Source organism: Ixodes scapularis, unplaced genomic scaffold (assembly GCF_016920785.2).
Source record: "Ixodes scapularis isolate PalLabHiFi unplaced genomic scaffold, ASM1692078v2 PGA_scaffold1__304_contigs__length_218370807, whole genome shotgun sequence".
NCBI classification, from domain to species: Eukaryota; Metazoa; Arthropoda; class Arachnida; order Ixodida; family Ixodidae; genus Ixodes; species Ixodes scapularis.
The window spans coordinates 24,039,176-24,110,909 of record NW_024609846.1 but is presented as its reverse complement, the minus strand read 5'-3'; the positions used below and the strand labels follow the sequence as shown (position 1 = coordinate 24,110,909).

At 47.0% G+C, this 71,734-nt stretch overlaps 2 protein-coding genes across 2 annotated transcripts; one reads left to right on the top strand and one right to left on the bottom strand.

The window, feature by feature from the left end:
* Positions 1 to 29,825: 29,825 nt before the first annotated feature.
* Positions 29,826 to 59,656, top strand: LOC115311602 (3 beta-hydroxysteroid dehydrogenase/Delta 5-->4-isomerase type 3). The gene is made up of 4 exons (XM_029970320.4): positions 29,826 to 29,970; positions 31,479 to 31,670; positions 45,928 to 46,064; positions 59,243 to 59,656. Exons 1-4 carry the CDS (start codon positions 29,826 to 29,828, stop codon positions 59,654 to 59,656), a joined length of 888 nt encoding a protein of 295 aa, XP_029826180.2.
* Positions 59,657 to 64,112: 4,456 nt separating this feature from the next.
* LOC8031890 lies at positions 64,113 to 71,445 on the bottom strand. The gene is made up of 7 exons (XM_042290105.1): positions 71,412 to 71,445; positions 71,159 to 71,356; positions 70,521 to 70,659; positions 69,342 to 69,536; positions 68,693 to 68,917; positions 66,404 to 66,746; positions 64,113 to 64,167 (listed from the first exon to the last, which is right to left on the bottom strand). Exons 1-7 carry the CDS (start codon positions 71,443 to 71,445, stop codon positions 64,135 to 64,137), a joined length of 1,167 nt encoding a protein of 388 aa, XP_042146039.1. The 3' UTR covers positions 64,113 to 64,134.
* Between the last annotated feature and the right edge of the window lie 289 nt (positions 71,446 to 71,734).

The following is a 71,734-nucleotide window of genomic DNA, read 5'->3' as shown; positions in this document are numbered from 1 at the left end:
GCGCTCTGTTTTTAGACGTTGCTAAGGCGTTTGACTCCATCAATCATAAAATACTTTTGAAAAAACTTTTCAGCTACGGTTTCAGGGGGCCTTTTTTCAACTTACTACAAGATTTTCTAGCAAACCGGACGCAGCATGTTTCAGTTTGCAATACCAGTAGCGCCAAAGTGTCCTTGAAAGCAGGAGTACCTCAAGGTTCCATTTTGTCTCCACTTTTGTTTAATTTGTACGTAAACGACCTCGCGAAATCTGTCTCAGGATGTCAAATATTTCAATACGCTGATGACACGCTGCTATTGTCAACGCATATAAATTGTAACAATGCGATTAACCTATTGCAAGCTAATGCTACCCAGGTAATGAACTGGTTTGACGCCAATCTTATTAAAATTAATGTTCATAAAACAAAACTGATGTTTCAATAGTCCTTTAAAACGTATGAGTTCAAATGTTCCTTTTGTGCTACACTCGTCAAACTGTACGAGCTGCAGATGTAATCCTCTCGAATATGTTCATACAAATAAGTATTTAGGAATTTATTTTGACAGTAATATGTCCTGGAACTCTCACCTTAGTTACGTTGCTAAAAAAATACGAGGTGTATCATGTATGTTATACTCTACGAAAATGTTTCTCCCTCTTTCTGTTAGAAAAATGATCGCGAATGCTTTAGCGTATGGTCTGTTAAGATATGGCATTACTGTCTATGCAAAGTGCTCTATGCTCTGGCAAGATAAAATTGATAGCATCTTGAAAAGCATTTTAAAAAGCGTAGCGTATACATCGATAAATATCCCAAGTGAGGATTTGTTTGAATATTTATGTCTTCCGCGTTTTTCTGCTCTATTCCAAAGGTCTGTTATTAGTAAACACATTTGGTCAAGCCCTTTTAAAACTCCTAGGGTTGGACAGCGCGCTCTAAGAGATAGCGAACGTTTCATCATCCCACGTGTGTATACGAAGTATGGACAACGACTGCGCTCGTTTTATGTCCCTGAAATTTTTAATGGCCTTTCCAATACCTTTTTTGAATTAGATTCAAAACGTAAACTTAAAAAACTACTAAGAACGATCTGCTAAGACCTTGAAAACTCGGCCTTTAATATTTCATTTCACTGCTCTTTTCAGATATGTACGTCCATATATGGCTCGTGTTTTTTTTTTCTCTTTCCCTTGTGTTTTTTAGCTGTCTTATGCGCGTATTCATGAATGAGTTGTGTAATATATTTTTGTTTTGTTCTTTTTCGGCATGTTTAGTGGTATTGTTTTTTTAATGCGATGTTTTTTTGTATTATGTTTTCTACCTATGTTGTTCGTTAAGGTTCCAGAACCATTATGCTTTGTGGTATTTTTTTTTTCTTTGGCGTGTTCTTTTTTTTTTTTTTGTAGAGTTGTTTGCAATTCTTGTAACTTGTGTTTACTTTCGTCTTATGCTATGTTTACATATAACTGTTTTTTCTCTACGTCGATGCCGAGTCTAGTCGTACAAGCCGCTATTGGCTTTTGACAGACTTGCTTTCTTTTGTATTGATGTTTCATATTTGCAATAAAATTATTATTATTATTATTATTATTATTATTATTATTATTATGTGGCTGTGTGGCAGATGAGATATATTCGGCATTTGAAGGTAACATGTTCTCTTGTGCAGTATTCTTGGATGTTAGCAAAGCTTTCAATACGGAAAACCACGAAATTTTTCTAAAAAAGCTATGGAAGTTCGGTTTCCGTGGCCCTTTCCATTCATTGTTGGCGAATCTGTTGGACAGAAGATCACATGTCGTCTCTGTAAGCAAAGTAGAGAGTACCTCGCAGTTTTTACAAGCAGGTGTTCCTCAGGGATCGGTGCTGTCTCCTTTGCTTTTTTTAATATTTATGTTAATGACTTGGAATCTGTTCTTTATGGATGTAGATTATTTCAATATGCGGATGATACTTTACTTGTTTCACGGCATGTAGACTTTTCCTGTGCTGTAAACATTTTGCAATCAAATGTTGTGCACCTAATGGATTGGTATAGTTTTAATCGCATAAAGGTGAACCCCGTGAAAACCCAACTGATTTGTTTCAGAAATCCTTTAAAAGCGGGTTTTTTTAATGTTCCTTTTTGCCTGCACAGTTCTGCTTGTAAAGCCTGCTTTTGCGCGCCTGTACCCTCGGTAGACTCAACTAGATATATGGGACTCATTTTTGAATTTGACATGTCTTGGAATAAACACATGGCTCACGTATGTGCCGCTCTAAGAAAAGTAGCTTGCATGATGTATAATATGAAAGTGTTTGTACCTTTCGCTGTTAAAAAGATTATTGTCCATGCACTTGCTTACAGCGTTTTGAGATACGGAGTTACGATTCATGCCTTTTGCAGAGCGTCCTGGCGGATGAAAATTGATAGTATTCTGAAAGGAATTTTGCGTAGTGTTGCATACAATTCTACTTTCTCATCCAGTGAAAATTTGTTTAGTGAAATGCAGATGCCTTCATCGCTTTGTTTATTTAAGGAAACAGTAGTGCTCCGACACTTTTGGAATGAGTTTTAAAACGATTCATAAGCCTGCACGCCTTCTTCGTGTTTATCCTCGCTTTAATGTAGAGAGATGTGTGACTAGATATGGGAAAAGACTGCGCCGCTCTAATGTTTCAGAAGTCTTTAATGCTCTTCCTGAGGATATATAAAGTATTACTGGCAAGGCAATGTTAAAAAATGGCTTCGTTAAAATATTGTTGAAAGCTAAATTGCGCAGTGCTAATCCTTGCATTTTTTTTATTTATTATTAGTTTATTTTGATTTTTTACTTTGTTGTTGTAGTTGTGATTTGTTTTGTTTTGGGGTTGTTTATTGAAAGCTGTCTTGCATGTGCAAATGATTATGGTTATCTTTTGTCGCCTGTCCGACTTGCCCGTTTCAGTCGTACAAGCCTATAACGGCTTAGACGAACCTGCCATTTGTGTATTGATGCCTGCTGTGAAAATAAACTATTATTATTATTAATATTATTATTATATTATTATATATACAACATCCTTATTGTTATTAAAAAATATGGAACCAGTGGAAATATTAATTTGTTAGTTATCTAATTAAATAACCTAGGTGTGATTAATATGTTTTACCATCAAATACTGAACAGAAAATTAAATACGTATGTTAGACAAGTACTCATGAACTATATTTTTGTTTTGTTTCTTGTACATGAATTGAAAACCGTTCGCACCAATTTCAGCGGGAGGCTAGCAATCGCAACATTCTTGCGAACATGAGTAATATTCTCAGACGTCGTATGAATATCTCACACATGATTAGAGTCAGTACGTTCTGCAAATTTCAATTGTCTTTTTTTTAAGAATGATCACCTATCATTATTGTCGCAATATCTTGCTTGAATGTTCTATTTATTTCTTCTTTCAGCGCGACTGATGTTTAGTTGTAAGAGTGGAGCTGTGCCAATCGAGCTTGATGTGCCACTCCGAATTGTTATCAAAATGAGCAGAGGGTGCATATTTGGAAGAGAGCGTCACAATGTTCATTCAAACAAAAAACAGGTCTGTGTTTTTTGCGAATAAAACACTCTTTTGTTACATTTTACTGCACATTTCTACATCTAAGATAACCTGTTGACCGATAAACTGGTTTTCTCTACTGTGCTGCAATTAAAGTTCGACACAAAATGTTTCGACAATTGCTTCAACCATACAATGCGAAAGAATGATTTAAAGGAATTATTGAACCCAAACACTTCGATTTGATTAAAGTTACTTTTTTGTCCACTCTGCACCTACAGGTAAGTCATTCAACTGACTGGGCTGATGCTACCTTTGCTAGGAAGAAGATAAAGCTGCAAGGTTCAAAAAAGAAGGGGTGCACAGCTACAATGCACATCAAGAAGGTCGAACTGTTCCCCGACTACAAGGTACTGTCGTACACACTGGTTGTTTTGGTTGTTCATTCCAACTTTTGATATTATCTTTCAAGCATTTAAAAGCCAAAAAAAATGTTTTGGTGCACATTTACTTTCTTTTTAAACGTTTTTTTTTTTTTTTGTGCTGGATCATGTTTCTATTTTCGAGTGTTTAAATGTTAAGACTCACAAACCAAATTTCAATGAGGAGGCAAATTAAATAATACTTAAAAACAAGCGAGCTGGTGGTGATTCATTACGTAAACAAAACCCGATACTCAAAAACAGAGAGACCCTCTGTGTGCTCGTCTTCTTCTGTGTACCCGAGTCTCGGGTTTTGTTTACGTAAAGACAAATGAACTCGTGTCTCAGGAGTCTGCACAGTAGGAAACTGCAGCAGAAAGTTAAAACCAGTGGAATGTCTTTTTGATATTAGCCATGGTTCTGCTGACAAGTTGCCATAGCAACAGCTGTTGGGAAGAGCTGATTTCATAAAAAATATCCCAGGGAGTCTTAAAATGGCAGCTGATGTGCTCCACTAAGAACCAGCAATTCCGTTTCAGTGCTATTTGCAAATACGAAGTGCTGTTTACAGTGTAAACAGCACTTTTCAATGTTAGGGGAAATTTAAATAACCTTAGTGTTTCTTTGTGTAGCATCACAGATCAATTCTAATTGTTATACTGTTTAAATAATTTTTAACAAATCAAGTAATTTCGAACTTGAGATTTAATAAAAGATATTGCCGCGCGCCAAGTAGGCAGCGCGGCCGTAGCCTAACGGTTATCGCGCTTGCCTCCCACGCGAAGGGCCAGGGTTCAATTCCTGGCCGAGGCTACGCATTTCTGTTGACAGTGTAATATGATGTTCTGGTGAATTCGAGAACCGTCTAGCTGATTCTAGGTTAGAATGTTCTACGCATCGAACCTTCTACGTCGAATGCTCCAGAAGCCAACGCGTGTACAAAAGCGGCTCCGCGTGGCAAGCCGGAATCAGTTTCGCCCCAGCGTTCGACTGTGCTGCTACGCCGATTTCGACGCCCGCGACGCTCTGTTATTATCTTTGTACCCTTTTATTTTTGGCACAAGTTCGCTACATTAAACGTTTAATTCTTCCTGTATATTTCCCGTTTTTTTTTTGTCACCACCCGTGACAATATATAAAACATCGATTTTGAAATATATAATCTATTTAAGTTTAAACAAGTTTCTCAAATGGTATTTTGAATTTAGGCAATGCAGCAGCTTCAAATAAGCACCTCTTTGTTAATCTTTTAACAAATGAAAAGTACAGACTAAGTCCTAAATGACATCCTCCTATTCCATAAATGGCGTACCCAATCAAGAAAGAAATCTAGCGTAATAACAGTGCATTCCACATGTCTACTCAATGCGCTAATGAAACTGCTGCCATGAGTGTTGCTTTGTTTAAGTACACCTATGCCGCGGGGGAAGCCCACTGCATGGGCCTGAAATTCTAAAGTTTCGGAATTTTTCGAAAACTATTCACATTTTTTTCTTTGACTCGTATTTCATGAATTTATAATTGGATACACTGACATTAGGAGTAACATGAAAAATTTTGGAACAATTACACATGTCTGCACGTTATAATATCAGGATGCTTTGCCAATCAGTTCTTACCACCTGTTGTTTTCAGAAGTGTTGTCAGAGGGATTCCGCAAACCTCGCGTTCACTAGTGGAGGATACCCCATTCCACCAATAAAAGTGATTTAACGTAAGAAAGCTTATTATAAAAATACATAATTTAAGTTGATCTTCGTATTTCTTTTGTTTTTCGTTATATGCTGCATTTACACTATTTTGCTATTCTGCTGCTGCTTTGCATTTAAAGTTGGACTTTTCATGTTTCCTTTAACTTTTTCATTTGCCACATTTTCACATATGCTCAGAGTTAATATGCTTATACTTCGCCCTTTGATTTTATGTGATGTGCCTGTTCGGTGCCTTTAGGTGAAATAAATATGTTTGCAGAAAGAGCAAGTCTGAGCTGTACTTGTTCTTCAGAAGCCAAAAGTGTTCTTCATTGTCTATGTAGCTTTGTTTTCATGTAGATGCAGTTATGATGTGCAAACACACACTTCATAGCAGGTACAATAACATACAGCTTACAGAAAAAAGGAAACCTTTTCATATTGGTTCCAGAACATCTAAAGCATCCTTCGAGAACCTCCATACTGACAAATTTTGACTACTGGTCCTTTGTAGAATTTTGGGTGATGTTACAAGCATATTCTGTCTTATTATGACCTTTAGATGGATCTTCCACCAGACTGCACTCAACGGAAGAAGAAAGAAATTTCCAAGGCCACTCTGTCCAAGCGGCGCACTGCACTGTCAGCTGAAGATGGTGCTGGGGTGGCATGTCAGCAAAGAATTTATGTAAGCATGTCTGGAAAAGATGCACACTGCAACCACCAGTTCGGCATGACCCTTAGCTATGCACAACCAATGGACGCAGATGTTGCATCCAAGATCAAGTTGCTTGTAAAGGAAGGCGTCACGTCGGTGAATGAGGTTCAGAAATGCCTCCATTTCTTCGTAGAGGATATGCTTTTTGCTGGCAAACAGAAACCATCTGAATCTTGCCACGCATATTATCTCACATGTCAGGATCTATCCACACACATTCAGAGTGCCATTCGTAAAAATCAGTTCAGCTCCTGCGACCAGGAGAATGCCCTGAAACTGGTAGAAGAAATGAAAGAGAGAGACCCAACTGCAAACTACTTTTTCCGTACCTACCGGGTGCATGATACACCCAGCTCTGAAGAGCTCCAAAGCATCTCCGAAGCAGTAGCAACAAATGCTTTGTCTCTGGATGATGAGGTGTTGGAAGTAATGGCAAAGAAATGTGGCGAAACACTTGTTTTGTCATCAGACGGCTTTCATGAAATTTGCAATGCAGAAATATGCAGGAGATGTGATTTGTCTTGATGCGGCAAACAAAACAATTGACTATGCCCTGCCACTTTTTTTTTTCTTGTGGCAAAAGCACCCACGGGTTATGTCATTGTCGGTATGTTTATTGTGCAATTTGAAACTGCGGAGTGTATTGCAGAGGCATTGGAGCGGTTTCGGCTATGGTGCCCAGATCTTAGTCCCAAGTTTCGGATGGTTGATTTCAGGAATGCCGAGATTAATGCAATTTCCTCAGTCTTTCCTGAGAGCCGTGTTGCTCTTTGCGACTTTTACCGTGAGCAAGCTTGGGAAAGGTGGTGCAGAAAGAAAGAAAATGGGGTAGCTGACAAAGACGCACTGCTGGGTCTCCTTCGTAGACTTGCGCATGCCAGTTGTGAAGACGATTGTAATGCTGCACTTGAGTGCCTTAAAGCTTCCACCATGTGGAAATCAAATCGAAAGCTGCAGAGCTATGTGGAGGGACAGTGGTTAAATGTAAAAGAAATGAGGGCTTCCTGCTTTAGGAGTGAGCTAACTGTTAGAACTAATAATGGAACAGAAGCCCAAAACAAAATGCTCAAAGAGCACTACTTGAAATGCCACAGTGGACGAAAGAGCCCGACAAGTCTCCTGCAGACGATGAAGACTTTTCTGAGCGATAGGGAGATGCATTTCTCAAGAGACAACTTGCGCTTCTCCTCAGACTACAGAGTTTACCTCTCGTCTGTAGCAACATTCCTGCACAACAGGCATCCTGCTGTGGTCAAAAATATAATGGCAAGGCTACATGCTGCCGAGGACATAGACGCGGACCACGTAACGACAGATGAGCCTAGTGGCATATTTCATGTTCAAAGTACTGCATCGGCAAATGCTTCTTACCTTGTGCAGTTCTCCCCACCGAGCTGCAGTTGCCCAGATTTTCAGAAGACTGGACTGCCCTGCAAGCACTTCTGTGACATATGTTTGCACATCCAAGGTTGATGCTTCGACAGGTTGCCTGCCTCTTACAAAAATGACCCATTAATGAGCCTTGACAGCTTAAATGTCTCAGATGTTGCAGTAGCCACCCCATCGGAAAGCTGTGGACATGTTGCGGCTGATGTGAGTGAAGAGTGCGATGCCACAGACACCGCACTCCCAGACTTGGAACGTCGGGAAAAGTTGGGAATAGGAGCACTGAAAGCAAAAGTCATAGCCGAATTTGAAAGGGGAAAAAGCTTATCCTACTACTGCACCAGCCAAGATAATCTGAATAAAGTGCTAGAACTGCTCGGAGAGTGCAGCTCCCTGCTTCAAGAAGGGACACCGTCTGTTGGCGGTCTAGGTCTGCGTGGCTCACCCACCAAGGGGTGCTCCGGTCAGCGCAAAAGACAATAAGGCAACTGCAGCGTGTCCAGTGTCTCCGAGCTGAAACGACACCGCCCTCTTCATCAAGAGCATTGGCGTGCACTGGGACGTGTTGGGGAAAAGGCAGCCATGCAACGAAAAACAAACAATGTTGCACCAACCATGAGTAAAGATTAAAGATGGGGGAAAGGATTCCGAGATCTAAAATCTTTAGATATTCAAATTTAACATCTTCCAAATTGTAATATAGTGTATTCTGTGGGACGTGGTCGTCCGTGAATATTCCCTTAGAACCATCTTCAACCTTTTCTTGCTTTGTGTCTGTTTGAATGAATGAATGACATATTTCAGATTTCTATGGCACCATTATGTACATACTCCTTGTATTGTACACTTTCTGGTACCCTCATCCTATCGCAGAACGGTACAGTATCCTGTGCGACTTGTTGGCACAAACACGACATTCATGCTTTGTTTCACTTCACTCATACTGATTAGTGCTGGAGAACAGATTTCACCGTTTAAGTAGAGGCCCGGCTAGCCCACACTAGCTCATTCCATTACATAGTATCTTGGGTGAGAACTATTCAAGTGTAAAATAAAAATTAAAATCTGCCAACTGCGCGTTTGCGAAAGCAGTGTCATGCTCTCTACATATGAAGCCGCCACCTAAATTGCACCGAACGTGTTGATTATTTAGTTTCCTTAACTACCATTTTTTTTCTATAAATCATCAGAACTTTCTGTGGTGCCTCAGTGAAACGTATGGGGTAAATGCACAAAGCATTGAAAGCACTTTGGCGATGCATGGACAATTTCGTTTTTTTTTTTTTTAATTTCGAGGTTTTTTTTTCACTCGGAAGTTTAATCAACCGAGAGACATACCTTACAACCATGCACTTGCATACCAGTACCAAACACAGCACTGTGTGCACTTGATACATCTCCATATTTTGTGTAAATAAACGTCCTTTTCGTGTGGAATACTGTTCACTGCATAAGTTCAATAATGCAGTACAAACGTGCCTATAGACACCTTCCGCAGTTAAACTTGACTTTCCCTTTAGCGCAGCTCGTCATCTCTAAAACAACATAGTCATGCTCTACAATGACCCAGTGCCCGTAAGTGCAATAACGACAGACATCTTTGTACTTTGAAGAAATGTTTATGTAACGTAAAAACTTGAGTGACATACAAAAAGGAACCCATACTTCGTCTCATCCTAACATGGACTAGCCTGTAAGGCTACAAGCGCGAGCTCCTTGCGTTGAATCGTACTACCTCGGCTGCACGAGCGCACATGCAACCGGAGTCTCAAAGCTACTCGTTTGTGCTTGTAGGCTTCACAGTTAGTCCATCATAGGATGAAAAAAGTGTAGAATAAAGTACTTACTCACAAGTCGGTACACCTGCCAGAGTAGCCGCTCGACCACACAACACAGATATAATAAATAATGTAACGATGACACAAATCACAATTGACTCCTGCGTGCGACGTGTTGCCTCTGCTACACCGTACTTGTACGTACCCCAAGAGGCCAGGTATTGTGTAGCTCCAAAGAAAATAGAAAAAAAACAAAAACTAGGAAGCACCAAGATGACCAGAGTTTTGAAGACCAATCGAACTGACGGAGCCGGCGGAGCATTAAAAACAAGCCAATAAAAAAAATAAAAAATAAACGCAAAAACAAATTAAAAACTTATAAACCGTAGCTTGTACTCTTGGTCATACACATTAAAAAAAGAAAACAAAGTTAAAACTAAATAGTACACTTAAAATTCGTTTTTAAGCAAATAAAATTTAAAAAAACGTCCCTTAATGGTTTTGCTTTTGTTTATGTTTTGTTTCCGTACCGAAGCGACGTCCGGAAATGCGCTCCCATTGCAAACAGGTCATCTGGCCGCCGCCATGTTTATCCTCGTGTAAGGAAGCACGTGAAATTGCAATTCTGCCAAAGCCACTTCCACGTGCATGCCGCACGTGCTTGGACGCGTGGGGCATACGCCGGGACGCCTTGCTTGCAAAAGTGCGTAGACGCTTTGCAGTAGCAGTGCATGGGCGCAGCCATAACCGAAATACAATTTTTGTGTCCTCTCGTTACGTATACTTTTCCTCATTTTGACCACAGCAGAATACGTTCTTGCCATTTTAGATTCTACCGTGTCCTTTTCCCCAGCATTGTCATTTTGTGGAAGCTCGTCAACGCCCGCTTTGCTGTGACTCGACATCTGTGCAAGCCAAGAGAAGGTAATCTGTTTGCAAACACGCCCGCGTTTGCCCACGCCGGGTGTAGGCACTGCGCGTGCGCAGTGCCAACAGCAGTGCCACCGCAGTGGCGTGACGTCATAGAGTTGAGTTGGTCTATACTCCATTTCACTTTAAGTACGACCACGGCCGACGCTACGGTGCAATGGAGCCAAACCAAGCAGAACCAAAAGTGCATCCTCACGGCGCTTGTCTTTGTGGACATTCTTTCACCGACTAAACCAATCGCGCGCGATGATTGCGCGCGGTGATCACAATTACGCGCGGTGATTGCTTTCTTCAGTGCGTGATTGATTTAACCGCTGGAAGTCTACAAAAACAACAAGCGCCGTGACGATGCATTTTTAGCGCTGCTTTGTTGACTCCATTTCGTTGCAGCGTCGGCCGCGGTCGTACTTAAAGTAAAAATGAGTACACTATTGGTGATGGCATTCCTCGAAGTCTATCGAAGTCGAAAATCAACGCACACGGAGAGATATATATAGTGCAGATAGCTGTGACCATACTCTAGATACTTGGCCAAAAAGTCGGCGAGAAATCCGGCTGCCGTGATTGGCCGACGCCGCACTTGACATTGGCACCGGCCAATCACAGTCGCCCCATTTCTCGCTGTCTTCGTTTTTAAGTGTCCAGATTAGGGCCCCAGCGTGCGCCGATCCGCGTTGAGTTTAGCTTCGTAGCCCCCTGGAAATCTCCAGACACGTCTTTGCACAGTAAGGACGTGGTCACTTCTTCGTCATCTGCTGGACCCCACAAAGAGCAAAAGACACGCTAGCGAGACGCTACGCAAGATTGTGCAGGACTTTCAAGGCATAGACGAAGCGATTCTGCAGAAGCTAGTCAAGCGTTACATTGGCGAAACGACCAGCACCGAATACCCCGAGTACAACGGCCACGCGAACCAGGAACTAGACAGCCCTTTACCGAGGCAGAAGTTCTGCCGGCAGCCCAGGACCTGACACCTCCCCCGGCAGAGGCAGAATTGAGAAACGACTCCTCCGAAACCTCAACGCAAAATTGTTTAAGACCCTGACCCCGCACCTCAACCAAGTGTGGGAATCGGGCGAACTTCCCGCAAAGTGTAAACACGCAGAGATTGTGCTCATTCCCAAACCAGACAAGCTCCCGTACCTAAAACACCTCTGGCCCATATCCTTGACCTAATGTTTGGACAAGCTGCTGGAGTACGTCGTGCTCAACCGCCTGCAGCCGTATCTCGAGGACACGGGAGCCTTTTAACACACGATTTTTGGGTTTACAACCCACCTGTCCACGCAAGACGTGTTCCTACAACTCGAGAAAGACGTCCTGGACGACATCTCACGCACCACCACGCAAGCAGTCCTGGCTCTGGTCAGTATGAAGGAGGCTGGCAACATCACCCTATTGGAAAGACCAGTTCAAACTGGTACCAATTTCAACTTGGTAATTGCTCCAGTTTGACCAGTTTCATAATGGTTGAACTGGTCAAGGTGGTTCCAACTGGTCACACTGGTTGACCGGTCATGGCGGTTGAACTGGTCATACTGGTTAACTAGTCATGATGGTTGAACTGGTCATGGTGGTTGAACTGGTCATGGTGGTTGAACTGGTCACACTGGTTCGACAAAAAATATTTTCATTTGTGCACGCCACCACTGCGCTTCGGAAATCTTTATTATACACAAACGTAGACACATAACGCCTACTACAAGCATCAACTGAACATACATTGAGCGCATACACATACACGGTACATACAAACATCAATACAACAGCACACTAGCCCGACCAGTACTACCGAGCTCTGCGTTTCCGTCTTTTATAGTGGTCGTTTTAAACACACGGAATTTCTCGGTGACCGCCTAAGCAATAAACAATATTCCCAGCATGTTGATTTTTTTCCAGCAATGTCATACCTCTGAGAGTATTTTAAACGGCTCAGGGGATTAATCTCTTAGTAAAAAGTAAACGCTCGATCATGCTGTAATTATTTGAAAGCCAATAAATCAAAATGAGAAAGCCAATAAATAAAGTGAGAAGGAGGGGTCAACGGGTAACCAGTTTGGACAATCTGGTTCGGTAAATCTGGTGACCAGTTAGGCCAATATGGTGACCAGTTCGGCCAATATGGTTACCAGTAAGGCCAATATGGTGACCAGTCACGCCAATCTGGTGACCAGTTAGAAGGCAATCTGGTGACCAGTTAGATCAATATGGTTACCAGTTAGACCAGTCGGGCTACCAGTTGCACCAGTTTGATTTCCTGTTAGACCAGTATGACCAGTCCAACTACCAGTTTGACCAGTCGAAATACCAGTCTGACCAATTAGTTTTTCAAACTGGTCTTTTCAATAGGGCAGTCACATGCTGGTGCTCCAAACCCTGGCCTCAACAAACTAACAACGAATCTACAGGTACATGCGCGACTTTCTCAAGGATCGCATTGCCACCATTGGCACCGAGTTCATCCGCAAAGACACCATGGAGGTTCCAAGCAAAAGGATCTTACAAGGCTTTGTGCTGTCACCCAACATGTTCCCCTTGGCAACATGCAAACTACCCGCACAACTGAAAGATATTCGGTGCATCAAATACATCCTGTACGCTGACGACCTGGTCATCTGGACAACCTCGGGCTCAGATAGAGCCAAGCAAAACTTGTTACAGGAGGGCGTCTGCACCGTTCAGCGGTACCTCAAGGCCGTCAATCTCCAGTGCATTCCCGGAAGTCTGAAAAGCTCGTGCGCATACGCAAATGGGAACGCAAATCCCATCCTCAGATCAAGACTGCAGACATCAAGCTCTACTTTCTGGGCGGTACCCCCGACCCTGAAGTGGAGCGCGTCCGCATTCTGAACCTCTAGTTCCACCAAGATGGACGGTCCATCCACACTATGCACCTGATCCAGGAACCTACGACCCAGATTAAGCGTATGATGAACCGCGTCAAAACCTGCAAGCACGCACTCAAGAAACCAGACGTTGTCCGGATGGTCTATGCCCTCATCACCAGCCGCATCACGTAGGCAACTCCGTACCTCACCATAACCCAAGGGGACAAGGACAAGGTGAACATAATCATTCCCAAAGCGTACAAGATTGCTCTTGGTCTCCTCTACACGTCCACCGCAAGACTGATGGACCTGGGACTACACAACACCTACCAGAAAATGACCGAAGCTCACCTGGCAAGCCAGCTTGAGCATTTGGCCCTCACACCAGCCGGCCGCCACCTACTGGCGTCCCTCGGCATCCCCGTTCCCGAGACAGTGCGGGGTACCGTCCAAGTACCTACGGCCCAACGCGACTGCATTCAAGCAGCCCCGATTACAGGAAACATGAACCCTACAGTCAACTCGGGCCGTAGCGTTGCGAGGGCCAAGGCCCTCCAACGCACCAAAGGTGGCCAGAAAAACGTCCATTAAACGGGCGCGGCTATCTTACCCGATCAGCCCGCAGCAGCCATCAGCGTGATCGGCCACAAGATGGAAGCGATCACCACGGCAACGGTACGCACCACGATCTCAGTGGTTACCACTGGGATCGTGGTGGAGAAAAAGTTGCCATTGCACTAGCCGCCACCAGCGACTTCGCCGCCGCAAGCGGCTCGGAGGATCTGACCATCCTCACCGACTTGCAGACATCCACGCTTCTGCGCGGCAGAATAACACCTCAAACAGTTCAAATTCTCAAGACACGACAACCCAACCATCTGCATGTGGAATCGGTAGGAACCCCCGTTCACGAATCTGTGTCCACGGCAATCGGCAAGCGCTCGCCGTAGCCCGAGCCTGCACCCTCCAGGCGCCAACCACGAACGCTGACCAGTTCAACGCCAAACCAGTACCAGAGACCAAATCCAACCAGTACTCCGAGATTCTTGCTCATTTGCGCGGCCAAAGATTCAGGTACGCGTCCGCCACACCGCTCTCTTACTCATGAGAAGGCCTCGGCCTGGCGCCAGTTACAGACATACACATACAAGCACTTAGCTCTCCTTCACAAATTTTATCCCACCCGTTATTCCAAGGAATGCCCGAACTGTGGAGTGTACCCGTTTTTTTACAATGTAACTTGGGCAGGTACCTTCAACGCCCCCCCCCCCCCTACCCCTTTCCCCTTCTCACAAGACCTGGGAAGCTGCGCTGCTCGGCTCGCCTCTCAATGATCAGCGAAGCCTGGTCAAGCGGGCGAAGACGGCGGAAGAAATTACTGGAGCCCTGCACTGGGGCCCCAACAAGATTTGAGTCTCCATCAATGAAATTTACATACTCACCTACCCCCGACTATTTTTTTTTTAATTTCTTACTTTTTTTTACATTCTGCTTGGCACCTAGCCTTATTATGAAACAGCGCTGGTAATGTTGTTGTTACACTGCTCAATGACTGTGACAATGGCCCTTCCGATGGAACGATCGCCCTCTCTCCTACGGCTAATGAAAGTTTAATGAACGTCGTTAGTGCCAAATGAAAGGGTACGCCTCATTTGCCATGGCAATATCACACCCTCTAACCCGATTATTTAAAAGGGATGGCTTCACGAGCCGCTGACAATTGTGCTCACAAGACCGATCGGAGGTGTCAGCGAAACCAAGCGAAAAGTAAGTCTTTATATTGTTGTTGTTGTTGTTGCTGTTGTTTTTGTTGTTTTGTGGCTCATATTTATTTTTTATGCAAGCATGTTTTAGTGTTATTTCAGCCCTTGGTCCAAGTTGGGGACCGTGCGGACGCTAGAGAAGAGACGAAGTGTGACAAATAGCTAATTAACAAAAAAACTTTAAGGATTTTAATTGTCATTTTTGGGGCATTGTGTGGCGTAATGTGGCATACTTGACGCTCTACCTTATTATAGTCTAGCCGTAACGTAAAATGATTATTTAAAATATCGTGGTGGCCGCTACGAGGCGAGAAACGTCAAACTTGTAAATTGCTTCAAATCAAAACTTATGGTGAATTCCACTCGTAAATCCGGAGCGCTTTCCAAAATCCTCGAGGGAGGCAAAAGTCCACTCCGTGAGACCCGCTCCGAATCGACGAGCTGAAGATGGACTCGCATTTTTGGAGCGTCCCACCAACTCGCCCGAGAGTCGAGGCCCCTGCGTCCGAGACAATCGGCCGTTCAAAATGGCCGCTGCTCTAACTTGCAAGCCGACCAATGCCTCAGCCGACTGATCTTTCCGACGACAAGTTACAACTGTCACTGTTTAGCTGCAGAAATAAGACGCTACACTGGCCAAGCGAAGATATCCGTACCATGGAGCCCGTGTCACAAATATATCGAAAAAGACGTCCGCGTTCGCCACCGTCACAGACCTTTCGGCCGCCTCGGAGCAACGGGGCACGCACAGCGATCGCCATTTTTAGAGTTCATATCGCTGGTAAAACTTTAATAAACGCAAAGAAGTATCAAACCATCACTTGCACGGTCGTTGCCTAATCTGTTCTTGCTTTATTGTACGACATTCTTATATTGTTCTCATATGGTTTTTATATGTCCTTATAAATCTTGCATGATTCATATCTGTTTATTGGACACAAGAAATCTCTCATGCAAATGGCTTTTTCACTAGGGAAAGCGGTGCACCTAAAACTGAAATCTGCGATGCGACCCTAGGAACGATGTGAGCATTCCCTCATACACCTGTCGTGTTCAGGGTGTTTTGAGAGCACAAAAAAAAAATCTAACAAATTTAAACAACTGCGTAAAAAAACGGATTCCGCTCAAAGTACGATTTTTCGCCACAGTAATTGCTGCGGACCGGGAACTTCCATTTGGACCGACATGAAAAGCCCTCCCGTAGCCGTGCCCGTCGAAGGTCACCACACAGTTCTCCCCGAGGTGGTGGATTCAGCGCAAGAAAGGTATGGCAAGTTGGACTTCGTGTCACGGAGCATCCATGAACTTATGGCCGACGTACACGCCAAAAAAAAAAAAAAAAAAAAAAGACCGACGTACGCCGTTCATATATCAAGCCCTCGTTCGCCCCCACCAGGTGTGGGCGCTACGCGTGAGCGGAAACCAGATTCTGAGGTGAAACCAGGGTGTAAGATAGACAGGCGGGGAAACAAGAGCCAAATGAGCGACCGGATTGTGTCCCCCTCGGTTTTCTCTTTTTCTGTGGCGCCATCTATGTGGAGCACCGCGAACTCTCACTCCGGGTGGGCGACCGGTGGCGATTGGCTAAACTGACGGAGATAGTTTCTCGTGGATTTTGAATGGAGGACTGTCGTGCTCTCGGTTTATTTTGCGCACTCTCCCATAGAGTTCCACGTAAATCCGATTCCGACTTTTTTTCCTCTCGCCGCAGCGCCATCTGTCGCAAATCGAGTGTACCCGCGGGCAGACGAGTACACAATCCGGTCACGGCGCTACGCCAGACTTCTATGGGCCGTTTCCCCACCTGTCTATCTTACACCTTGGGTGAAACCGTGACGGTAACAGCGCTACCGAAGCAGAGTGGCGTCAAAGCCGCCTGTTGGTGTATAACGGTGCCTGAGTCAATAACCACTAGAAGACAACGCCCGCGCATGACGTCATCGTTAGTGGATCCCCGACGCGCCCCAAGCGGCAAGCACGTCGAAGCTCGACGGGAGACGCCGCAAAGCGCCAGACGTGTCCGTCTTGGCATCGCCGCGTGCTAGCTGGCACTCCTTGTGGGGCGCTGCAAGACGCGTTGGCGGCGACGCTGACGCAAGGTGGGCGGCGCTCCGCGGATGCAACTGTGATGACGTTCGAGGGAGATAAGCGCAGGCCTTGCCTTTTAGGGGGTATTGCGGGGAGAAACACCCGTATTCACCAGTAAAGCTCTTTCAGCGTCCTTGGCGTCAATTTGTTTGACCCATAGAGTTATTAGAATGCACGCTAGAGGTTCAGCTGGCGCTAGTGTGTGCTGTTGCAAATTGAAGCAGACAGCAACCAGTCGAACGTTGACTTCCGGTAATGCATTTCTATGGGAAAACACCTTGTGGATTTGTGCCTATGTCAAAATACTCTACTCTAGATACTGTACTTCAAATACTTGTGGTAGTATTTAGGTAGCTTGCAAATACATTTCGTCTAGGGTATTTGCCCTACTCTGTCTTAATTACATATCTCACTATCTTGTACTCGGCATCCCAAATACATTTTTCAACCTTCGAAAATATTTGTCGCCGGAACAATCCACGGAACGGATCGTCAGACTCTAGGGCAAAGCTGAAACCATTGGAGACTTGGAGGCAAGAGACCAAAAGCAGGACAGGAAGCAAGGGACGAGCAAAACGCAGTCGGATATCTCCAAGTACGCCTGCTTTTAATCCTCCTGTCCGCTTTTTTTTTTTTTTTTTTTTTTTTTTTTTAGGTTGTTTTTGAATGACACGTCACGCGTAAAGCAAGAAAAGTGCTGGTGACGCTTCCGAGATTTTACACCTTTGTTTGAAGCTAGATTGGTTCTGTCAGAGAAATATTGTGACGCCAACGCTTAGCACGGTCACAATAAACCATTTTAGGAAATCGCCGGTTCAGGGGCTCTGGTATAAAAATGCGCGAGTACGTTTTCAAGCGACGCGAACACTCCCTCGGCCAAGGAAGCCAGATCCGTCTGGTTTCATTGAGCCGCAGTGACCTAGACTGGGCTTCCCCAAAGCCCCTTGTGTGTCTATTACGATATTAACATTGAAAGAATTTTCACCTTCTACTTTTGACATCGGTTATCTTCTCACAAAGGACAGAAAACACATCTCCTTCCTTCGAAATGTTGCGACTCCGCCACGTAATTGTGAGGTAAAAGTTAGAATATTTCCCGACCTGCAGCCGCGAGCGGCGGCCATGAGAACCACGCGGCATGACGTCAACGGGGGACTTGTAAAAAGATAGGAAGGTGTTTAAATACCTGCTTGATAAAAGGTAATTTTCTATAACTCTTGTCGTTCCAAAATAAACATAAATGCTTCAAAAACCTGGTATTATCGACAAAACTTTTATTAAACGGAGTTTTAGTGGCACCATCTATCCGAGGTCAACAAAACTGTCAGCTCTGTCTGCCACCGCGAACAGCCGCCAGAAGACGGGGGCGACGGGGATGGACGAGACTGTCCTCCTTTCGCCGCGTTGATCGCGCTGCGCCAGCACGTGGTCACATGGTCGCGAGTGGGTGAGTTCTCGTTGCTCACTCATGGCTCTAGAGAGAGAGCTACACCGGAACCCCGCGCGACCCCCATTCGCGTCACAGCGCACGTGACTTGGAAGATGGTGAAGGAGTTGAAAGGTGCCGAAAACCTCAATCTTTGTCCATTTTTGTAATAAAAACCAGGATATTCAGGCAAAAGTGATTCTTTTTTTTTTTTACTTCAGAAAGGTCGACACCGACTCCCAAATAAGTTAAGCAAAGCACTGAAATTGTTGCACAGCTCCTTTAACTTTGGATCCCAAGCTCGTTCAAAAACGTTTCTTTCATCTCCTTCCGAATGTGCACATTGTTTCATTCTCAGAATCCTCCAAACTAGTATTCTGCCACGCGGAGCCAGGGATTCAAAAGCGGCTTCGTGGACACTCCTTGTCGAATATTTTAGAATGTAATTCAATTACTTCTTCAAGGTAGTTGCACTCTACTCAAGATAGTAGTAAAAGTAACTTAAATACTACTCTAAAATAGATTTTCAAATGGGTATTTACTATATATCTTATCTTAAAGAAGTTTGTTGAGTATTTTGCACAACATTGGGGAAAAGCGAGTGCATTTTCTCCCTGCACTTGAGTGTAAGAGAAAATATCACGAATAACTCGTACGTACTAGGTAGCTTGCGATGTTTCTCTGTCACGTGGATGAAAACATTGGTCAGCTACGACGTTTCTCTTTCCCATTCGTGGCATTAAACATGGTGCTAAAAAAAGCTCGTAATGCATGCATTCCTGTGCACTGTTGGACACTGTTAGCGCGAACTACGTGCAAAAAGAACGAAGGTCACCTGGAAAACCAAGAGAGACGGCAAAAACTACGCAGTAACACTGGATCAGTAACTTCCTCAGCATGTAGACTGTCAAAATAAAGTTAAGGCCAAAATAGTATCGTCCGATTTCCAATAAACAAGAACTGCGTTATTCATTCTGCTCATGCAGTGCGAAGTTGATTTTCCTGCATTCCAAACATCACCCGCACAGTCGAAATCGTTGAAAATAGGGAGAAGCCAGAGAACAGGTGCCCGATAAGAGCTGTCCGGCATAGAAAATTTGTATGGGTGGGCGATTGATCCATCAACCTACCGATTAATCGATTAAGTCTTTAATCAGGACAATTTTTTTAAGCTGTTAATCGGTAAAATTTTGACGAACCAAACTGAAGTAACATAAATGCTTTCACCACGCACAGCACGCAGACATGGAAGAATACACCTATACAAAGGTCAAACTTTAAGCGAAACTTTAACCTGAAGTAGACTGTAGGGGAGAGTTTTAAAACCAGACAAGTCCAGATGGCTACATGTGCCGCGGTCACTTCGTACGAGTGTCCGTTCATCGCGGCAAAAGCTTTTGTGAGCAATCCAAACAGGCCGCTCTTGCCGGGGAATATCACCGACTCTCTTTGCCTCATGCAGCTGAGGCAATAATATTTGAGTGTGCGTATCTTTGAACTGTTCCCGACTACGTATCGAAGTTGATTCATGATAGAAATTGTATATATCGCCTTTGATGATATATTCAGCAGAAGCAAAACAAAAATGTGATTTTCACTCGTAAAAATGTATTATGTATACAAATGAATGAGACCGATTAATCAATTAAAGGGGGTCGATAAATTGAGATAAAAGTTCAATAGAAATTTCATAGAAATAATTTTCAAACGCTTTCATAGCCGATGTACTCTACTCTTTTTAACAGTTCGTAAAGGTGCACAATGGGGTCGTAATTATGTAGTGACAGGGCTTGAATATTAGCAATCTATAGACCAGTGTCCGATATCCTAGCCCCCAGCGATAAAAATGGGCAATAATAATCTCAAACGCAGGCTCTTGTAAAGAGGGGGGGCTGCGCATAAAACAATATTTTTGCTTTTTACAACGCTCTTGGCGTCGGTGCGGTTCTTGGAGCTTCGTGACTGTGCATTTCTTACCTTCCTGCACTATACTTCGTTTCACCTTATGTCCGAGCGCGGACGATGTTATGAGCCGAAGGGCCAATCAAACAGCGCAAAAAGCGCAACGTCATGGCGTGCTCCCTGCGCTTGATAGGACTAGCCGGCAGAGGAGCGCGCAAAGAGGGACGGCGAATACCGGCTATTCCTATCAACTGCAGAGAGCACACCATGACGTTGTGCCTTTTTCGCTGTTTGATTGGCCCTTCGGCTGATAACATCGGCCGCGCTCGGGCCTAGGCTGAAACGAAGTATACGATATGGGCAAAGGTTTCTAAAAGAAACTGAGCCTTTCAAAAAACGCAGCCCCCCTTCTGTGTCATGACGTTAGCATAAACGAACATGGCGGCGCCCATGGAACAGAGCAGACACTGGTCTATAAGCGCCACCGAAAATCCTGGCGAACCTTGGACGCACTCTACATTTCATTCGATTGTTATTTTGCTTAGAGTTTTCGCTCGTTTTGACACGCCTGCTATGGAACAGAGGTTTGGTTCTGAAATATAGCGTAGTTTAACATCGTTCACTGGTGAAGAAGAATACTGTAACCAAAGCAATTATACTTTTACAATGGCAATGAAGGTACAGTATATTCGCTGCGACCCAAGTAACAGAGGTGATTCCTGTTATTCTCTGGCGAAGAAACAAAATGCACGGGTGTTTTTCCATAGGAATGCACAAAAGCACCGCAAACATAAACTGGTGCCTGTCTGCTTCAATTTGCATCCAGGAAGTCGCATTGACCCTAGCACCAGTTGGACCTCTAGCGTACATTATAATAACTCTATGGTTTGATCGCTGCGCGTGTTTTGCTCACAAATATACTACATCAACAGTCAAACTTTAAACTGGAAATTAGGAAAAGGAGCACACCCCTTTTGCACCGGTTTCTTCTATTTTTGTTCGATTATTTTGCATTGGTGGAACTGGTTAAAGGGAAAGTAATGGTACATTCTCCCAGTAACTTCCGGTGCAGTCATCCACCCTGAGACTTCTCACAGCGTGCGCGCATCTGAACGTGGTAAAACCCAGCTTCATAGGATGTACTAATTATGCCCGTTGTTTTGTCTCGGTTCCTTCTGACGTTATGACAAAGAATAGGCTTGATCGAAAGGACAGCGGCCTTGGCATCTGTGCCCCACAGCAGCCGCTGTTTGACGGCGCGGCCTTGGATATTCTCACTGCGCAAGTCCATTCTCAGGAGGCTATGGCGCGCCTCCTGCCGTGACCAAAACAAAATCGCATCCACTTACACATAGACCTTCCAGCAAAAAAAAAAAAGAAATAAAAAAAAACTACGCTGTTTTTTTTTGTTTTTTTTTGTTTTTTATACGTGCACGGCTAAATTTGTATTAATGACGTGCGCGACGGAAAATGTCAATGTGGTCGGCCTTCCGTGATTGGCCAAACGTACTATGACGTATTGAGTATGATGAAGTTTATTTTCATAACTGGAAGTAAGTTGACTAAAGCGAGCGTTTTTTTAAGTAGATACTTACTATGGAAAGAAAAAAAAACACGAAGAACGGTGACGAGACACTTTCACTTAGCAACAACGTCTGATGACGGAAACAAAACTTTGCGCAGTGCCCAAGATCACCCCAATAGGGGGGTGTTAAAGAGAGGGCTAAAAACGGGAGGAAAAACAGGGAAGGTAGAGGGAATGAACTGCCCTTGCCCCCTCGTTCACCCCGTCTACCTTTCCGGCCCTTTCCCGGTTTCTCTCCCCCTATTCAACCTCTCTTTAACACCCCCTTATTGCTAGATGAACGAGTGTCGTTGTGTCATCCTGGTCCTTCGTGTTTTTATTCTTTTAATTTTAAGGAATGGCAGGCTGTCATATTTTGACTGAGACTTCTACGGTATATATTAGAAGTCATCAGGTTACTCGTAATCAATTACTTTTTGGAGCAATATTGTGAAATATTTGATTACTTTTAGTTGGGTGTAATCACACCAGTAGTCTGATTACTTTTGTATGTATTAAAATTACTTGAAACCCTTACTTTAATTTTTTTTTTACTACCATTTCTAATGGCGCACTTTGTTCATGTAAGTTTCCTAGCAAGAAATGTTCGAACCAGATCTTTTATAGGAGGATGGTTTATCAAAATTGGTGGATTAAGAAATACACTCTAAGAAATGCCTGCGCGTCTACTTACTCGCAAAACACTCAAAGAGCCAATCTCACCGACCTACGAAATCAACTCAGCGACTGATGAGGCGGAACATCCGTTTTGACCTAAAAGTGAAGTCTGCTCTGTGGCACTGCGCAATGCGAAGCGTCACATTTGCATTGCGTAATGCCACAGCGCAGACTTCATTTTGAGGTATAAACAAATCTTCCGCCTCATCATTTGCTGAGCTCATTTAGTATATCGCAAAGATTGTCTCTTCAAGTGTTTTCATAGCCTCCTATATACTTACAAAGCCTGGCAGATCGCCACAAAAAGCGGTCGCCGAAACGGAAAGGGTTGAGTGGCAGACAACGGATGAGAGGACAGCCACGTGGCAGGCGCCCCACTGCGGCGAGACGCCGAAACACACTTGTCCCGAGCACACAATTGTGCCTTGGATCCTCGCCGCTGCAAAATCTGTGCGCTGACGTCCAGGTTCCCCTAGAAATGGCTCCTTGAAGCTCTGTGCTACCAGATCCTCGCGCTCCAAGTCTGCGACCGCGCACTCTATGGCTCCGTCATCGAACTGCCAGGCTTTGTGAGTAGAGAGAAGTCTACAGTGTTTTGCGGGTAACTAGACGCACAGTCATTGTTTAGAGTGTAGTTCATAAACGGTGATTCTAACCCAAAATGGACAGTGCGAATGTCTCGTTTTCCAACAGATAGAAAGCTCTGTCGCTTTAAAAATCCAAAGTAATCGGAGAAGTAACGGACGGTTACTTTTTCAAGTAACGGCCAATCACATTTCGTATCTGGTAATCAAGTAATCTACTCTGGAATAAAGCAAATGTAACTGTAATTATGAACGATTACTTTTTTTTATAACGTGTTCAAGACTGCGATAAGTCTAAAGGCCTGTTTACACATACAGCGGAGCGCTAAGTTAGCGCTACGTGAGCGCTCCAAGGAGCGCTCATGTGGCGCTTCCTGGCGCGTGACTTAGTTCTAACACAGCGCGCGATTAGCGCTTCTGTAGCGCTTTGTTAGCGCTCCAGTAGCGCCTTGTTAGCGCTCCAGTAGCGCCTTGTTAGCGCTCCAGTAGCGCCGTGTTAGCGCTTTAGTAGCGCTTCTTGTACCGCGGTGCTGAGGATTAGCGCGTGCACTGCGGTTCCGGTTCCTGTGCTTGGGTGCGAATCAGCAGCACCATGGCGGACATGTGGGATGCTGAAATAGAAATGCGACCAATGCTCTTACATACGCGATTAGTGCATATGTGTGTGGACGGCTTAACGCCCAGAAGAGCCTTCTGGGTGCGCGACATCTTTCGCCACCGAGATACCGACAGGTACCTAGTGAACCTTGCTCCTAGGCTGAGGGACCGAGACACAGAGCTCTTTCGAAGGCGGTTATTTGTAACTGCGTGTCTTTGAAACCAGGGTCACGCATAACGAATAGAAAGCGATGAGGTCGTACCCAATCAATTAGTCGCTCAAAGTCCATGACCCTGGGTCGCCTGCCCGACGCTTTGCTTGGAGAGCGGCTGTTTTGCTTCCTCTTTTTTCGATGCCAAAGGAAAAACAACAACAGAGGAGTCGCCGTGCACGCGCTGTTCCGCAGCAGCAAGCACGGCACAAGGAGCGTGCATGAGAGCGCTAACAGAGCGCTTCTGTAGCGCTAACAGAGCGCTAACAAAGCGCTTCTGTAACGCTAACAGAGCGCTAACAAAGCGCTTCTGAAGCGCTAACAGAGCGCTACTGAAGCGCTAACCGAGCGCTACATCACGCGCTAGGAAGCGCCACATGAGCGCTCCTTGGAGCGCTCACGTAGCGCTACATTAGCGCTCCGCTGCATGTGTGAACCGGCCTTAAGCTTCCACTGTGCTTTTTCACACACCATGGAAATTGTCACACAGCATGGAAAATGTCAGAAATAGGAACCAAAAGAGGGAGGGCAGCCCTTAACTGTACCACCCGACGACATGTGCAGCCGAGAGCTTCCGGTACGGGTGGTCCTGGTCACCGGCTCCAGCGGCTTTCTGGGACAGCACGTGGTACGTCTGCTCCAAGATGGGGAGCTGCCGGGAGTCGAGGAAGTGCGGCTCTTCGACGCCGGCCGCTGCGAGAAAAGGCTCGGTGAGATTCAACTCTCGAGTGATCCCACGCAACGCCCCTCGCTATACTACTCGCGTCCTTGCGGCTACATCATTGCCGAGCTTTAAAACAAAACCTTTCAGCCCTTCCACACTGGTGAAGAAGGAAGAGCAGCAGAGCTGTAGCTTGTGTTTTCTTTTCAGCGGTGGCTTTTAAGGCGAGTGATCTGCTCTTCTTTCGCAAGGGAATCTGAAGCGCTCGACACAGTGGGACTTTAGACGATAGCGGCCTCGCGGCGGTTGCGAAACCATTCGCGCTGCTGCGCACATCGCCGCTCGTTCTGCTCTTCTTCCTCCGAAGAAAGATTGCCGCCATCTATGAGCGGCGGCGGCAACCAGTTGTCTGGTTTCCATGCCTCGGCAAACCTCACTCATGAGGGCCCTCACTCACCCTCACTCACCCTCATCTTCACAGGTGAGGTGAGGGTGAGTGAGTTTCTGAACCAGGAAAATTCATGCGTGTGAGGGTGAGTGAGGGCCGTGAGGGCCGTGAGGGCTGTGAGGGCGGTGAGGGCCGTGAGGGCTGTGAGGGCGGTGAGGGCCGTGAGGGCGGTGAGGGCCGAGAGGGCCGTGAGGGTGGTGAGGGCCGTGAGGGCGGTGAGGGCCGTGAGGGCCGTGAGGGCCGTGAGGGCGGTGAGGGCCGTGAGGGCCGTGAGGGTGGTGAGGGCCGTGAGGGCCATGCAACTCGGAGCAATTCGAATGCGTTTGAAACGGCTGCATCCAATCAGGGACGCAAAATTTTCACGTGATACCTCGTGCCGGTGATGATGACACCGAAAGACTTGGTTCTGGTTTGAAATCGATCGTTTTTTTGGAAATAAACTGTTTCAGAAAGGTGCATTAGTATTCTTAACGAGATTTAAATGCATAAAAACACGTTTATAACGCGTAATTGTGTCTAAATAGTGCAAGAAAAATAAAATTTTATGATGACGATGGCGAATTGCAGCAATTCGTTGCTGCGTGTGATCGCGGGCGGCCCGTGTTGCTGGTGTTGCGACGTAAAGTTTCTGGGCGAAATTGCCCCATCTGAAGCTGGCCTGAGTGGCGTGAGGGCCATCAGTGCGTGAGGGGCGTGAGGGGTGTGAGGGCCGCAAGGGCGGTGAGGCGCGTGAGGGCGGTGAGTGGCGTGAGGGCGGTGAGTGGCGTGAGGGCGGTGAGTGGCGTGAGGGCGGTGAGTGGCGTGAGGGCTATGAGAGCGTGAGGGCCGTGAGGGCGGTGAGGGCCGTGAGGGCGGTGAGGGCCGTGAGGGCGGTGAGTGGCGTGAGGGCCATGAGTGAGTGAGGGGCGTGAGGGTCGTAAGGGCGGTTAGGGCCGTGAGGGCGGTGAGTGCGTGAGGGCGGTGAGTGCGTGAGGGCCGTGAGGTTCAGTGAGGGTGAGTGAAGGGCTGAGGGTGAGTGTGACTGTGAGGGTGAGGGTGAGTGAGGGGCTGAACGTGAGTGTAGCTGTGAGGGTGAGGGTGAGTGAGGGGCTTAGGTGAGTGTGGCTGTGAGGGTGAGGGTGAGTGAGGGCGACCTAAAATGCCCACCTCTGCTGGTTTCCGCCGTCGCTTATAGATTGCGGTAGCTGTCCAGAGTTCGGTGACATCATTTTTTTTTTTTCCTGGTGGACACAATCCAAGGGAACCTAGGCCCTAACAGCTCCGCTGTAATATACGTATCTACAAAAAACTTGGGGGACGCTTACGCTTCGCCTTTAAGAGTGGAACGCGGTAGCGCTATCGGGACCCGTTCGCAAAGCCGTCAAGTGTGTGTGCGTCGTCTAGTCGGTAGCGTCACCTGTCACGTGACGTCACGTGTTTTTATTGAAAATTTCCCGCCAAATTATAATACAAATCAACTTTCACGTTCTGACTCGTCGCCAAGGGGCGGCGCTGTTATCGTTCTCAGTTTGGTCTCGGTGGACGCGAGTGGTCCGGGTTTCAAGGGTGAGTTTCCCGACTGTCTGTTTTAGTAACGTTGGCTGAAACCCCGGTGGAAGGAACACATTTCGGTGATGAGCTCTGGCCGCTCTTCCCGCGGGGAGCGAGCGACCAAATCATGTTCGGAGCTAGCCTAGAACCTGGAGGAATTAGTTCCGCGCCGCCGCGGAGGGCGCTGAGGTATGAGGTCCCTCCTCGGCAGCCACGGTGTTGGCAGCGCTTGAAAGTTCCTCATGGGCATGGCCGTTTTTTTTTTTTTTTGTTTGTTTTTTGTTTTTTTTTGTTTCAGCCAAGCTGGAAGAAACATTTTGGTGATGACTCTCTGTCCGACCCGGCGAGCCACATTACGTTCTGTGCACCGAGCGCTTCACTCGCACGGGGATAGATGGCGCCCAAGTACGGGGTCCCACCCAAACCGACCGCTCCGGTTGTTTCTCCAAGCGGTGGTCCCGCATTCCCTCGCTCACCGCTTCTTGTTGTACCCACGGTGGAAGAAACACATTTAGGTGATGACTCTCCGTCCGACGCGGCGGCCACATTACGTTCGGCGCACCGAGCGCGCTTGACTCGCACGGGAATAGGTGGCAACCAAGTATGTGATCTTTCTCAAACCAACCGCTCCGGTTGTTTCTCCCAGCGGTGGTCACGCATTCCACCGCTCACCACTTCTTGTTGTACCTCACCGCCGCCACGCCGCCACCAAGTCGCCAGAGTCCGTAAGTCTGTGTTTTCTTCCTTCTTCTTCCTCTTCTTCTTCTTCGGGTTAAGGCTCACCTTCGTGCACGATGGTGGCACCTGTGATTGACACAACACCAAAGCAAAACGCGAGACCAGCCACTAACTACACATCACCACCACACCACCACATTACGAAAAAGGCAAGCACGCTACGCCGCCGACACCGTGGCCGCCGAGGAGACCTCAGCGCCCTCCGCGGCGGCGCGGAAGTAACTACTCCTGGTTCGAGGCTAACTCCGAACACGATCTGGTCGCTCGCTTCCCTCAAGAAGAGCGGCCAGAGTAATCACCTAAATGTGTTCCTTCCACCGTGACCCAAACACAAAAGCGCCGGCTAGGGTACGCTCTACCCGAACCTCTAATGGCGGTATACCACACACCTTTTCCACATAAGAAAAAGCGAACGTCTTCGGAAGCATACAGCAGAAAGGGGAAAAGATGATGGTTCTTGTAACAAATACTTCACTAGGGTAATACAGAACACTCTCATCATGTGCCTACATTTGCCACGACGGCCGCGACATAAACCACTCGTGGGGGAGTGCTTTATTTGGCGAAGCCTCTTTCTCTCTATAGCTCTCGCCGCCGGAGCACGTGAAGGCGACGCCTCGGAATGCGTTGCGGTTTAAGTGGTCGCGGATGCGAAGACGGTACCGCTGCCGCCATCATGCGTGTTTCCGTAGATCTTCGTTGTCAATGCTTTCTATATATTTTCGGGGAGTGCCCTGTTTTCCCTTGGTTAAGTATATGAAGACAGCTTCTCGCTGGTAAACCTCGGAACGGCGTGCCGACGTTTCAGTAGGAGACCGAGCTTCTTCAGGGCTCCGAAGACGCTAGGTTTCCTAGTGAAACGTCGGCACGTCGTTCTGAGGTTTACCAGAAGCTCCCTCTTCACGCTCTTCTGCCAGCTTCGCTCCCCTTGGTGTTTTGATTGGACTAGTAAAGTATTTGCATTTACGTCACCTTCGGTTCACGAAATTTGGGGTGATTGATTTAGCCAAGCATGATCTCCTATCACCGTCATTAGAGCAGAAATATTGGAGCTTTTGGGACTGCCACAAGGTGACTCTGACTTTTTAAAAGGGTATATTCAGGTTATGCTGACCATGCCAACGTCTCGTGTAAAGAAAAGAAACGCTTTTTGTTGTAATGTGAAGCGGAGATTCGGATGTCGAACAGTTGACTGCGACACGCAGCGCACCAGCGATCTTCACGCATTTAAAAACCTATGCCTCACCACCCAACGTTACTAGAACCGACTAAGCTTCTCAGCTCCCTATTCCGGGCTATGAACGGAAGTGGCGCCCGTGGCGGTCGCAAGAACTAGCGGCGTTGCAATCGAGGCTTGCGGTTTCCGTCCCTCGGGCCTACTACTTTTGAAGAAGCCTCTAGTTTCTCAAAAGCATGCCCGGAAAGGTTCCGGAACACGGGGCTGTTATCCGAGTGCTAGCCGCCCCACTTCCCACGAGGGACAAGCACCCCTTTACCGCCGATAACGTAAAAGTAGTGCTTGATGACATCTTTGTCTTCGAAGTGCACGTCACATACTTTACACCTTGCAGTGAGTTTCCTCTCTTTTCTGTGCATAGCTTGTTCCCACCTTTTGAAGTCAGTAGGGTCTGTCGGCGCAAACGAAGCAGTACAAGGGGAGCGAAGCGAGCGTCCGTTGCATACTCAGTAGAACGGTTTAAAAAACGGGAACGAATACAAAACTCAAATTCGTCTGCTGTTTTCTTTTTTTTTTTTTTTTTTGCAGGAGTTGTGGTGACGTTAGAATGCCGGTCTCTGATTGGTTCTAAATGAAGGATAGTGAGTAGACCTTGAGGCAGCTTGTTTCGAGATCTACCCACTATCTTTCAATCAGAGCCAATCAGAGCTCGACGTCTTTCTGATGTCGCCGCAGCTCCTGCAAAAGGAGCAGGCGACTTGCTCTCCTTATACTCGACTGCATCGGCTCCAGTTCTCGCGACCGCCGCGGAGCCCATGTTTCCAGGGGCGCTGTGAAACAGAGCTAGTTCTAGTAAGGGTTGTCCCCACCTTCCCCAACGTTTCGTCTTTAGAAAATGGGTATTACAGTATTGGCGACAGCCTATAGTGCGAACATTCAGACACGCACTGCTTTTGACGGTATTCGTATTCTGCGTCGCATCCAACATGCCGATCTGGCGAAGGAAATCAGACGACATTTCTATTACCGTAAAATTTGCGCCGTTAGTCGTGACGGCCGGTCACGGTAGTTTGCTCGAAATCCGCCAGGTGGCAACTATATAGCTCTAAACTGCGAACTTTTGCCATAGTCAAATCAACCCGAGTGCTTGATTGTTTGCCTCGCTACCAGGACACGGAACCAGCAAGCCTATGAACGTGCACATGAAGGAGACCGTTGCGAGCGTGTGCAACGCTCAGGCGGTCAATGCAGCCTTCGAAGGAGTGGACTGCGTCATCCACTGCGCCTCGCTCATCGACGTCGACCTTTTCCCGGACGAGGAGCTCTTGGAAGCGGTCAACGTTCAAGGTTCAAAATTGATTGTACTTCGTGAATCGTTAGTGTTCTGCTGGAACTGAATGGAAGCGAACGTTATTCCACGTTTCAAGAGGTGCTCGGACGTTTTCTTCATAGTCCCCGATTTGCCTGAACATTAGCCAAGCATACCAAAAACCATCGATGAAATAGTAACAAAAAAATTTGCCCAAAATAATTTTTTAAGAAGTTATTGAATTTACAATTTTCATCCTCACCGGGGTTTGTAATGTGAAAGTCCCTACTGGCGACAATAAAAAATGAAAGACGTTTACAATTCCCTGTAATGCCGAAGTAGAGAGCAGCTCTTGAGGAAGAGGAGGGGAGGGGACGGAGGGAAAAGCATCTTCCTCCCCTCCCCCTCCTCCTCCCTCGTGACGTCACTCTTGAACCTAGTGACCCTCGTTACGTCACTCGTGAAGGAATCGTGACGGTCACTGTGAAGGTCGTGACCTTCGTCGGGACCTTCACGAGTGACCGTCGCGACGTCACTCGGGACCTTCGTGACGTCACTTGTGACTCTCGTGACGTCACGTGTGACGCCATTATGGCAAACGTCCCATAATGCAACGCGCAGTTAATTACGCCGACGGCGACGCCGCTCAAGCTGGAAACGGGCGCCTAAGAGCTGCGCTCTAAAAGTGACGTAAGGGGAAGGCAGGTGTTCCCTTTTTGGACTTTAGACTTGGTTCCCAAATGATTAGAAGTCATTTTCATTGTGTCAAATGAACGCTTCGGAATCTCCCTCCAGCACCTGCGCAGCAGCACGTAACAAATGCTCGGCACAGTCCATCTTTAGACAGCCCGCTCGACCTGCAAGCCAGCCTTCTTCTGACGAGACGGCACTGAAAAGCGCCGGTATAGGTGAATGTTGGTTGTGGCATCATTTTCCCTTGATTCACACACTTTCACCGAGCCCAATGGAGTGCAACTGCAACGGCTTGTGATGTTAGAGTTGCTATGGCAACAACTGCGTCGGCTCCAACAGAATCGTTTTTTAAGTGCGATTCACTGGATTCACACACTTGCGTTGAGCCCTTTAGCACGTTCTGTTGGGGCCAACGCAGCTGTTGTTATAGCAACAAGTCGTTGCAGTCGCACTTGGTAGCACTCATGCAAGTGTGTGAACCAGCCTTTATAGTCTGGTAATACCCTAGTTACACGGGCACCCTAAGCCGCAGTTAGGTTACCTTTCATACGTTTAACCACAATTACCACACTATTCTCTCGGACTGCTCTTTCAGAAGTGAAGAGTGCGCAAGGACAGCTTTGTCACGCTCAAGATGAGCAAGCGCATGTGCGCCCCGAGCTTCGACTGCATATCCACAGAAAGTCGTCCAAGAGTACAGTGTGGAAACTGTGGTTTAAGCATGATTGCAGTTAAAGTGAGCCCAACGTTATTATACTGTGGTAAAACATAACTGCAGTTAAGGGTGACCTAACTGAGGTTAAGTGTGCCCTGTAACCGTATTATTGGCTCCATGGGACATCGGCATACGCAGGGACCCGCAACGTGATCGAGGCCTGCGTGCGGCAGAGCGTACCCCTGCTTGTGTTCACGGGCACCGTGAGCAGCGGCCAGGGCGGGAAAGGCCAATCGGCGGCGACGCACGGCTACGCGGGGCCGTACGGCGAGTCCAAGGAGAGGGCGGCCCGTCTCGTGATGGCCGCCAGCGGGAGACCCCTGGCCGACGGTGAGCGACGGCCAACAGCGCTGTCTTGTGCACGATGTAAGATACATAGGCTGGTACGAAGCGGATCCGACGCTGTAACACGAGTCAGAAAAATCGTCACTTGCGCATAGAAAGCTCAATCTTTTCCCGAAAGTTAAGTGGTGCATTTTACCCGGTGAAATTTCGAGGCCTAGCTCCCTTCGTGTTAAAAAGTTAGACCAACAAACTTGCCAGGGTCAACGGTGAATGTGTTCGCGGACGATCGTGTTGGCGATGCGCCTAGATTGCACAGTGTTTCCAAATGCTCACAGGGGTCACGTGGTTTGTGCGCCGCGCTTGCAATACACAGCATGCTCGTGACGTCATATGGCACCGTACCAGCCGCCATGGCTCCCTATTATGCTCTTGTGTCCGCCTCTTCGGCAGCACACACTTCGAAACATCGAGTTTATTCTTTTCGGCATTTTTTTTATCAAGAACAAATTTGATGGTGCGAAATGTATGCTGCAGAAGGCACGGGCACAAGAGCATGGTACGGAGCAATGGCGAGCCATGTCCACGCTTTGAGCTGCTCGCTCCCCGTAAGCGTAGCAAGCAGACGGCACATTGTATTTTGTCTGCTCGCTTCACCGAGGGTAGTGGTGGACTACTCGGGCTCACGGCTGCTGGATGTGGTCAACGGGTGTGGTCGCGTACTTTTATGATGTTACTTCCAGCTTGAGGGGCCTCAGAGGGGCCTGAGGCAGGCAGCGCAAGCAATGTTCACGGCACCGTCGGATGGATGGGTGGACGAATGAACTGAACCCTTCTAATCGAGTGGCGGCGTGTGAATTAAGCTTAAAGCTTAAAAAATTAAGAATCGGTTTATTGTTTCATTTTTTATAATGCTGCTGCGTTTACCGCTTACAAGCTGTTCATTTACTGGACGTCCGCTTGCTTTGCTCGTAGGCTTCCAATTATGTCGCGAGCACTCTGTGTTCTTCTTCTCGTTGTCTTCTTTTCCGCGACATCACCTTTGCTACATTATCCCCTTCCCGTCTTCTGGAATTTTATCCAGGTTTAACGAAGTCCTTCATACAAGGACAGTCGATCACGGTGAACCACGAGAGCCCTGGATCGATCGTTTTGACGTATGCGATAGACCACGTCACTGAGCCGTTTCACGATTGTAAAGGGTCCTTGCCAGTGACGTTGCAGCTTTGGGGACAGTCCTCGTTTCCGAATCGGGTTATACAACCCTACCCTGTCGCCTGGTGAGAAAGGGCGTGTTATGACGTGTGCGTCATTCTGGCTCTTCATGCGAGCGAGGCCGCTCTAGAGCCATTGTCGAGCAAATGCGTGAACCCGCTCGAGATTTGTTCTCAGTTTGCTCACGAAAGACACAAGGCCTGTGGCCGGTTCTGGTGCTCGTGGGATGGTTAGTCCACAGGGCATACGAAGGTCATGGCCGAGCAGCATCATCGCTGGCGTATAACCGGTGTCCTCGTGAGCTGGTGTACATACCGTACAGCGTACAAAAATAGGTGTACGATGCTGTCCCAGTCATCTTGACGATCATTTACAAACATCGACAGATATTGTAAAATGGTGCGGTTCATTCTTTCCACCAAGCCGTTTGGCTGCGGGTGGAAAGGTATGGTCCTCGTCTTGGCGATGTTGAAGATCTTGCAAACTTATTGAAATACGTTAGATTCAAAGCTTGACCCGAGTGAATGCTCTTGAGATTCAAAGCCTTTATCCGAGTGAATGCTCAGGGGCGCCCCGTACCTGGTGATTCAATTCTTCACCAGGGCGTCACCAATTTCGGGGGCGGTCTGATTTGGAATTGGAATAACCTCCAAATAAAGTGTGTGAAGTAGTCAACAAGGACTAGCAAGAACCTTTTACCAGATTTAGATCGGGAAAGTGGGCCTAGCACGTCAATGACAAAGCGCTCAAAAGACGCCCCCGTAACATGCTCTGGAAGGGGTGCTCGCTGTTTGGCGTGAGGTCCTTTACGGGAGGCGCTGTCGACACCACTGCTCCACGTCACTGTGGCACTGCAACCAGTAGAAGCGTTGGCGAATCTTCTTCATTGTCCGATTCACGCCTAAGTATCCGCCTTATGGACTTCTGTGCAGTTGCTGAAATACGTGGGCGCAGAGTGTGTCTGGCAGTACCAGTTGCCAGACGACAAAGCCACCCGCAGCGGACTCCCAGCGTCGATAGAGAACGTTGTCGCGAAGGTATAAAGAGTCCCATTGCACCAAGTAGCCCTTAAGGGTAGGCGATAAGCTGGATACCTGTTTGCCTTGAGGTCATCTATTCTTCATTTTCCATTGTATGAGCAGGCCGATGTCTGGATTGTCAAATTGAGCCGCCCGGAGACTTTCCGGTGTCCACGCTTCGTTGCCACAAGGAATTGCTTTGAGCGAGATGCAGCTGCGTTTTTCAATGCTTGTGCATTGCTTGCACGACTTCTCACCGCATGGGTGACGCGAAAGGCATTGGTGTGGAGTGAGCCGGGGCGATTCTGTATGTCGAAGTTGTATTGGTGAAGGCGTTCCAGCCATCGGGCAACCTGCTCATCAGGCGTCTTCAAACTCAAATACCAAGTTAATGATGCGTGGTCGGTTCGGATAATGAATTTCCGTCCCAGAAGATAATGATGAAAATTGGCTATGGCCTTGATGGGGGCCAAAAGTTCGCGTCGGGTGGTGCAGTAGTTGCGTTCTTGCTTTCTTAAAAACACAATGACTCGCTCATGGCCATCTTGTTCTTGCGATAGTACAGCACCGGCTGCCGAGGCGCTAGTGTCGGTGTCAAGGACGAATAGTGTTGTGTCTTTTGGGAAGGCAAGAGTTGGTGGAGACGTGAGGGCCGTTTTGAGTGCCTCGAAGGCCAGTTGGCATTTTGGGGACCAGACAAACGGATATTTCTTTTCTGTCAGGATATACAAGGGCTTTGTGATGTGGGCGAAACTAGGGACGAATCTTCGGTACTACGATGCCAGCCCAATGAAGCTTTGAACGTCAGCGGTGGATCTCGGGGTTGGCCACTCGGCAATAGCAGAGAGTTTCCGAGGACCTATGGAAACCCCGTCCGTCGAAAAGATGTTCCCGAGGTACTCAACCTGCCTTGTGCACAGCGAAAATTTCTTTGGTGTAAGAAGAGTGGTTGTTTGGGCGAGTTGGTTTGACATCTTATACAATCTTGTGCGCAACAAAGACGAGGACAAAAGCAGAGAAGAGGACACAACAAGGCGCAACTTTCAACTGAATTTTATTGAAAAATGTGTTCCGGTATATATAGTCTCAACCATCGTTACAATGACAACAAAAAGACTTTTGTCTTTTTGTTGTCATTGTAACGATGGTTGAGACTATATATACCGGAACACATTTTTCAATAAAATTCAGTTGAAAGTTGCGCCTTGTTGTGTTCTCTTCTCTGCTTTTGTCCTCGTCTTTGTTGCGCACAAGATTGTATTTGGTGTAAGCTTTAGGTTTGCCTTTTGAAGTCGTGCAAGCACAAGCTCAAGATTCGCCAGGTGATCGGAAAATGTCTTGCCCAATACCGCAATGTCATCGAGGTATACAAGACAAACTGTGCCTATGAGACCATGCAGGCAGGGCGTTGCAGAGCCCGAATGGCATTACTCGGAATTGATATGAGCCATGACCTGTAGTGAAGACAGACTTGTTCCGCACGCATTACAAGTAATCAAGTTACTTGTAATCGATTACTTTTTGGATTAATTTTGTAAATAATTGATTACTTTTAGTAGGCAGTAATCGCAATAGTAATCTGATTACTTTTTGAAGTAATAAAATTATTTGTAACCGTTACAATTTGTCCACGGGACCCCCCCCCCCCCCCTCCCCCTCGGCACACGTCTTTTTTTTATGAAATGACAAAAATAAAATTTGCTTTTTTTTAGAACTGAAAAAAATAAAGATTTTTGCGGAGCTGTAGGAAACGAGGTCAATCTCTTTCTATGTACAGTTTCTGTGGAATGTCCGTTTCTGTTTTGTTTTTTTCGAGCTGGGGGGGGGGGGGGGGGGGACTGGGAGTGGGAAGCCCCAGGTAAGCCACAGTGCGTGACAAAGGCCATTCAGGGCGAAGTTTGAGGAAGCAGAATGTAGCTTTGTGAGTCCTTCGTTCAAACTAGCCCCCTCACGCACACAGGTACAAAAATTAAAAAAATTAAAAATCCTGCTTAGGGTACCTACTCGCAGCTCGTAGGAGAACCAGAACCGAAGAATGCCTAAAGCGGATGCAAAATATAACAAAGGCAGTTGAAATATTTCCCCATTTTCCCTGCGATTACGAGACGGAATGTCCATCGAGCCTGAATGTCCAACGAGACGGAAGATCCAATAATGGATATTCAGGCACGTTGGACATTCAGGCTCGTTGGACATTCCGTCTCGGTTGGACCTTCCGTCTCGATGGACATTCAGGCTCGTTGCACATTTCGTCTCGATTGGATCTTTCGTCTCGATGGACATTGAGGCTCGTTGGACATTCCGTCTCGGTTGGATCTTTCGTCTCGTTGTACATTCAGGCACGTTGGACATTCCGTCTCGCCTGTCACGTGCTAGAATAATTTTCCTTCTTAAATGTGCAAACTTGTGTGCATATTTAGTCCGCGTTCCTGCAAGCATTGCTGTATTTTCATCATACTAAAATGTCGTGCCACAAAAGCCGACGTTGACGGACCGACAAAGAAACAGAGCAGACGCAAATATTATAATTTCATCTATAGGAAGGCTTGATGGTTAGTTAGCTGAGTGCCGATGCGCAGCTATGCACCAATCGGTTAAAGGTGTCGATTGTACGACGTGAAACGCTCCTTTGATATTAATAGTTCAAATGTTTGGAATGTTCCAATGACATTGGTCAGCCAGTTTGAAATATAATAGGGATGCAATGTCCGCGTGTTCTAGTGCATCGCAATTGGGGAACGTCTATGAAAGCCACGCTTCAGATCCCAGGAATTTCTAGTTCAGTCCTCATCTCTGCCCATTTCGATTTATATAGATGAGCTACATGCGGAGACCCGCATTGTAAACGCATGACCGCCCGCCAGCGCCACTGACTATGCGCAGAGTCAATATTTAATTTTTTTTTAAAGCACCTTTGGGAGCTGTGGGTGCGAGGCATCAACAGTTTGCACAAGCGTAATTTCCCACAAATAAAAAAAAATATAGATATCTTTTTTTAAAAAATGAAATCTACGTCTAACGCGTCCATAAATGCATGGGGGGGGGGGGGGGGGTGACCCGACAATTCCTGAGTAAATGCAGAACAATTGTGTGGATTTGACAAATTTTTATTTTTGTTCGTTTATCTTTAGAACAGACAACTACTCACTCACTTTACACTGCAGTCGTCAGTAATTTACATACGCATGCATTCCCTGCAAATAGGTTTGTATGTCAGTGAGTAGAGCGATAATACTAGTGTCAAGCAGTGCGCAACTTTTTTTTTGTTGCATGTGACATGCATAGTGGTTTTCAGAAGCCCATGTAATTTAACTGGCTTCTGGAAGCACTCCAAAGCTCGACATGCTGTCGAGGTAGTTCATGACGTCTTGGTAGGTAGGAGCTTGACTGCTGATAAAGGACGCGAACGCATCTGTCTCGGCGTGCAGCCGAAGGTTCACACCCGGATGTACTAATAGCCTACATCATCTGTGAATATAACAATAGATCGTTCCACGTGGCTTTCTATTCTTGTAGAATAAGCGAATTGCACCACGAATTCAGTCACTTCGTCGAAATTCCATTGGTCTCTGGACAACTGGAAGAAAGACAATTCGTCGAATAGGGCAATTCGCCCTAGGCCGATTCGCAGAATGAAGAATGGGGCGAAAGTGCCCGTTTGTCGAACTGTCTAAAAAGAATTGATTAGGGTTGGGTGTGTAGATTTCCGGTGACAGTAGGGGTCAACAATGAGACCTTCTTTCCAAAAAAAGAGAGGATGGCAAATGCAGCTCTCAGAATGGGCAGGGGTCCGATAGTGAATCGTACCCAACCCAGGTACGATTCACTATCATGTTATCATTCAAAATGATAAAAGTCGGGTTCTTCGTGAATATGTTCACTCGCAACTCTAGCATTATGGAATTTGGGAAGACCGAGCGAGGGGCTGACTTCCTGATACCGTGGTCATATGTGCACTTGTAGTGTGCGCAAATGAATAAATCACGGTCGCACTGTTGTAGCGGCTTTATGACAGTTAGAACCAGTTGAAATCCGATCGCAGCCTTGGTATGCTACCTGGGCGCGTATCGGTGCGATTGCTGCATGCCACGTGACCAGAAAAGGCAGAAATGACGGAAGCCAATCCTAAAAAGTATTGATTATTAATCTTGCCTACTTGTTGCTTAATACATGGTTCACTGCGACAGCAATCGCTTTGGTGGCCGAAGCATGCGAAACTAATCGTTGCGATAAGCGTCAATGTGCCGAATCCTCCGGACAATCACCGGACAAGAGCTCACCACTTGAGGGCATTACCTGCACAAAGGCTTAATGAAAGGAACGTTGTATTATATCACTGATTTTAATATGAGGATCGAATTTTTGTTTCTGGGGACCGAGAAGTCCAATCAGAAATGTCTAAAACTTTCACGTTTGTTTCGCAAAAAAGAAGAAAACAAAAAATACAATTTAGTGTAATTACACATACTATACCGACTTCACAGAACAATATAGATAATACTAAAAATTCAATCAGGCGTTTTTCTCCCATGCGAGGGACATCATCTTTGCGGGACTAGGAACACGAATAAGAAAAATACAGCAACTCGTGCATTACGGAAAAACTGTGGCTGAGGATAAGCACGATTAACGATTCTAAGAACTCTCGTGGGTCCCACATTTGTTTCCGCTCCAGAGAAACGACACTTCTAAAATCAAACGCGTGACAGATTGTCAATGGTCAACGAGTTCGGTCTTTTATCTTGTAGCATGTGTGACCTTTTAAACGTCATTTTTTTTAACTTTAGAAATCATCTTTATATATAAGTATATAAAACGAACAATAAATACATTGTTTCGGGGGGTTTTATGAAGTGTGCAAACTACACGAGCGTAATTTTAATTTCATTCTGAGGACTTCACAGAGGCAACGTCAGAGGGACAAGCTCAGCGGCATACCAAAACAGCCGTGCATCAAAAATCCCGGTACTGAAAAGCCCGGTGCCGAAGCGAGCACATACCGAAATGATCGCGCACCGATATCTCCGCACCGAAATGTCAGGTTCCCCATTTCATCGAACGCATTTTTTCACCGCCGTAACTATCAGTAATGCTACAATTCAACAAAGAAATGTCTCCTAAATTCTTTGGAAGGTTCATTCTATATCCGTTGGATATTCAGACTCGTTGGAGATTCAGGCTCGTTGGACATTCCGTCTCGGTTGGATCTTTCGTCTCGTTGGACATTCAGACTCGATGGACATGATTACGAGACGGAATGTCCAACGAGCCTGAATGTCCAACGAGACGAAAGATCCAATAATGGATATTCAGGCACGTTGGACATTCAGGCTCGTTGGACATTCCGTCTCGGTTGGATCTTCCATCTCGTTGGACATTCAGGCTCGTTGGACATTCCCTCTCGGTTGGATCTTTCGTCTCGATGGACATTCAGGCTCGTTGGACATTCCATCTCGGTTGGATCTTTCGTCTCGTTGGACATTCAGGCACGTTGGACCTTCCATCTCGCCTGTCACGTGCTAGAATAATTTGCCCTCTTAAATGTACAGACTTGTGTGTATATTTAGTCCGCGTCCCTGCAGGCATTGCCGTAGTTACATCATACTAAACTGTCGTGCCACAAAAGCCGACGTCCACGGACCGACAAAGAAACAGAGCAGACACAAATGTTATAATTTCATCGATAGGAAGGCTTGATGGTTAGTTAGCTGAGTGCCGATGCGCAGCTATGTACCAATCGGTTAAAGGTGTCGATTGTACGACGCCAAACGCTCCTTTGATATTAACAGTTCAAATGTTTGGAATATTCCGATGACATAGGTCAGCCAATTTCAAATATATAATAGGGATGCAATGTACGGGTGTTCTAGTGGATCGCAATTGGGGGACGTCTATAAAAGCCGCGCTTCAGAACCCAGGAATTTCCAGTTCAGTCCTCATCCCTGCCCGTTCCGATCTATAGATGAGCTACATACGGAGTTCCGCATCGCAAACACATGGCCGCCCGCCAGCGCCACTGACTTTGCGGAAAGTCAATATTAAATTTTTTAAAAGGAACTTTGAGAGCTGTGGGTGCGAGGCATCAAGAGTTTCCACAAGCGTAATTTCCCACTAATAAAAAAAAATATAGATTTTTTTTTTTTTTAATAAAATCTACATCTAACGCGCCTGTAAATGCATGGGGGTGGTGGCTGGTGTGACCCGACAATTCCTGAGTAAATGCGAAACAATTGTGTGAATTTGAGAAATTTTTATTTTTGTTCGTTTATCTATGGAACAGACAACTACTCACTGTACTCATCAGTCGTCAGTAGTTTACATACGTATTCACTGAGTAGAGCGATAATACTAGTATCACACAGTGCGCAACTTTTTTTTTCTTTTTTTTTTTTCATGTGACATGCATAGTGGTTTTCAGAAGCCCATGTAATTTAACTGGCTTCTGGAAGCACTCCAAAGCTCGCCATTCTGTCGGGGTAGTTCATGACGTCTTGCTGGGTGGGAGCTTGACTGCTGATAAAGGAAGCGAACGCATCCACCTCGGCGTGCAGCAGAATGTTCACACCCGGGTGTACTAATAGCCTGCATCATGTGTGAACATAACAATAGATCGTTCCACGTGGTTTTCTATTCTTGTAGGGTAAGCGTATTGCACCACGAATCCGGTCACTTCGTCGAAATTCCATTAGTCTCTGGACAACTGGAAGAAGGACGATTCGTCCAGATTCGCAGAATCAAGAATGGGGCGAAAGTCCCCGTTTGTCGAACTGTCGAAAAGAGTTGACTAGGGTTGGGTGTGTAGATTGCCGGTGACAGTGGGGGTCAACAGTGAGACCTTCTTTTCAAAAAAGAGAGGATGACAAATGCAGTTCCCAGATTCGGCAAGGGTCTGATAGTGAATCGTTCCCGGGTTATTCAAAATGATAAAAGTCGGGTTCTTCGTGAGTGTGTTCACTCGCAACTATAGCATTATGGAATTTGGGAAGACCGAGCGAGGGGCTGACCTCCTGATGCCGTGGTCATATGTGCACTTGTAATGTACGCAAATGAATAAATAACGGTCGCACTGTCACAGCGGCTCTGTGACAGAGTTAGAACCAGTTGAAATCCGATCGCAGTCTTGGTATGCTACCTGGGCGCGTATCGGTGCGATTGCTGCATGCCACGTGACCAGGAAAGGCGGAAACGACGGAAGCCAACCCTAAAAAAGTATTGTAATAATTATTAGTATTACCTACTTGTTGCTTAATACATGGTTCACTGCAACAGCAATCGCTTCGGTGGCCGAAGCATGCGAAACTAATCGTCGCGATAAGCGTCAATGCGCAATCACCGGACAAAAGCTCACCAATTGAGGAGATTAGCTGCACAAAGGCTTAATAGAAGGAGCGTTGTATTCTATCACTGATTTTGATATGAGGATCGAATTTTTGTTTCTGGGGACCGAGAAGTCCAATCAGAAATGTCTAAAACTTTCACGTTCGTTCTGTAAAAAATAAGAAAACAAAAACTACAATTTAGAGTAATTACACATACCACACCGACTTCACCTAATAATAATGATAATACTAAAATTTAATCAGGCGCTTTTCTCCCATGCGAGGGACATCATCTTTGCGGGACTATAGAACACGAATAAGAAAAATACAGCAACTCGTACAATACGGAAAAACGGTGGCTGATGACGCTCGTGGATCCCAAATTTGTTTCCGCTCCAGAGGTACGACCTTCTAAAATCAAACGCGTGACAGGCTGTCAATGGTCAACGAGTTCGGTCTCAGATCTTGTAGCATGTGTGACCTTTTAAACGTCTTTTTTTTAATTATAGATATCATCTTTATATTTAGATGTATAAAACGAACAATAAATGAATTGTTTTGGGGATTTTATGAAGTCTACAAAATATACGAGCATAATTTTAATTTCATTTTGGGGACTTCACAGAGGCAACGTCAGTGGGTCAAGCTCAGTGGCACACCAAAACAGCCGTGCATCAAAAATCCCGGTACAGAAAAGCCCGGTGCCGAAGCGACCACATACCGAAATGATCGCGTACCGATATCTCTGCACCGAAATGTCCGGTTTCCCATTTCATCGAACGCATTTTTCACTGCCGTAACTATCAGTAATCCTACAATTAAACAAAGAAATATCTTCTAAATTCTTTGCAAGATTAATTTTATATCCGTTGGATATTCAGACTCGTTGGACATTCAGGCTCGTTGGACATTCCGTCTCGGTTGGATCTTTCGTCTCGTTGGACATTCAGACACGTTGGACACTCCGTCTCGATTGGACCTTTCGTCTCGTTGGACATTCAGACTCGATTGACATTCCGTCTCGATTGGATCTTTCGTCTCGTTGTACATTCCGTCTCGCCTGTCACGTGACCGATTGGACATTCAGGCTCGTTGGACATTCCGTCTCGATTGGACCTTTCGTCTCGTTGGACATTCAGACTCGATGGACATTCCGTCTCGATTGGATCTTTCGTCTCGTTGTACATTCCGTCTCGCCTGTCACGTGACCGATTGGACATTCAGGCACGTTGGACATTCCGTCTCGATTGGACCTTTCGTCTCGTTGGACATTCAGACTCGATGGACATTCCGTCTCGATTGGATCTTTCGTCTCGTTGTACATTCCGTCTCGCCTGTCACGTGACCGATTGGACATTCAGGCTCGTTGGACATTCAGTCTCGTTGGACATTCAGGCCATAAGCGATGGACATTCCGTCTCGATTGGATCTTTCGTCTCGTTGTACATTCCGTCTCGCCTGTCACGTGACCGATCGGATATTCAGGCTCGTTGGACATTCAGTCTCGTTGGATATTCAGGCCATAAGCGGTCGGTACGCCCATGCACGTGGCCAAGGCGCGAGGAGCTACCATCTCGACTCCCTTGTAGAATGAAAGGAAGTATGGTGCACGTGCGTTGCGCGCCTACGCCACCAGGGGGCAGGACCGCTGGACCAAGGATGTACAGAGCGCGACGCTGTTAGCGCGAACAAGCGATCACCAGTTTTCTGTGTTTTTCTCAGAAAGAGCTCATTTAGGGCTCTCATATAAGGGGTAAACTTTTGTGCCCACTAATACTCTTTCCTAATAAAATGCGAAAAGGCGCCGTTGTCGTGTTCGCGCTAACAGTGTCGCGATATGTGTACTCCCAGAGGAAACCAAACCATAGAAACGCGTCTAAATTGAACGTTTGTTTTGGAACGCCGTAAAATGCTGCGCCTGCCTCCTATCTTTCGAAAAGGAGATGATTTAGTAAATGATGCTTAGAAGGTTTCTAATCGGAAACATGTTCTTCACTTATAGAAACATATTAGTTATGCATCTTCACTTATAGAAACATATTAGTAAATTTATTTAATTTCTCAGTTAATTTGTATATTATTTTAATCCCCAACGTTTGACGTAAATAAAAATTCGTTCCCAATCTTTCTTCTTCTTTTTTTTGAGGGGGGGGGGGGGGTGTTGCTGCAAGTTAACGCTGAAACACCCAGTATAGTACACAACGCGTGTTCATAAATATTCACTGCGGCACGTCACATCACGTTAAATCATGTCCTCACTGTTATACTCTATTTCACCTTATGATGTACCGCAGGAAAGGTTACAAGCGCGAGCTCCTTGCTCTAGGGCACATCTCGGCGGTAGAAGCTCTCGTTACAGTGTACTGTCGTGCATTAAGGGCAGCTGCCAACGCCATGATCTCGCGCCTCTAGCATTAGTTGCGGTACTACACAAGGTGAAACGGAGTGTAGTAAGCACGCTGTTGTTACATGTCGTCATTCAGGCGAGCACGAGCGACTCGCATGATCGGTCAACCTCGGAGGCCGACAGCAGACGGTGTAAACAACCACATCGTTATCTACGCTACGAGGCAATAGTGAAAAGGAAAGCTGTAAACAGCCCCGCAGCAATGGCGGCCATACTACTCTCTACGCAATTCACTCGTTGTTCGCGCGTTCACGTGGCGTGAAAACTCCTGAGAAGTTTCAGGCGTGTGATTCCTCAAAGTGGGTCCTGAGTCCTGACACAATAAACACTGGCGTTCGCGCTCTCTTCGCAGAGTCCTCTCTTCTAAAAACTGATCTTTACGCGTCAAATAGTTGAATATACACTCTCTGAACTACTAAATCTTCTTGCATCCAAATTGATGTCACCTCACTAAACAAACCTGAAATTGTATAAAAGCGTACATCGTCTGGGTAATTTTTTTTTTCTTTTAATTAGTAATACTTTTGTTCTTGCGTTGTTATTTGTTTTCTGGGGGTATCGAGGACTCATCACGCTGCATAAAAGCGACTTTTTTCCTATGTAGCCCATCGCCTATGATGGAAAATGAACAATGTTTCAACGTTTCAACTTCATGGAGCAAATATGCGGCAAAAAAACGGCAAACTTCGCTAGGTCGCACGTTGGCTTTGCCTGCGGGAGCTGATATGCTACGAACAGATCTAGCGACCACCGCCAGACAAAAATCGGTAATTTTTTATCTCCCCCTTTTCTGCTTCATCCAGTTCAATTTGGCAGAGTCAAACTTATTAAATGCCAAAATTTTCTGCGATTATACAAAAATCTGTACATTACATAATGAAAAATTTAAAGAATAGCGATTTTCAGTTGCGAGGGAAGCTAAGCGTTCGGCTTCGCTAACTGGAAATTACAAGCAGTTTCGCACCATACGATTCAGGCATCAGGACACACAGTGTCCCCGGCGAAACGTCTTGTCATGAAGCGGCCACTGGGTGCGTTTTTGTTTTTCTAGCACTTTCTATACTTCGCTTCATCTTCGATCCAGACGCAGCCGATGCTATAAGCGCGAGCACGTGGCCCAGAACAGTGCTTGCACTGCACGAGCGGGCGTGCTTGGCAGGGATGCTGAAAGCCCGGAGTTCGCGCTTGTAGCTTTGGCTGCGTCTGGACCGAAGCTGAAACGAAGTATAATGCTTACGCGTCCCACCCCGCCCCCCCCCCCCCCCCCCCCCCCCGTGTTTAATCACCAGCAAGCCCAACGAAAGGAATCAAAAAGCAACTAACAAACTAGTCGTTAGTTGTTTAGACAGCAGGAGTATATAGTATGTCGGGGTATAACTATATTGTTACCCACCGTAAATGAGAAATTTAACCGGTGCGACTGCTAGCCTGAGTTTATTACGTGCTTCACGTATTCACGTAATAGTGATACACGATCGCACATCCAGATCCAAGCGGATCATTCTTCGCTAAGACATAATCATTTCGATCGGGCAGAAAGGTGAAGACCAAGAGGAATGCGCGCCCAAAGGCCGGAGCTTCACCCATACATCTAGGAGCCGAGATATCAAAACGTCTGCGCTGCACCCGTGCAAAAAAACTTCCGTATATCGTTTCCTATAGCTTTACATTGCTAGCGGTAGCTAGCAAAAGCCCGGACCATCACGTTTAGCCCAGATGAGTACGATTATGTGTCAGATCTGAGGCAGCATGCACTCGCCTTGCCTTTCTGCTCTGCTTTAATTGAGGAGCCTTTTTTTACAGAAGGGTGTCATGTCAGATACACTATGCATTGTAGGGTTGTGAGCGTGGCTATCAGTTAAAGGAGAGAGCCTGGCACGCGACGTTTGAGACGCGAATGTTTCGCTGACTTATACGTAGTGTAAGCAGCAAACCAAAGTTACTAGGTCACCTCAGTTGTGAAACTCCCGCCGCGGGGGTACCCCCCCTCACTCCCTTCACTACGCCTCCCCGTCGTTTGAAGCGCCATCTAGATTTTCGTTTCAAAACTTTGTGTTCCATAAAGTACGGCGAAACGCTATCTAGACGCTGTGCTTCGAAACATGTGTATTTCATAAAATACACAGCAGTTACCATAGCAACCTCCCCCCAACCCCAGAAAGAAAAAAAAAATGGTGTCTTCAACGACGGTAGGCGAGCCGTGGGGATTGAGGGGGCACTGCTGCTCGTGCAAGCAGCGTCTATGGGCACTAACGTAACTGAGCTATGCTAGTAACGTTGAAGCAAACGTAAGAAAACGGTGCTGCGTAAAGCAACTTTTAAAACGTTCTCGCTGCGTCCCGCAGGAAGGACCCGCCTCCGAACCTTGGTGCTGCACCAGACGCCCATCTACGGCGAGCAGGACCAGAGACTTGTGACTGAGTTCATGCGCTGCGCTAGATGGACCCTCAACACCTTGGTCCGGATCGGCAAGGGCTTCCAGGTGAGTTGTCCGATGCGCGTCCCTCTAGCGCTGGGACAGGTGAAGATGTGGGCGTGCATGGACGTCAGAGCGACAAGCTCTGATTGGAAAGATCCGTGAATAGTTGACCCAAAACAGGCTGCCTTTTTCTCTGCTCAATGTTCGAACGGGTTCGAACACCGGTGTGCGAGGAACATTTGCAACTCATCTAATCATTCACGACTTCACGACTGTCTTTTCAAGAACTACTCGTTTACGCCCCCCCCCCCCCTCCCCCCTCTAAAAAAAAAAAAGGAAGTAAGCTGGTTTAACAGAAGTGGTGAATGGTTGGGATCAAGCTATGAAAAAATAAAAATTGAATGGAAAAATTCTAGGCAATCTTGTTGGATTCGTGAAGCGTTCTTGCGTCACAAACGTTTAGCGTCACACGACCTCAACGCCTATGCAGCTTCCCCGCTAAATTTAGCGGTCAAATTGAATTTGTGTATAGGTCACGTGACATAATGTCGACGTCATATTCCACGCTCAATTCAGCGGTGAAATTGAGTTGGTGTTGACGTCACGTGACGTCAATTTTTCCCCTTAATTTAGCTGGGAAAGTGTAACGTCAGGTGACGTCACAGGCCACTGCTTCACGAAATGCGGCTTCACAAAATCCGGAGCAACAACCCAAAAGAAATTCCACGCTAAACAAAAACACAAAAAGACGAGTGGCAGATAAAGGTTTGGGCAGTAAATGCGAGGGAGCTTGTCAAGCTTATTCGGTGCATAGTGCGCTTTTTGGGCGCTGTTGGATAATATATGCGTATATTCTACAACTATCGCAATATCGTGTGTTCTAAGTAACAGAATGGCAGCCCTCGACAGGCTGCCATTAGCCGTAAAACCCCTCCATGTGTTAGCGCTTGTCTTGCAAGTAGCGCCAAATACGCCAGTGCACGAGGCCCGTGTCTCGAGCGGACCTTGGAAGCAAATGGCGGCGCAGCACTGAAATGAGCGGCCCTTGGAACTTGGAAGCGAAGGGGGGCAGAGCACCCGCTCGCGGCACGTGTCTCTCGCGTTTCCACAACAATAGTTAACAATATTTGTAAAAAAAAAGTGTTTTTACCAAGGGGTTTATATTAACCGTAGGGTCCTACATGTATGTCTGTCTCAGGGTGAAGACATCCATTGTTGCCCTGAATCTGCCAGCGCGTGACTCTCTCGCGCACTCGGTGCGTGACTTGGGCGGTAAAATGGCGTCTATGCATTAGCCAAAGCTACGCGCTCGAGCTGAGTGACAGCAGATTGCGCGCGCTCCAAAATGCATGAAAGAACGATTGGGTGGAAAAATGGCTGAGGTGTCACCACTCAAGCAAAAGCGCGCGTGTGTATGAAGGCACTCTAATTAAGCGCATATCGAGGAGCCATCTGGTGGCGCCGCTTGCAACGAAGCCGAGTAGAGGACTTTATCAGGCAGCCGTGACGCGTGCGGTGTCCATACCTCATACACCGTGTCCGAAAGCAATGGTACCCAGCGCCTGGGCGCTCAAGCAATACCACCTAAAAGCCCAAGGCGTACCCCCCCCCCCCCCCCCTCAGAAAAAAAAAAAAAACTTTGTCACGGGCCCTTTTTTTTTTTTTTTGATTTTTTTAGAGTGTAGTTTCAATTGGGCTTTGCCGAGATATTTGCCGCTTTTCTCTCGTCGAACTTCAGCATGCTTCCGATGAAGTCATCTTCCAAGTGATCTCAAGCATGTAGTGTTAATGACTGCTCTCACGTGCAGGCGTGCAGCACCAAATCTTCATGTGGCGTGTAATTGAGCAGCCCCATATAGGGAGTATTCACTGGACGCCATATTTGTGGGTGCTGTTTAGAGCGCATGCTCAGAACGAGCTCACATCAATAGGCTGTTAAGACAGGCAATCTTGGTGGTGCGGAATGCACGTTGCAAAAGAACTGTGGAAGCTTGCTGTCGGCACGCGCTCAACAGTCGTGCACACAGCTATGGCCACCAGTGAATACTCCCTATAAACAAAACGTGCCGCCATTTTATCGATTGCGGAAGTACTCGAGCTCGAGCGCGTTCCGCGGGCCACGTGTGGTGAGGACACGCGGCACCTTGATTTCACAGAGCATGCCAACGTTGTTCGTGATTGGTCGCTCTGACAGTTTGTCTCCACAGGAAAGGTGTGTTCGCCTGCTTCTCGCGATGGAGTTGCAGTGACGTCAGAACGCCAAGCTCTCATTGACTATGATGGAGGGATAGTGGGTAGACCTCAACGCTAGCTGCCTCGAGGTCTACCCACTATCCTTCCCATCGGAGCCAATCAGAGCCCGGCATTCTGACGTCACCGAAGCCCCTGCTCAAGGAGCCAATGAACCTGCGCTCCGCACATGCGCAAGTATAATTCCGACACGCCTCGGAAACTCGCAGCCAGACTTGTGCCATCTCAAATACTCTACTCAAGATACTGTGTCTTAAATACTTTTTGGAGTATCTTGGTATCTTGCAAATACCTTCATTGGAGAGTATTTAAGACTATATTTTAATTACAGTTCTGAGTATCTTGTACTCATTATCTTAAACACATTTTTGACATTCCACCATTTTCCGAGTTTTTGGTATGAAGAGGGGTGGGCGTGGCACGGGCAAACGTGAACATTCTTTCGAGCAACCGAATCCTGTTGCTAGCTTCGATTAGCCACGGTGACTTTAACTGAGTTCGTGAAAATATCGCTTTTTTGCCGACTGTGGCTCATATTTCAGCCCTAAGTTCATACAATGAAGGTTCTCCCCTCGCCTTCCCGAAGGCGCCTTTTGTTTCTGTAAAGTTTCCCCCAAAAAAAGTCCTCGAACCAAAGGTGTGGTTTTACGGAAGTATAGACCTTTTCATTTTTGTAGTTGCTTCTCCGGCGGATAGAGGGCGCTGACGCACTCGTCGCCATTAGGTTGCTTCAATTTAGTTGGTTTCGGTTTCAAGGTGCACGCGGCTATGTTTGTTTTACGTGGTTTTTGCTTCATTTTGTGATACAATTATTTTGCTTGTAGCGCACAATCAATGAAACAGTGGCATTGAGCCACTTTGAGGACTACGAAGTGTTTTTGGCCCTAAATTGCTTTTTTTTTTTTTTTTACAAACTTTTTTGATGTATCTTATTGCGGTATCTGAGTAACGTCGGTTGCGAAGAGCCTGACTGATGTACAAGGAAGATTAACATCGTCTATGGCCGTACCCGATGACATTAGTTTCCAGAAAAATAAAATAATAAAGAGACTAACACGTGAATGCAAAGAAGCATATCGATAGCTTGATTAGTAATGTCCTTAATCAGGCAGAACAAATGAACTCGCGAGTTTACTACTCACTGTTTGGTTTTCGTGGGCACCCTACCTTTAGTGAACTTCCCAGATTAAAAGAGTATCGTGTAATGACGCAGATAATTTATATAAACAAGTAGTATAGTCTCGGCCTCTTTTATTTTATTTATTTTTTAATTCAGTATTCGAGCCTATTTTGACAGGCTGAGTAGAAAATTTCTTAAATTATAAACCCTGCTAAAGTACTCACAAGCAGACTTTCGCGATATTGGCCATAGGAAATAAATTATTTTGATATGTACATTTGCTTACTCAAAATGTGATATAAGTGACAGGCCCGTCAAATTAAATCTGTCAATTGTCTTCCGCAAAATTTGCCAAGTAAAATTAAAGGGCGCAGGAGGAGAACTACCTCGGAAAGTTTGTATGAATCCAAGCACTAGGCACCACTTCACGGACCTCTGTGAACAAATATTTATTTGTTTGAACAGATTCGCTTTGTAAATTTCGGCGTCGCCAGCCGCCAAAAGTAAACCTCTATTCGCCATCGACAATCCTAGACTCAGGCGATCGTTATGCAGACGGCGTTTTTTCGGAGTCGAATATTGCGGACCCCAGGTACCAGTAAAAGTTAAAACAACGTACACGTCCCGACCTTTATCACAAAGTTTGTGAAGTCCCAACCTTTGCGATAATATAAATTAAATGGATTGAACTGGTTATTTAAAGCTAATCAATAAATCACATAAATGACTGTCGAAATGAGAACAAGCACGGTACACAATTTCCTAAACTTCATAAGTCAACCGACCAACCGGATGTTATGTCGCAGAAAAAAAAAAAAAAAAAAAAAGATTGATAACCTTATACACAGATAGGTGTGAATTATTCCTAGTCTCAGTTAAACGTTCGTTGTCTATCTGTTCCGCGAGTTTCCTCACATAATCAACATAAACAGTTTTCGATGTATTAGTAATACAAAAGAACGATACTTTCAGGAAATACAGACAGTCACCTTGCGCTGACTATTCTTGACGCCTCCCAGTCCTAAATGCGCGATATAAATATACGCGCTTCTTACTGAGAATGTTCCACCACTATTAGTAAACAAACCTCAGTTGTCATAAGAATCTTTGAACCCTAGTGACGTCGTCGAGTAGACGTATCGGAATACAGTTTCCGAAGCAAGGCAAGAAAGCGCGGTGAAACGCGGCGAAAAACACGAATACAACGCATCCGCCAAAGCGCGGAGAGGAGAGCGAAGTAACAAGTTGAAGCAACCTAATGGCTGCCGCGTCACGTGATTCCAAGATGGCAGCGCCCATGCGAGGGAGGATGAAAAGGTCTATAGATGCCACCCTGAGGCGCAAGCAGACCAGGAAACGACCTACGAGAACATTGCAGACTTAAGTGTCAAGAAATAACGAATAGAAGAAAATGAGAAGTGGTCTCACACAAAAAAAGTAGACATTTTTGTTTTGCTTTTTGTATATTTGACCCCGCTAAAGCAAAACGTCGAGGTTTTTTTTTTTTTTTTATGTTGTTAGTCTGGCACCTATTGTTCTCGCCAACACTGTCTGTAAGCGAACATTGATAAGCAGAGAGCAGTACAGGAACCGAGCTAAGAGCTGGATGACCTCTCAGAATGCCAACAAAGTGTCCCCCAACGTTGAGTGCTTTTCTGAACGCAACCTACTTGAAGAAGGTGCGATCACTGCCGTGGCTATTATGTGGGTTCCCTTTGTTATCCATTCACTCATATTCATGTCCCAAGTTCGTTTATAGTGAATAAGTTTATAGGGAATATGGATTGTAGTTAAACGATGCGTCTAAGCTGCGCCGCAGGATGTGATATTCAGCGATGTCATTATTGGCGAAGCGCTCTAACCCGTTTGTCACCCCCACACCTCGGTGTTTACCCAGCACAAGGCCTCTGCACATGCCCACAGGTCTTGTGGGCATGTTCGTGTCATCTTTTTTTAATAGAGCGCGGGGCATATTGTAATGAAAAAATACCAACAATTAGTGAAGTGACGTTAAGTGCCGGATCTCTCCCGAAAGCGGTCGTCAGAGGATGCGAACTTCACCCACTTGGGCTTTTGTGCTGAGCTGGGCACCCTGCACGCAGCATTGTTCATGCAGGCCGGAGTGGTAACAAAAGAGCCCCTCCTCCCCCTCACTGGAGAACACGAACTCCAGCCGAACGCTGACGCTGCGTTCGGTTTAGTCAGCCGAGCGCTGAGCTATTCTATTTGTTGTCCCCATCCATCTAGTACTAAAGTTAACCGCTTGGCTCGCCACGGTCTCATCTCCTCCCCAGTAGCTAAAGCGACCTCTTTCTTGTCCCAGAAATGTTTTGTAACATCTATAAGTGATATTGCCACGTGCGTTGCCCAGCGAGCGCGTGGCCGAATGGTTACCGCGCTTGGCTCTCGCGCGGAGGTTCTCGCGCGGTGTCTCCGGGTTCGATACTAGAATGCGAACTTCTCTTTTATTTATTTCTTCAACTTGACATTCTGGTAAGCTCGAGAATTTTGTCGTCTCATCGAGTTGCGGATGTTCTACGCGCCGAACTGTCTACGCGGAATGTTCCAGAAACAGAGGCGGGTACAAAAGCTGCTCCGAGTGGCAGTCCGGAGTCAGTTTCGCCTAGATATGTAAAATTTCGTGAAATATTGGATGGCCAGAAAAAAAAAACGCTTTTTTTCAGGTTTCTACCAGGGAAAATTGGAATTTTTGAAAACATTGAGACTGCTGCGTGGACGCATTTTTTACATCAACACAATATGATAAAGCAGGACCATTTGGGAAGTTTTAATATCTGAAATACTTCAAAATAAGGCTTATGCAATATCAACAGCTTACCAAGCAGAAATACCATATTTTTGTGAGGCTAAACAGCGTTGCATATGTCCCCAAACACTTGTTATTCCGAGTCGGAATCGCTGGATAGAGGAACACTCGCGTTCACGTCGGTCGAAGATTTTTTCAGGTTCAGATTCAAGTGCACATACACAAGTTTTTTCACACGTTCACCTGCAAGCCGGTTGCGCAGTTTTGTGTGTACATTCCCAAACTGAGACCAGTTTCGTTCACACGTTGCAGACGATGGGGGAATCTCCAAAAGCCGACATGCCAGGGGTGTCAATGACTGGTTAGTGCAGAGTCCTTGCCACCAGGTGGATGGTTCCACGTGCTTCGCAGACTCCCAAAGTGCTGCCCTGGACAAAATCCCCGTCGACGCCCAATATTCTGCGAGATTAGAAAGCAGCTTCCCGATGTCAAGCGAAAGGTGCTCAGCCTGCTTGGAGATCCAGTCAAATGTGTCTGCAATCTGTGCGTCATCAATTGGTTCCTCCCCCTATATCTTGCATCCAGCAAGTTAGCAGCGACATGAATGGGTCGCAAGCAAAACTCTCCGCGCCTGCTCATGACCCCTTTTGCACGAGCCTTCTCCTGGTCTGTTAAAGTGCTGGTCGCCAGCTTCGTGATTACTTCGGTTTTTATGGAATGGAGAACTTCCGGAACGTCCGACAGCAAAGCCTTGTCCGACTCCAATTCTGTAATGGCAAAGGAAATGGGTGTCACCAGTTCCAAACAGCTGCGCAAGGGTTTCCAGAATTCATCCTCGTCCAAGACGGCTTGCCGCACTGATTTGTTTACTTTCAGATCTTCTAAGATCACGGTCTCTTGCAGAGCTTCTTTGTTCCTGAGCAAACTTTGAAGTGAGAGGGTAACGCCGCCCCATCTTGTCTTGCTGGGCAGCTTCAGGGTCGTGGAACTTCCTTTGCCATCTCTGACTCTTGCTTTTGTTGGAACGTGGCAGCAACTACGTGAGTCTGCTTCACATACTTGATCACTTCTCTGGACGGACCTTCTCCAACGTTTTTAGCCTCATGAGATCATTCAGGAGCAGATTCAACCTGTGAGCAGCACATCCGATCGTTGCGATGTGCGGAAATTTGCATGTAACCATTTGGCATGCCGCTTGCATGTTGCTAGCGTTGCCCGTGACCAGTGCCACTACCTTTTCACTTTCGAGGGAATCAATGACATCACATATTCCGCCGCTGATATAAGACGCAGTGTGCCGGTTTGTGCCTGCTCCAATTGACGTGTAGAACACTGGCTGCGGCGTAGCTACGACAAAGTTTATCACCGATTCCCCTCGAATGTTGGTCCACCCATCAGTCAGCAGTGTGAGGCACGTAGCGTCTTTCAAAGTCTCCTCCACATGACCTTTCACACGCTCATACTTTGCGTCAAGTAGAGGCCCGCCCAATAGGTATCGGCTAGGCGGTGTGTACGATGGTCGAAGCATCTTGAAGGCCGCTTGCCAGTGCTCGTTTTCCGCTAAGGAGAATGGCGTGTTGGCTGAGTACATCGCTCTAGCCAAAGCTGCGTCAATTTGGTTTTGAAGCGCAGCGCTTATTTTGTCAACAAACGAAGAAATACTCGCGCATTTTTTCGACGACCTAGATTCCGCTGCGCGTCGGCTAGCCTCTGACTCACTTGATGTGGGCTGATCAGCTCCCGGAGGGATTTTTTCCATTTTCTTTTGCACACGCCTCCTTGACCTCTTGAGGACACTTCTTGCACGACAGCAGATGCCTTGTAAGGCGTGTAGCATTCGGAAATCCGTGCGACACTTGGCAGTACTTACATACTGCTTGTCTTTTTCCCGCGGTCGACGTTTGTAAGACTTTAAAATGCTGCCAAACGCTAGACTGCGGACGAACCATGTTGTGAAATTCTTCACGTTGCGCGTTGGTTGAGATAGATTAGGTGCACGCCATTTGAAAATGGCGATGGCGATTGCTGGCCGCGATTTCATTGAAGTACGCTTTGTATTCGCAAAACAAAACCGAAACCCGAACTGCACAAAATGTGATATTGTGAAAACATAATTGTGTATAGAAATTTGGCTATTTTTTTACGTGTTCAGCCCTCTGATGTAACAAAAAAAAAAAAAAAAAGATTTTTTTCCACAATTTTTTTACGGTTCCGTGTGATGGTTTGTAGTAATAAAAATAGCTCATAATTGGTTGCAGTAGACAATTTCCACAACGTAAGATGTTTGAAAATGTTGAAGTGCGCGTGAAACACATCGTCAAAATAGCCGAAAATTTACCACTTCGCCGAAACGAAATATATAAATGCCATTTCAAAGAGCTACAGAGCTTGTACATTTGAAAATGACAACTTCAATTATTGTCTGCTATTCATTTGAGTCACATTATTATTTTTCTAAAACAAAATGAAACGTAGGACAGCCCAAAATAGTGTTACTGTGAAGCAAAAGTGTGACTGGAAATTTTGAAGGTTTTTTTCGACTTTTTTGCTCTTTGAAAAAAAAACACAAAAACCGTTTTTTTTTTTCAAATTTTTCCGGTTTTTTTTTTAACACCTTTACATCTCTAGTCTCGCCCCACCGGTCGATCCTGTTGTTACGCCGACATCGACGCCTGCGACGCTAGCCTTTCTCTCTTTTGTTTTGGGAACAAGTTCGCCCCATTAAACGTTTCGTTTCTTCAGTTATTTGCCGCCTCATCATTTATCATTCGTGACGATATTTTGTTCTTTATAGTCGGACTGCATAAAATAGCCCTACAATACTTTTTTTTCGTTTTATGTTGTCGCGTGCTAACAAACCATTCTGGTAACCCAGATTTGCGTAGCTGCGTAATTTCGTTGTCAATGACGTCGATACAAATTAAGCAATGCGGAAGTATCTTCAAAAGTAACTCAAATACATTTCTAAGTATTTGTACTCTCCTCAAGATACTTTACAGTGAAAGTAACTTGAGTAGTATTTTAAATACTTTATGACGCAGGTATTTAGTAACTTAACTTAAATACTTTTATCGAGTATTTTGTCCAACACTGCTCGCAGCAGACCTGTCCGACCTTCTAACAGTGGTGACGAGGCGATTGAGAGCGAAATCACGCGTGTGCGAAGCGTGAATGACGATAGGCTCTTACGAAAGCGGTGGCCCTGAACGTGTGGCCACTCGAGCGTGTAATGGTATAACCACCGTTTTAATCTGCATGCACTCAGCGCAGAATGCACACGCGGAAGCACAGAACCCCGGATTAATAAAACTTATGCGGCCGTTCGTTGTTTACGCGATACGCGAGGCGCGGGCCACGTGTGACCTTCCCAAGCGAAAATATGAAGCGGTATTCCAAGGGGTACAACTACTTTCCAAATGGTACAAATAGGATGATAGTCATGGTGATTTTATTAGAGTAAATTGATATGAAACTTTCATTCCCACTAAAGCAAAGAATGCTTGTCAGTGCGGCCAGGAAACCTACCCCAGGCAGCACAAAACGTCGTGGAGACGTCGAGAAAAAGTCCCGGACGTCCGTGACGTCCCGCATGACTTCGATCACGTTTCTTCGACGTTGAGGTGACGTCCTTATATAACGTTCCATTAGAGTCCAATCAGTGACGTTGTGACGACGTTGTATTTCAACTCAAACGTCGTCACCGTTCCCACGACGTCGATGCACGACGTTCTCACAACGTCCAATTATCACGTTTCTTTGACGTTGAACTGAAGTTCATAAATGACGTCCCATTATTGTCCTGTCTGTGACGTGCTGGCGACGTCACGTTTCAACTTTAACGTCGCCACGACGTCAAGACAAAACGTTTTAGCCACGTCGAACACTCCCGTGTCTTCAAAGTTAAAATAAAGTCCAGGGTGACGTTACATTATTGCCCCGTCAGTGACGTTTCAGCGACGTCGCGACCACTCACGTTTTGTTCGACGTTTTTAGATTTTCCAGCTCAATCTCCAGCCGCAGAATCACTGTGGTCAAGGTGACAGTGCTCAAGAGCCGCAAACAAAACTTAATTTTTGAGAGGTTGAGAAGTTTCATTATTTATACATTAATTTGCGTATTTCAAAATGCTATTAATTGCACATCGATGACGCTAAAGAGGGCATTTACAAAACTCAATGTAAACGGAAGAAAAAATAATATGAAAGCATGTTGGGAATATCATTCCTTTTAGGATGTGCTTGTTATAATTTTGGTTTGTTTAAAATATTGTTACGGGTTTAATTTGCGAAGCCCATGGCGCCTAGAACGGATCGAATTGTACCATTCTTGCATTTTGCATGCGCGTTGTCTTTTTCCATGGGTCCTGGGCCCTGGCACGCGCCTCACGGGCGCCGCTACACTATCCCCACTCCAGGTGATTTCAGGCCTGCATCCTTTCCTAGGAGCATCCATACTGCTCCGCGACCACCCGAGATTGTTTTGAGGATCGTCAATTTCTCTTCGTATATTGTAACCCATGCTCACCTGCGCACAACCAAAAAATTCGCATCAACATCACAGTTCATTCATAACACCAACTTCCAGCGCCTTAGCACTTTCGGTAGATCGGGGCGCAAAGTCTTGTCACGTGACTGTCAATACAGATCTGGCTTTCGTTGCCACTGGGGACGTACCCAAACGAAAATCGCATGCCAGCACACACTATACCAGAGCACAACTTCACTGCACACTTGCGCATTTTTAGAATTGACTCAAAAAAAAAGAAGGCCCGGCAATGACGCAATCCGGTAGATACTGTCAACGGTTTTGTGGAAATTGACATTCATGATGCCAACCCCTGAATGGCCCAGATGACGGTCCAAAAAGCGTCCAGTCCGCACTTACGTGCCGAAAAAAAAAAAACACAAAGAAAGAAAAAAAAAAAAGACAAAAAAAACAGCCGGCACGGCGCGAGAGAGAGGGGGAAAGGTAGGCAGGGGTGATGCCAGTGGCATCTCCATAGAGCCCCATGCGATGCGTCGGGAAACTCGGCAAGAAGAGGGCGAGAGCGAAAAGTGGGGGAAGATAGCGAAGGACGAACAATTGACAAGTCTAAGTTCCGGGTGGACGTATTTCTTCAGTCGTTGCCAAAATATTTCACTGAATGTTCTGTTCTTCGAATTGGCTCAGAGAGAACAGCTCTGGGACCCGGTCCAGCTTTTTCCGAAAGCCAGTCACTAGCACCGGCCGTCACGTCTACGGGTCTACGAGGCAGGCTGCTATGTCGCCGTGATTTTTATTCGAGTCTGCATACAGTATAAGTGCTGCGATTGGATGAGTCGTTCAATTCGCCCCTATGAAGAAGTCGGTGATCGCCAAAAACGCCGTCGTATTCAGTCAAGGCTCGAGGACCTTTTTCAAGGCAATAACGCTTCACACGCTGAGTCGTACTACTGCTCGGATCAAGGTGCCTGTGAGGATATGAATGACGCCACCCAGAAGACAAGTGGCAGTGCACATAACGGCGCGTCAAGTCCAGTCTCCGATCAAGACCCTTCAGACGCCTCCGACGATCCCAATCAAAAACGATCAGCGGACGGGATCCCCCTTCTGAAACCATTCCCGTGCATGCAGCGAGAGTACCAGCTACGCGCAATGGGGCGGCTATAGCACGCGCGTCAGCGCATTAATCAGAAGCAGAACGAGGTAAGCGGAGGAAAATTTCGCGCTGCATGACATTGTCTCTTGTTCATTTATTTACGTGAATTTGTTATTTTATATCTTTGAGGCTGGCACATCCAGGGACGTGTTTTGGAGGCGCTCCGTATTGTATCTCATGTCGGAAAATGCTCAAATAAACAGTTCGTACCAAACCCGTGTTTTAGTTACTTCCTTCGTACTTGCATGATAGCAACTTGCCTTCGCAATAATATCAAAAAGTACCTTTTTGTGTGTGTGTGTGTGGGGGGGGGGGGGGGGGGGACAACGTTTTCCTACGACGGCTAGGGCACGTAATTTGGAAAGGTTTCTCGACGTTCTGTCAACGTCGCTGGTAGTCCGGATGTCGTAAACACACGTACCATAAACGTCGAGGGAGGACGCAACGGCCTACTGAGACGTGCATGTGACGTGCAACAAACGTCATTTGGAACGTCCCCTCGACCTCCTGTGCACCTTTTCTCGCGGACATTTAAAGGTTTCATCGACGTCGAAGGAAGGTAACGTCCGGACCTTCGACGTTTTACGACGTCACGTTACAGACGTCTTCGACGTTCTTTCGACGTTTTCTTCACGTTTATGTGCTGCTTGGGACGAAACACCATAACATATTCAATAATTTACTTTTCCGGCATTAACCAAGTATTTTTACCGCAGTGAATAAATTAAAATACATCTAACAAATGCGCTTGACTGTCGAATACACGGTGAAAATTTTCAGTAACTCAACATAAAGCAATGAAAAATCTGAAAGAGAATGACAAAACGTTCAGGTCACTTCGTCACATAACATGGTCTTGACACCCGTTTTTGAGCACTTGGGCTGCAAGTGGTACCATCTGAGCTGCAAGTGGTGCCATTTGTGATTCAAGTGGTATACCATTTTGGCTGTTAGTCGTATACCATTCGGGATGCACGTGGTAGACTACTGGGGAAGTGGTACCCCTTGGGCTGCAGTGGTACTCTTTATTTATTTCGTTTATTTCAAATACCCTCAAGGTAAGTACATTGAAGAGGAGAGAGAGCTGTAAAATATCAACTATAAAGTGCACATATTAGTAATAGCATTTTTTTAACATAACAATATCAGTGATGTTAGCAATCGAGGCGGGAAGGTGGTTCCAGTCTATAGATGTGTGTGGCATAAAAGAATATTGAAATAATGAAGTTTTAAAATTTGGAATACCAACTTTATGGCTATGATCAATGCGAGCAGATATGTAGAATGGTGGAGTAATTAATTTATGGGATGCGAGTGGCGTCAGGGCATGGGTTCGACACCCTGATCTCACGCCACACGACAAAAGCAAGTCTAAGGGGCATGGGTGGAAAACGCTTCGGTGGGGGCCTCAGTCGGAGGCACCTTTCATGAGCACCACGCCCCAACCTGCGCCTCCCGTCCCGCAGACCATGTACGCCGGAAACGCCGCCGCCGCCCACCTGCGCGGGGTGCAGTCCCTGAGCCGGAGCCCCGCGCTCTCGGGCCGGGCCCTGGTCATTACCGACGACACCCCCGACGACCTGTACGAGCTGGTGCGCCCGTTCTTGGCCAGCCGGGGCTACGGTGTCTCCGCGTTCACGTTGCCCTACGCCCTCGCCCTGGTTCTCAGCCTGCTCGTCGTGTGTGTCCTGGCGCTGGCACGGACCCTGAACGTCAAGCTACCCTTGCCGGCGACGACGCCGTCCACTGTGGCCTACCTCTGCCACGGCCCGGTCCTGGACGGCAGAGACGGTCGCCTCGCCCTCGGCTACAAACCCCGGTTCACGGCGGAAGAATCCGTGCGCAGATCCCTGCTTTACTACAGCACCGTCAGTTTGTGAGCGTGTGGCCACGTCTCTCCGTCGTGACCGTATCACATGTACCTTACTTCCACCATAAAAAAAAAAAAAACTTTGTGACCACGACTGGGAAAGATCGTGTTATGGGTGTGCAGTTCTAACGGCAATTCTCACCGCATGTTTTTCACCCACTTTCACGGCTTTGTCTTGTAACCGCAAGGCGCCTTGAATGCTTTTTCATATTTTTTTTTGTGCGCTATGTTGTTTTTTGTGCAGCATTTCTTTGCGGGCTTAAAGAAAAATCTTTGTAGAGATCGCTGGCTGACTGCACTATATAGGTTGTTGTGTGTGGCCCCTATGTTTGCCGTGTTTGTGCAGGCCTAAAAAGTTACGTGCGTCGTTGTTGTCTGTCCAACGTGGGTGACAATCTGGTTTTAGTTTTTTTTTTTCTTTGTATACATTTTGTACTATTTATGGGATTTTATGTGGGATCTTTCATTATCAAGTAGTTTTCGTCCTCTGAAACTTTCATTTTGTCTGGGGAGAGGGGGGGGCTGTCACCTTGTCAGGCATGCCAATGCCTTTTGTGGCGGCCCCCCAGACAACTGCATTCCTCGACGGTTGTCTGAATAAACTTTGATTCGATACCTAAGTTGCTCTGGAAGCAGCTGGAGATCGAACCTGCCACCACAGCTTTCTGTTCTGGCCACGATGCGTCGTTGATTTTGCTCTAGTCGCTAATATAGACGCCGACGGTCTATGACATCTGGAGCGCGTACTCTTCTGCGGAGAACTTGGGAAGCCAATCGTTTCAACCTAAAGAAGAAGCGGAGCTAGTCACGAGGCTCAAAATATGTCTAGAACCGCACCGAGACCTTACGGTCTCGGTGCGGTTCTTGCACAGAGGGAGGCGTCGGGAGAAGATCGACATATCGCATTTGCGTCGCGGAGCCTGGTTGCTGCAGAGCGAAACTACAGCCAGCTTGATAAGGAGGCGCTTGCTATGGTGTTCGGAGTGACGCGTTTCAAGCAGTACCTTTGGGGGCGTTTGTTTGAGGCGGCCACTGACCATAAACTACTCCTGGGGCTGTTGGCAGCTGACAAGCCCATTCCCGAGTTATGTTCGCCACGTATCTTACGCTGGGCATTGTTCTTGTCGGGGTATGATTACACCTTGAAGTACAGGCCTGGCGGACAGATGATGGTGAATATAAAAAATATTTATTATTATTATTATTATTTCTCGGGAAACCTGGTCCTCAGCGCACAGCTTTTGCAGCGGCGAGGACCTGAAACATGGTTTTCAAACCCGACGAGAAAAGAAGCGTGAGGAACGCGGGAAGCACGAGCGGACATTCCATCTATCGGGAGGAGTGTGTTTCGGCGTCTCGTCGCAGCGGGGCGCCCGTCACGTGGCTTTCCTCTCATCCGTTGTCTGCCGCTCTACCTTCAATTCCGACGGCCGCGTCTCGTGGCGACATGCCAGGCTTTGTCAGTATAGAGGAGGCTATGCTTTCGGCCGCCAAGTGCGTGTCGCTCGTGTAAAAGGCAGCGCGCGTGCAATTGAAAGCTTTAATTTGTTTTAGTCAAGTCTTTTTCTGGCCTCTGAAAATAGCAAACGTGCGCGAGCACAGCTTTGGCTGGCGCTGAACATGCGCGCGAGCGGAGATTCCGAAAACTCTGGATATGACGTCACGCTCCGCAGGAAGGAGGGGCTTCGGCGGTACTTTGAAATTTATTTTCTGCATCCTCAGTATACCTAATTGATAAAAAATCTCAATATTCGTGATTCTGGAGGCCCACTAAAGACGATTTATTTTCCCTCAAATACAGAACGTCCCTGTCTTCCTTTAAGGAGCGGTCGCTTTAATTTGTTTAGAACACATTAACTAAGCGAGGGTCACACTGCTTATACATCATTAAAAAGACAGTCCGCGTACAGATTCGAACGCAAGTCACCACGAGATACCTGCTTCGAATGCCGCCTGGCAATGAGTTCGAGAAGAAAGGACGCGCGGCATTTGAACCACGGAAATTGTGCTGTCTTGTGTGTTGGCAGACTGTCTTTTGGCTGGTGTGTAAGCAGTGCGACCCCGGCGTTAAACGGTCGTCGACCCGTTCCGATTCCATCGTATGTAACACCCCGGCAGTTGCTGGCGACACGCAGTACGCAGCGCCAATGCAAAGTTGCCTTAAAGCGTCTATACAGCGGGCAAGTGTTCCCAAAGGCGCCTTTGGGCAGCACATCGGGGCGCAAGGAGGGGCGGACCAATCGAACGGCAGTGTAGAGAACGCGCTGGGACCGCACGGTAGCGAGGCAGTCAAGCGCGCCCCGCCATTGGTTGAGGTCGGGGGGAAACAAAAGCACATGGGCGCATCTCGACAGTAAACAAACGCACGAGGCGCGCAAAGAGCGGAGAACTTACGCGCCGTGTGGCCTGTTGCAGCACAATAGACAAACACGCGGCCCTGACGTCACGCAGCTGCGGTGGCGCTGTCGACGGCACTGCGCATGCGCAGATGCTTGCCTTCACGCGAATTCCGTTTCTGGGCACGCGCAGTGCCCACACGTTGTGTGGGAAACGCGGGCTTGTTTGTAAACAGCGTGTCGGTCTATATGTTCACAAGAGAGACACCGTCCCCCTAAATGCGAGAGAAAAAAATGGCGTCCACTTTGAACGAACCCGGAAGTTGCTTACAGTCAGTACCTCTTATAGAAAACTTCAGACCCGCGCCCACAAAACAATGAGAGCCTAAAGAAAACCTGGCGTTAGCGTTGGGCATGCTTTGTTCACCCTCGGCCGAGACTGCAGCCAATGCCACAAGCACCAGAACACGAGGTCACTGCTTTGAATTGTTCTTCCGCAAAACAAGCGCTGCGCTCTGAAATGCACGTCTCAAAGGCAGGACCGCGGGCTAGCTCGCGCTCGTGGCTTTGGCTGCAGTCTCGGTTCAAAAACGAACGCAGTATAGCATAACGCCGTAAAAGCTGACGTTTTGACCCTACTAGAGCCACGGAATGTTCCCTGACAAGCTTCGTTTCAGAACCGAGTCGAGGCGCAGCAGTCGAGATTTCCAATATGGCACTGCCCTGTGCGTTCGACGCGAAGCGCGTAAAGAGTAGCGTTCGTTATCGTGTGAGTTCTTCAATCCACGTTCCAGGCCTGTGGCGACACTGGTTTGTTTTTTATAAATGTTCTTTCTTACCTTCCGAGCGGTGCGTGACTCGCCCCTCTCTGTCTCCGTCTCTCTCTCTCTCTCTCTCTCGCTTCGAAACACATCGAGGTTGAGTGTTAGGCTTAGCGTCTGAGGCGTAGAGTTTGAAACGCAGCACCAGCGCAACCGGAGCGAGCAGACGAGCCGGCAATCTTCTTCAGCTAAGAATTTGAGCGGCTATTTGACATTAAAAAAAAAAAAAGAACTAGAGAATCTCAACGCACGTTCTGTTCGGTTCTAAATCATCCATGCACAGAGCTCCCACCCGTGCGTACCAACCGTAGCCGTGGTAACGCGGATACTTTTTACGTAAGTTTTTTGTTGTTGTTGTTTTGGGCCGATTCACAAAATGGCCGACTGATCATTTCCGCCACAAGCTAATCCAGCCAATGGGAACTGGATTCTGCGAGACTGACTTCCGGTAAACGGACCGAATGGAATTCGGCACTCTGGGAACATTCAGTGGCCCTAGACCCTCAATATATTACGTCGGTGAAAGCAGGCATGTACGTCATAATGTATATATCTTGGCAAACCGTGTAAGGCCGACCACTGTGCGGGTTTATACATTGACGCAAGTAAAATAGAATAGCAACGAACAAGGAACATTAAAAATAGGCAAAGTTAGGAAGTAAAAAACAACGAGAAAGATGGGGGTTATGCATTGTCATCCAAGATTGTCGAAATTCACCTATTAGCCGCCACCTGATTCCCTACCCTACCGAAAAATCCGGTATAACTTTTCGCTATCCGGATTATGGAACCGGAAATCTATCTGGATTCTATCTGGACTCTATCTGGAATTTAGGTTTTCAGAAATTATTCTTTTGTTCTCAATCTGGATTTCGGGTTTCCAGTAACAAATTTCCGGTTCCATATTCCGGATAGGGAAGGTTATACTGGATCTTTTGGTAGGGTAGCCTACGCCAATAACATGTTCAAACCACGAGTCGTGCGTGGCAATGCATTATTTTTTTATCAAATTAAATATTAAATGACAAAGTTCATTGGTTACATGAGACTAGGATATAAATAGGACGATGGGACTTGAGCGAAGCATCGTGCACACGGAATGTCCGGCCAGTTTTATAATTGAACTCGGAGATGTTGGGGACACGTAAAAACATCGCACGGCGGGGGGCTTTTGGATGGCGCCCACTGACGTCACTAGAGGAATATAGCGGACCACCGCCCCGAGTGCAGCTGACCATATAATGCTGGTGGCGCCGTCGGCATATTTATGTGCTGATCTTTTTGTGTATTTGGGTGACCTTTTTGCAGCGTACAAAACTAAAAATAAAACCTCAGACAGCGTTGGAGGGAAGCTTGACGAGGATCTGCAAAGAGGTGCAAGAAGGCAAAACAATTGACAGAAACACGGAAAAGACAACACGACGACACGTCACTTCTGCGCCATGGAAGAACCTATCAGAATAACTAGAGACTCCCATACTCGCATTCACGTCAAGAACCTAAGTTTAAAAAGTCCGGCTTCTTGAGGAGCACTACTAATTTTTCCTTCGTGCGTTAAATGAATATATACGTAGGCACACCTTAGTTATGTTATTTTATCGAGACGTACACTTTTCAGGCGCAAAAAACATCGCTGCTTCCTTCCACAACCAAATATTGCAAAAACTATAGACGTCTCTCGCATAACCTCGTACCAGCGCGAAACCGACGTACCCTCGACCTGGTGCGTTCGTGGATTGCCCGCTGACGCAGGGTATGCAAGCGCCAAGGGTATGGGCGAAAAGGATTAGAAACGGATGTCGTGCGTGAGTTAGTACCCAGCTTTTTACTGTGTTACAATTTTCGGAAACCTACGGTTGTCTGGTTGTCACTGCGTAGTCGCCGGATGCACACATAATTTTAATAAGCATAAGAACAACCACGGAAAGTAAGCGATGGGCACGGCAAGCTGCAGCACGAGTGTGACTGCAATGTCATTGAGCTTCACAGTTTCCCCAAGGATTCTTATATATGACGTCAGTCGATTGCGAGCTTTAATCGCGAGGTCTTTATATCAGACTCATCGTCACGTTTGTGCTCACGATTACTTCGTCTAAGGCAAGAGAAGCGATTCCAACCCGGTGCGGGGGCTCCGAATATAGTTATCACTGCAAGGCGCTATCGCTTTATGGCAGGGGTGGTAAGGCTAACCCGGCCTAAGAGCCGCAAACAAAACGACGAAACTTCCGAGAGCCGTGGGGGGAGGGGAGGGGGAGGGGCAAACTTTTGTCTAAAGCAATAAACGAAAGTCGAACTACTTTCAATCTATCAGAGTCAAAAGTAGTGGAACTGTACGTAAGGTAGCAGTAGCACAAGACTACCAAACCGCTACCTGTCTTTCGATTTAAAACGCGTTCCATTTCTCTTTTTGGGGAAGTGCTCGTGTGACCGGGAGGGTGTGGGTGTATGTGTGTGTGTGTGTGTGGGGGGGGGGGGGGGGGAAGGGAGCCGCGAGCCGCAGTGCAACACGCGAAGATCCGCATGCGGCTCGCGAGCCGCAGCTTGGCCACCCCTGCTTTATGGCATGTGACGAGTATAAAAACGTCTACGTAAAGCTACTCAACACGCAGCTATCAAATACCGAGAGCTTACCTGCACAGACCGCATTAAACTCTTCATATATACCTTCGTTGTGTAACCTCTATCAAAACACCCACCGTCTTCGTCCTCCTTTTGAGAAGGTGGCTTGAGCCAGCTGGATTCCACCGGACAAGTTCCAGCCAAGTTATTGTTGTAGCCCACCATAGCAAAGTCTAGCCAAATTCCCCCCTACCCACACCGTTGCCTAACCAGATAGTTACGCTGCCAAAACCAGCCGGGATTTCAAGTTTTAAGTCGTTAGACGGCGTCGTCGGCGCCACAATTCTTAAGGTGGCGGCGCTCTTAAAGAAGAAGGTCTATATAAGTATATAGACCTTCTTCTTTAAGAGTGCATGAACAAGGCAATGACTTCCTTTTTTTTTTAATGTGACAGCGAAGAAGAACCATTCGACATATGGTTAGGCCACCGCCATGACATGCGTGCTTGTGTGGGCAAGAACATGTCATTACAAGGCTGCCAAATCTATACGTTGAAGCGCGTGCTGCACACCGGCGTTTTTCAGGCATGGGGAACCAGTCTGGACATCATACGTGTTATATAATGTTTTCACCAAGCGTTCCACCAAATTTTATCACTGACTGCAAATGAAGGCACACAATGCGGTTAAAGAGTATTCTATAGATAAGACGACGTCGTACCGACGTAAATGCATACTTGAACGGAATAAACGGCTCTTAGGCTGAGCAGTACCATATAGAAGACAAAACCAACACATTAGTCATTGACAGTGGGATCCTCGACCCGGCCCAAGGGCCAACACGTCGAGGACGCAATCGCAGGGAACGTGCATGTAAGGACGCTGCGACGACGCAGGCCTTATCGCATTGCTCTGAGTTAAGAGTGTATCAGTTAAACTCAGGCGCTGCCTGAACCAGGGTCTATTAAAGAACACTCTACGGAACTGCGTGTCGCCCTGCTTAAAGTTCATTATCAAGATATATACGATTGTAGCCACGAACCTGAAAGCTCCTCTCGAAGACAACAATCCGGCGGTCGACGTCGCAACTCATCATCTTAGGCAGGACTCTGGTGGCCCTCGAAAAAACGACGAGGCCTAACACCGTGCCGTTCCCCGTAGTCCTTCTGCCGACGGACAGTCGAAGCCCATGGACCGTGTGGCCTATGACCACATAGGTGGACCGTAGCGGTCCGTGGGCCCTCAACTGCTGCCAGCGGTACCGGATGCCGCGAGAGAGGGCCAGGTACTCGTACGTGAGCGCCAGCTGACAGCGACCCGACTGCTTCTCCGGGTCGATCACGTGGCAGCCGCGGTCGTCAGCCGAGCACGGCAGCAGACGTCCCCTGCAGGACGGGGCACGAAGAAAGAAGTGCCGCGATTCTCTGTTTATTCTTCAACGCTTGTCCAGATGAACGTACAACCAGAGGCACTGGAACCTCATACGACAGAGGATATGGTCATGGCGCTCCGCCGAGTACCATGCATAGCGCCTCTGATATGTTGCGTTTATCTGGACGAAACAAAATATAACATAACAGTGATCCTACCATCGATCCCTGATCGTACCCTCTCACATCCCATACCACCGAAGCTGAATTAACTATCACAGTCAGGTCTATATATTGCGTTTCAAGCGTCGTATACGTGTAGACCAACCCGTAACAAGCAAGTCAGCATTTGCACGTACCAAGCAGGGTTGCCAGGTAGGTTCTAGCTCAAACCACCAAATGCCAAAAGGTGTAGCCCAAAAGTAGCCAAATTCAAGAAATTCATATAGCCCAAAAGTAGGCATAATTGAAATATCTGCAGAGCCCAAAAAATCGTGCGCTCGAATGTACGAGCTCAAGGTAAAGGGACGGCGTCTGCATATCTAGGGTAACGAGCAGTTTGCAAGATCTACACATCTTGAAATGCACTACAAAATTTTATTTCAAACACAAACAAGTACCAATATTTTTCACACGCGTTTCTGCAGAAACATATATGTTATGAGGCACTCGCTCGTGCTCGGCTGACAAGCTTCGTACATGATTTCGGTGGTAAAACGGGCAAAACATTCTTCAGCGGGGTTGATGTCCTTACATCATTCATTTCTTTCCAAGGAAAGCAAGCTTTACATAGAGGATGTTTTGAAGAGTTCGAAGGGACATTTTGTTCCTTAGGTCTATGTGAAGGGCACGTGACTGAATACTCTCTCCACGGCGGCCTTCGACTTGTGCAGTGCCAGGAGCGCGATGGCAAGCTCGGATAGCAATGGAAACATGGCTGCTCCTGCGCTTCTTAACTTGGCCTTGTTCAGATTATTCATTGTTCTAAATCGATTGTGTTTTGTTATGGCTCATTCTACTTTAAGAAACGTCTATGTTTCGCAAAAAACCTCCTTTGTCATATTAAATACATCACGCGTTATCCGACGGCATGAAATTTCGCTGGATGTCTTGAGCCTTCTTTAGTGTCCTTTCTCCTCGGAAGAGGTGCCTCCTGTACGAGGATGGTGGAAAACTCGGGGAGATAAGAGACGGTGTAAGAAGGAGAAAAAACTTGGGAGCATAAGATAAGCCACAATAAATACAAAAGCGATGTCTTCGGAGCTGAATCTAAGACGGTAGCTCACTGGAGCTAATATGATCTTGCGACGCTCACGCATCTTCACACAGAAAATCCATGAAAGCGGGAATCCTGAAACGGTGGACTCTCGCTTTGTGCCCATGCTGAAATGACTTTTGTACATCTACTCTAATTAAGCAAAAAAAAAACGCGTTACACTTTGAAATAGCCCAAAAATAGCCACATAGGCAGCCGCCTTATTTCGACGCCAAATGCATAACAAAATAGCCCAATTTGGCTATTAATAGCCAAACCTGGCAACCCTGGTACCAAGTGCGGGCAATGCGCGTGGGCAGAAACTAGATTCGCGTGAAATGAGCGTTCTGCGCATGCGCTGTGCCGACAGCAACGTCACCGTATCAGCGTGACGTCACAGCCGCAGAAACGTTGGGCGTGACTTATTACTTTTGCGCTTCTTGTTGCGGGATTCGTTCTTCTGCTTATTGACTAGTGCTGCGCTGTGAGCGATAATAAGATGTTCAAAACTCGCCATGCCCTGCGTTTTTTATTTTGTATTTATTTGTCAGTGAGTTTTGATATTAGAGACTTCGTTACTCAGTACATCACCTACACATAATGGAATTTTTTTATTATTTAAAGTAATTGAAAATCAGTTGTGAAAGTTTCTGCCAGGCGGTCACATCCTAGAAATGAAGCATGGCTCTCGATCAAGAGGACTCACCGAATGGCGGTTCTGCCGACGACGAGAGATTTTCGTCGCTGTCGGGGGACCGCTTCCAGTGCCCAGAGGGGGCTCATGCCCGTCGAAGTGAGAAGCCAGCGCTCGTTGGGGTACAGGTCCGGGAGCTTGGACAGCACCTCGAAGGCCGGCACCGTCCTCGGCGCGCCGCTGTCGGGACCGTACAGCATGCGCCTGAACGGGTTCAGCAGGCCCACGGGAGACGGTCTGTGCCGGAGGAACGTGAAGGGGGCGGAAGTCATTTCTTAGCGAGACAAAAGTGAGCACTTAATTAAGCAAGCGCATTAATTGACGAACACAGTATGATGTCATAAGGAAGGGCAAGACACAAACGACCGGAAACACTTCAAATGGCATTTACTTTAAAAAGCGAAAGCTCGCTCCAGAAAATCTGGGTTGTAATGTGAACGAGAGTAAATATGTTAGGGCTGGACAGCCGTCGGCTTTCGTCCGTCGGTATTTTGTTATTTTGTGCTCGATGCTGGGGTGCCTTCGTACTATCCAGGGGGAGAGCTATATAGTGCGCAGGCTCAGAACAGGTTCCGCAGCCCAGCAGACAAAGATAGTAGAGCGCAGAAGGTGATTGTTGAAATGGTCTATAGCTTGCTGACTTTGGCGACGCTCCACGCACTTATCCAGATGAGCGCCCGGAATCCTTCCGAAGACGAGTTGTCCGCCGCGTTGGTCTGCCCTGACGGCGTTGTCCGGCACGGCGCTGCCACGACCGGCCGTGGTCCAGCTGAACAGCAGGCCATCGGTCTCCAGCAGATACTGGAAGTGCATCCGGGAGACCATCGCCTCGCCCACACTCACCAGGCAAGAGGGCCTGCGTAACACCACGGCGCGCGAGATCATCGTTGCGGACGATGAGCGGTCCTACTGACCATACAGCCAGAACAAACGATTTTTTTAAATAAAAATTTAACTTAGAGAAGATTGTACATTATTTGTCGACCTCATCGTTACAGGTGATCGAGCCTTGGGAAACGGAAAAGGCTTGAGGAGTATTCGCCTCAGATGTGAGGTTCAAAACGTCAGCGAATAGCGGCCATATTGATGGTGTCATCATCATCATCAATATTGGCGTCCCAGTTTTAATGACGATGCTTATCGCGCTATACCGCAAGACTAATATTTTAGAAAATCAGATTATCTGAAGCGGACTTTCTGGTTGAGGGGGGCATTGAACGCGCCCTGCGTCCCCGACGTCACAGAAGTCATTGAAACGGGACAAAAGTCATCCAGACGGGAGCGCCTGGACTCCAGGTGACTTATTTTGTTTCGCTGCTCTCAAATCAAGGACGATCACCAGACAATATTGTTAGCGATCAGGAGATTTAAATCGGAAAGCAAGTCAAAAGCTTGTAGGTGGCCTCCGAACCTGGCTGCTCCCAGACAGAAGTTGCTATACGATCCCTGGAGGATCCCCGAGCGCGCGGCTCGGGTTTGACGGCAGAGAGGCCCCCTCTCTGCCGTGAAACCCAAGCCGCGAGCTCGGGTCTGCAAGCAAGTTTCGAAGGCGACCGCCCTCGCCCATGGAGAAGGGCATTTCTTCCGAGACGGCGAGCCCGACCTACCGCTTTGCGGACGGCTCATTCTCATGTATTCCCTTACGTAATCAGCGTAACCTTTTAAATAAATTTGAATCTGAATAAACAGTTAAAAGGAATCGCACTAGAAATGATTTTTTAATTGGAGCGAATATTCTAACAATATGTTGTCTCGAGCAAAAGAGGACACTACCGAGGCTTCACGTTTTGTGCTCTGACCGAAAAGGTTGGCCAGCAGAACAAAACGGCCGGTTACTTGCCTTGACCCACGCACGACCAGGCAGGGCGTCCAAAACGACTGGTGCTCGGCGCGGCCCGCGTACAAGAGCGACCCGTTGTCGAACCCCGCGGCCACGGCGGATCTCGGCAGGTGGCCGTCGGTTACCGTCACCCATTGCTCTGCGACACGGTATCACATACGTTCCTCGATTAGCACTTATAATCGAACCTGGAGACGGAACACGTGCACTTATCGACACCATGTGTGTCGTTCGGTGACAAGCTCGGGCCATTATTGCTGAGTTTGCGACGTCATAGCGTGATGACGTTCCATGCAAACAAATAATGCTATCCATAGGATCTGATCATTCTAGGTGACGTAGGCCATGTACTTCTATGCACCCCTCCCCCCTTAAAACGGCCGTGAAACAAATGAAATGTAACAATATCCTCCAACTTTTCCGCTGAATATCTATAAAGGTTCAGAGTAAAGTAGAAGTCCCTCCAAGCTCTTTCCACTTTGGAAGAGCGAGCACTTCAGAGGAGGCGACCTCCTCGCCAGCGTTCGCTATGCTAAAGTGGCAAGAGTTGGGAACAGCTTGCACTTTACTCTTAGCAGCTGTCCCCGTCTGCGCGTCTCCGCTCGAAGGCAGCCGACCGCGATCCCCTCGCCGCCGACCTATCACCGGCGACGACGAAGCATCCTGAGTGAGCTGATCGTCCACGTCCTCCCAGAGGTCGTCCAGGACCGCGGCGGCCGTCGGGGCCACGCTTCGATTCTGGTCAGCATGAAACGCCGGCGTCGGGTCTTCGGAGGCCGTCCTGTCGGTGCGTGCTGACTCTCCGCGGCGGTTCCCGTCCTGGGGATCTTCGCCGACTGAAACGTATACCCAGAGGGCAGAGATGGAACATCGTGCGACTCGCGCTCGAACTCGGCATGAACATGCATACAGCTCTTAACGACATGTCCCCACGTGGAACATGCCTATCTTTCAGACGTTACAAGCCGATGGAGCCGATCAGGGAGCCCCGAAGCCGCAACGTCGCGACTGTCGTCTTCTTTGTCTGTGTGCGTCAACATCGTGCGACCCGGCGGAGGGCTCCTTTAAGAATCTGTGTCTGCACTTCTGGTGCCTGGAACGCGTCCAAAAAAGTGGTGCCTCGATTGCCGCCCGATGACGTCACTAAATCGTCACGCTGCCGCCGACCGCGATCCTGGTGGTGTCACAGCAGTGGTGGTGGATGTAGCAGACGC

What these genes read in the sequence shown, in the direction of transcription:
- LOC115311602 (XM_029970320.4), top strand. Translation starts at nt 29,826, where the DNA reads ATGAAGGAGACCGTTGCGAGCGTGTGCAACGCTCAGGCGGTCAATGCA. An exon ending in GGAAGCGGTCAACGTTCAAG is followed by an intron (nt 29,971 to 31,478) that starts GTTCAAAATTGA and finishes CGGCATACGCAG; the next exon opens with GGACCCGCAACGTGATCGAG. An exon ending in CGGGAGACCCCTGGCCGACG is followed by an intron (nt 31,671 to 45,927) that starts GTGAGCGACGGC and finishes TGCGTCCCGCAG; the next exon opens with GAAGGACCCGCCTCCGAACC.
- LOC8031890 (XM_042290105.1), bottom strand. Translation starts at nt 71,445, where the DNA reads ATGTCGTTAAGAGCTGTATGCATGTTCATGCCGA. An exon ending in CCGGGCGCTCATCTGGATAA is followed by an intron (nt 68,918 to 69,341) that starts GTGCGTGGAGCG and finishes CCTCCGGCACAG; the next exon opens with ACCGTCTCCCGTGGGCCTGC. An exon ending in TCTTCGAGAGGAGCTTTCAG is followed by an intron (nt 64,168 to 66,403) that starts GTTCGTGGCTAC and finishes ACCTCTTTGCAG; the next exon opens with ATCCTCGTCAAGCTTCCCTC.